This window comes from Vombatus ursinus, unplaced genomic scaffold (assembly GCF_900497805.2).
Source record: "Vombatus ursinus unplaced genomic scaffold, bare-nosed wombat genome assembly UNPS02014799.1, whole genome shotgun sequence".
Taxonomy (NCBI): domain Eukaryota; kingdom Metazoa; phylum Chordata; class Mammalia; order Diprotodontia; family Vombatidae; genus Vombatus; species Vombatus ursinus.
This window is the reverse complement of record NW_020954577.1, coordinates 54753293-54825381: the sequence shown is the minus strand read 5'-3', so window position 1 is coordinate 54825381 and position 72089 is coordinate 54753293.

Here is a 72089-nt window from a genome sequence, read left to right as displayed (position 1 = left end):
TATGGCAAAGAGCAGGCCCAGACCACCAGAGGATGCCGCAAGAAAAGGACTCTGGGACTTTGGAGGACCGAAGACCTGAGACTCCTTGCCCATAATTCGCCTCACGGTGTTCTCCCTGTCATCATCCTCCAAGCCTGCACTCACCCTCACTGATGGGTGAATACATGGGAGAGGGCACTCTACAGCAAACTGTATGTAGCAGAGTCTTGCAACTTGAGACACAATCCTCTCTTTCTGTTCTACTTTCTCTCTACAAATGCTCATGGGGGAGGGTCAGAGGGTTTATTAAGTTCAGCATTTTATTTTTTTTCCTTTGGTTACTTTAAACTTTAAAAAAAAATTTTAATTATTAATTTATTTTTAGTTTTCGACATTCAGTTCCATTAATTTTCGAGTTTTAAGTTTTCTCTCCCTCCCTCCCCAAGATGGCATGCAATCTGATATAGGCTATACATATACATTCCTATTAAACATATTTTCTCTTCAGTCAGATTGTAAAGAAGAATTAGAACCGATAGGAGGAACCACCAGAAAGAGGAAACAAAACACAACAGAAATAAAAAATAGCAAATAGTCTGCTTCAATCTGCATTCAAACTCCATAGGTCTTTATCTGGATGTGGATGGCATTTTCCATCATGAGACTTTTGGAGATGTCTTGGATCCTTGCATTGCTGAGAAGGGCTAAGTCTATCAAAGTCAGTCATCACACAATGTGGCTGTTACTGTGTACAATGTTCTTCTGGTTCAAGTTCAGAATTTTAAAAATAAAATGTTTTAAAAAGAGAAATGTGCTCCAGCTTTATGGGACAAGACTTTGGAGTTGTCATCAGTGGATAGAGTTCTCAGCTTGAAGTCAGGAAGACCTGAGTTTAAATCAAGCCTCAGACACTTACTAGCTGACCCTGGGCAAATCACTTGTCTCTGTCTACCTCCATTTTCTCCACTGGAAAATGGGAACAATAACAGCATCTGTCTGCTGGGGTTGTTGTGAAAATCAAGTAAGATAATGTTTATAAAGTGCTTAGCACAGCATCTGGTACATTGTATATAAATGCTATCTATAACTGCCGCTCTTACTCTGCCATCTTAACAAAGGCCTTTGCTTTGGACTAATTGTGTCTATTCCCTGATAATTAAAGGTAAGTTCACTGATGAGGAGAGCAGTTTTGAACTCCATATACTTTTAAAAGCCCCAACCTACACAGTTCTTTTGGCAGGTAACCCTCCTTTGGACCTGCCCTGCAAGAGCCAATGAGTGTGTGTGGTTGGGGAAGTTCATGGAAGGCTGGTCGATTTAAAGCTGGGGAGCTATTCTTCATACATGCTGGGGTGGGGGGAGGTCAGGGAGCACCATATGTTCTTTGTCCTAGGTTTTGGGGCTGTGGCAAATAAGGCAAGAAAAATGAGAAAAATTCCCTAAATGTCCTGTGAGTCTTTGACCTAAAGGTTTCCCTAACAGATGGGACTTGGGTAGAAGTCAGGGAGGTTGTCAGAAGATGACCAGGATGCAGAAGAAAAGCTAGCATAAGATGTGCCCTCACAAGGTCATGTCTAACACAAAATATGGAAAAGCCACCAGAATATGAGGGAACTTTGTCACTATGAGGAAGACACACATCATTGTCACTAGGGTTTTGAGATAGTGTCTGTATCTTGTTTTGTTCTGTTTTGTTTTTACCCCTGGTGCCCAACGTAGTATCTTGTACCTGGGATTATAGATGTAGATGTGAAATCAACCCTAGCAGTCTCTAGTCCAGAGGTTCCAACACATGGCCTGCCTGACACATGTGACTTGCAAAGCTCCCCAGTGCCATATTAAAATGTAATTGGGAAATACTTAATGAAATACACAAAATATGACAAAATATAGACAATATTACATTTTAAATGTAATATTAATTTAGTGAGGCAGTGAGGTGGCTCAGTGGGTAGGGCACTAGGCCTGGAGTCAGGAAGATCTGAATTCAAATCCAGCCTCAGACACTTACGAGCTGTGTGATCCTGGACAAGTCACTTCACCTCTGTTTGCCTCAGCCCACTGGGGGAAAAAATGGCAAAACGCCCAGTATCTTTGCCAAGAAAACCCAATGGACAGTATTGGTGTGCTGTGGTCCATTGGGGTCACAAGGAGACGGACGTGAGTCACCAACAGCAGCAGCAACAACCATTTAACAGCGTTATCAATATGCAGTGTGCAGCGAGCCTTATGTACAATTTAGTGGCCCCTCTTCCTACTTTAATAGATACCACAGATCTAGTTCAACTTCCTTATCCTACAAAAGAAGAAACTGAGGCCCAAAGAGAATATGAGATTTGCTAAGGTTCCACAGGTGGTAAATGACAAGGCTGGTATTGGAACTCAACTCTTGTGACTCTTTTCAACTCATTAGGAAATGTCCAATGGAACTGACTTGAATGATATGGTGGGAGGTAGCAAAGACACGGGACTGGAAGTCAGTGGACCTGAACTTGAATCCCACCCTACTGTGTGCAACCTTAGACCAATCCCTTCATTTCTTTGGCCTCGGTTTTCTTCTCAATAAAATAAGGATAGAACTAGGGGACCTCCAAGGTCTCTTCCAACTCTGAATCTCTGGTCCAACGTTATTAGCAGCACAGTACTCAACTTTCTGGGATCTTAAAAACCCTTGGTGCTCATAATGCTCCAGGATAATGACAAAACTACTGGAGTGGAGATCAGCAGGAAGATGCAACTGGGAGTGGTTAGAAACAAGATGGCACAACTCAAAGGAGGTAATGGATTTCAGTAACTTAATATATGAGGTAAGGCCCACTTCAGCAAGCCACTGAAAGAGAGCAACTAACTTCCCTCAACTTGGCATAGCTGGCCACCCCCAAGCATGGACAATGCACACAAAATACCCTCTGAATGAGGGACGGAAGGAATACACTTATCATCTGATTGACCAGACAGCAAGACTACATTGATTAGGCCCAACAATTGTAATTAGTTTCTCTGATTACAGAACAAGAACTACTGGGTGAAGAGGCCTTAGCTGCTTGGGTGCTGAGAAATACCCAAAGGGAGAGAGAGAGAGAGAGAAAGAGAGAGAGACAGAGAAAGAGAGAGAGACAGAGAGACAGAGAGAGACAGAGACCGAGACAGAGACAGACAGAGAGAATCATAGATTTAGAGCTGAAAGGGACCTCTACTCTAACCTCCTCATGTTATGAATGAAGAAACTGAGGCCCAGAGAGTTTAACTGGCCTAAGGTCACCCAGGTAGTAAGTGGTAAAACTAAGGTTTAATCCTATGTCCTCTGGCTCTAAGTCCATTATGTTTTCTACCTCACCATGCTTTCCTTGATGGACTCTGGTGCAGAGGAAAGAGCTGGATTTGAATTTAGGATGTTGGAATCCTGGCTCTACCACCTACTACCTGTTTGACCTTGAGCAATTCACATTCTCTCTTCTGGGCCTCAGTTCCCTCATCTGTACCATGAGGAAGCTGGTGACATCTATGGTCCCATATCATTCTAATCTGTCTTTAGGAATTCTTTTAAATGTGTTTGCATACAAGGAATCATTTTTGGTAATACAGTGTGGTCTCTTTTGTGTCCACAATGGGTCTATCCATTGCTCTTAGGAGGAAGATTTACATTTTTATAAGAGAAAAATAGACTGATAGGCAGATAATAATGACCTGGTTTTTTTCCTACTAGTCAGGATGTGACTTATAATGTAGATGACAATCATTGTTGAATAACAGCAAGCAAGATTGTCACATGTTCCTATATCAAGAGATACTTTGGCCTGGCCCCTTAAGAGATTAGAATCCTAACCAAATGCTGATAATGAGTCACATTTCCAATGACTGAGCAGTAGCTGAACTACTTATGGCAAAGGAATATAGTGGAATAGTGTTGCACCACAACCAGTGACAAATAGGAAGAACGCCAAGACCTATCTATCGATCAGTGAACATGCATTAAGCACCAGCTATGTACCATGACTGTGCTAAGCTTGAATGGGAGAGGCTTTCATGAAGTAATATGTTATTTATTGATTTATTTTTTGATGAGGCAATTGGGGTTAAGTGACTTGCCCAGAATCACACAGCTAGTAAGTGTTAAGTGTTTGGTTTGAGGCCGGATTTGAACTCAGGTCCTCCTGCCTCCAAGGCTGGAGGTCTATCCACTGTGCCACCTAGCTGCCCCCCAGGAAGTGATATTTAGTAAGGAAAGAAAGAAAATTAACCCTAACCCCAACTTGCTCAATTATGAATCAATAAACAGTGATTCAGGAGTCAGAAGACCTGGCTTCGAATTCTGCCTCTGACATCATCACCTCTCTCTGCAACCCTGGTCACTTAACCTTTTTTGCCTTAATGTCCTCATCTGTAAAAGGAGCAGGTTGTATCAGATGACCTCTGAGTTTCCTTCTAGCTCTAGGCCTGTGATTCTGTGGACAAGCATTAAACACCTGATAACTACGCTGGGTATTAGGGACAATAAGGCAAAACAGTTCCTGCTCTCAAGTGGACCTACTTTCTAGTGGCCCAAGCTAGGGACCCAATGGCAATGTATGGTGGTTCCTGTTTTTGTCATTGTTTAAGAGTTTGGGGTTCCATTTCCTTTGTTTGTGGAGGAGCTCTGGACCACAACTGGAGTTCAGAAGTCAAATCTGCCAACGGCATCTATTTAGTGAAGTCAAGTGTAAGATCATGGCTTAGGAGAACACTGAAGCCACAGCTCTGAGTGTTCTGGGCTTCCTACCTCACCACATCAAGGAAGAACAGGTTGCACTTAGGTGCTTGTGGATCATCAAAGGAGGAAGGTCGCATCTGCTCATTTCCCTCCCACCCGGCAGCTTGGCCAATCATCTGAGTGCTTCCATGGTAATTACCAGCCTAACTTTCTAGGAAACAGACTGATCTGACCGCCCACTGAGAGCCATTGCTTTCTCCTTCAAGCATAGCATAGAAAGCTTCTAATGGTTATCTCTAGTCTCATCAACATGTACAAATAAATCCATTAGGTGCCATTATCATGCTATGCAATACAGCTAATTTCTTAGTAACCACTTTAATTATATATTAAGCAAGACAAGGTAAATACCTTTCTGATGGTTTGGGAAAGTGTGGTAACACTGAAGCTCTAGATGACACATGAGCAGCTCTCATACGTCAAATTCCAATGGCTCCACCAACATTGTGGTCGTTGTTTTGTCAATTCTGTTGTGTCTGACTCTCTTTGGGACCCCATTTGGAATTTTCTTGGCTTAGATTCTGGAGTGATTTGCCACTTCCTTCTCTAGCTCATTTTACAGATGAAGAACTAAGGTAAAGAAGGTTAAGTGACTTGCCCAAGGCCACACAGCTAGTAAGTGTCAAGTGTTCGGTCTGAGGCCAGGTTTGAGCTCAGGTCCTCCTGACTTCAGGGCTGGTGCTCTATCCACTGCACCAGGTAGCTGCCCCTGTAATTACTTTTTTCAAGACACATTGTCTAATTGAATGATTACCTCCATGTACTGACAGAAGTCTTTCTACCCAAATTAAACAGTCCCTGCCTTCAGGGAACTTACATTTAGTTTTATAGGAAACTTTCTTCAGAGTTCTCTTGTGTCACATGTCTCTTCCTTCTTCTTCAGGTCACCCACAAGTTTAATGTGTCTGAGATCATGGTATATGAAGATTTGCAGCTATATTGCAAATATGCAAAGGAACTGTAAGCTTGTTAATGTGGGGGAACTCCCAGTGTGAGAGCCCCTTCACCAGCTTAGATGATAATCTATCTATGATTCAATAAGTATGTATTAGGTAGTTGTCTGAGGAGTTTCAAGATTAAATGACTCATCCAAGGTCATACAGCTAGTAAATGTCTGAAATGGGAAATATACCAATGTCTTCTTGACTCCAAGTGTAGAACTCTATCAACTCTGAAGTGGTAATCTACCTCCACCTCATAACATCATCAAGAAAATATTGGTATTGAAAATATGGGTCTTTGTGACAGCCAGTAGCTTGGAATCATTGGAAGAATGGCACCATTCCCCATATCCAAGCTGACTGGCTCTCTCACTCTCCTTCAAATATAGGCCCAATTTATCATGCAGCATCAATGCCTGACCCAGATCCATGTACTATTGACTAATCCAGGGTGGAAGTTCCACAGTTGAGTGTATTATCTTTTCCAAGAACTAGGGGTATATTCTTCTGTCGATCTGGTCTGGAGGATACTGTTCCAGGTGAGAAGGTAAAGGAAGAATGGCAAGACGGTCAGGGTGGATAGATATTTGGGTAGGATGGAGAGTATAGTCTGTTTTGGAGTTGACTAGATAATGTGGGGGCAGGGGCAGCTAGGCAGTACAGGGCATAGAGCACCAGGCCTGGAGTCAGGAAGACTTGAGTTCAAATCTGGCCACCAATTTAATAACTGTGTGACCCTGGGCAAGTAACTTAACCCTATTTGCCTTAATTTCCCAATCTATAAAATGAGCTGGAGAGGGAAATGACAAATTACTCCGGTATTTTTGCCAAGGAAATCCCAGATAGGGTCATGAAGAGTGACACATGACTGGAACAGCTAAACAACAACAGATAATGTGGACTAGCTGAGTTTGAGCTCACTCATTCATTAATCCACACAGCCCAGCCTGAGAACAAGCATTCCAAAACTGAATGGATTAATTCCCTTCAGGACTCCAGAGGGGTTCTATCTTCATCTTTGGAAGGAATACCCACATCATTGGCGTGACAGCCCCATTTGAGCCTTTGAGGATGTTATTACAGGTTTCTCACTTGGTTTCCTTTCTACTTAAGCAGGTTAGCCCAAAGAATCATTATAGAAATGATGCAAAGTGAAATATACTGTGTACAAAGTTAACAGCAATATTGTAAGATGATCAGCTGTGAATGACTTAGCTATTCTCAACAATACAATGATCCAAGACAACTTTGAAGGATTGATGATGAAAAATGCTATCCATCCCCAGAGAAAGAACTGATGGAATCTGAATACAGATTGAAGTATACTTTTTTTTTTTAAAAATTTCTTTATTTTTCTTGAGTTTTTTTTTTTGGTCTGTTTTCTTTCACAACATGACTAATATGGAAATGTTTTGCATGACTACATATGTATAACCTATATCAAATTGCTTGCCTTCTCAATGACGGGGGGGTAGGGAGGGATCAAAGGAGAGAATTTGGAACTCAAAGTTTTTAAAACAAATGTTAAAAATGTTTTTACATGTAACTGGGGAAAAATACTAAATAATTAAAAAAAAGAATCATTGTAGAGCAGGTCTGTAACTATCAAGCACCATGATTCGTTTAGGGAAAGGCTAAAAGGACATCCAGTGTATTGTAGCTTGCTATGTGTTTGTCTATAAACAGAATTCCTCCTCCTTTATTTGTTGGCCTCTTTTTTTGTTTCTTTGTTTGTTCTTTTTAAACCAAAAAGTATCATGGCATAGCGGATAGAATTATGGATTTCGAATCTAGGAATAAGTGTTTGAATCCCATCTCTGCTATTTGTGAGCTAAGCACCAATGGACAAATCACCAAACCTGTATGAGCTTCAGTCATGGAGGCAAAGTAGAGAAGTAGAAAGGGCACTTAGACTACACTTGGAAGACCTAGAATCCCAGGTCTGCCACCTACTACCTATGTGACACTAGATGAATTGCTTAGCTTCAACAAATGAGTCTGTTGGGCTAAAGACCTCTAAGTTCTCCAAAACTATTACTCTTTTGTGAAATTCTAGGTAAAGTCCTCTCAACATGGGAGTGTATTATTTGGGAAAAAAGCACTTGATGTGGAGTTAGGAAAGACTTGAGTTGGAATCTTACCTCTGATACTTATGGACCGTATGGCAATGGAAAATCACTTGAGCTCTCCAATTCTCAGTTTGTTAGTAAAATGGGGTGGGGGTGGGGGTGGGGAGTGATTTAATAATTCTTATGATACCTACCTCACAAGAGTTTTATGAATAATGTACTTTGTAAACCTTAAAGCATTAATGACTTTGCAGAGTAGATGTCCTCATCAGTGGGTACTATAGGAAGGTGCAGATGTGGTTGAGATAGGCAGCATGTTACTGCATCATGGGATAGGGTCAAAACAGTCAGCTGATGGCTCACTGCAATTTTCCTCTCTTTGACACATTCATTTTTAGGATGAAATTATTGAGTCTCTAATTACTTTTTACTCCTTTATTCAAAGTCTCTTTGCTGAATATAATTTCTACTGTCTTAAATTCAATAAAAGATGCATTTAATATTTCTGCTTTTCTACATTTATTTTTGAAGTTTTATTCTCCAATTCATGGCCAAGCAAACCATAGCCAAAGTGCCAGATCTGGTCCACCACCTGTTTTTGTGTGACCCACCAGCTAAGCATGTTCTTTAAATTTTAATTTAATTTATTATTTTTTTGGTGAGGCAATTGGGGTTAAGTGATTTGCCCAGGGTCACTCAGCTAGTGAGTATCATGTGTCTGAGGTCAGATTTGAACTCAGGTCCTCCTGACTTCAGGGCCAGTGCTCTATCTACTGTACCACCTAGCTGCCTCAACGGTTTTTAAATTTTTAAAGGCAATACAACTTTTTTAAAAAATTAATTTATTTATTTTTAGTTTTCAACATTTACTTTTATAAGATTTTGAGCTCTAAATTTTCTCCTCCTCCCTCCCCTCTGCCCTCCCCAAGATGGCATGAAATCTGATATGGGTTATACATGTACAATCATATTAAACATATTTCCACATAAGTCATGTTACAAAGAAAAATTAGGAGCAAACGGAAAAAATGAGAATAAAGAGAAAATAGTGTGCTTCAATCTGAATTCAGACTTCATATTTCTGTCTCTGGAGGTGAGTAGCATTTTCCATCATAAGTCTTTTGAAATTGTCTTAGATCATTGCATTTCTGAGAAGAACTAAGTCTATCAAAGTTAGTCATCGCACAATGTGGCTGTTACTGTGTACAGTGTTCTCCTGGTTCTGCTCACTTCACTCAGTACCAGTTCATGTAAGTCTTTCCAGGTTTTTCTGAAGTCTGCCTGCTCATAATTTCTTATGGAACAATAGTATTCCATTACATTCATATACCACAACTGGTTCAGCCATTCCCCAATTGATGGGCATCCTCTCAATTTCCAATTCTTTGTCTCAACAAAAAGCTGCTATGAATATTTTTGTACATGTGGGTCCTTTTCCCATTTTTATGATCTCTTTGGGATATAGCCCTAGAAGTGGTATTGCTGGGTCAAAGCATTTTTATAGCCCTTTGGGCATAGTTTCAAATTGTTCTCCAAAATGGTTGGATCAGTTCACAACTCCACCAACAATGCATTAGTGTTCTAATTTTCCCACATCTTCTCCAACATTTATCATTTTCCTGTTTTGTCATGTTAGCCAATCTGATAGGTGTAATGTTGTTTTAATTTGCATTTCTCTAATCAATAGTGATTTGGAGAATTTTTTTGCATGACTATAGATAGCCTTAATTTCTTCATCTGAAAACTGCCTGTTCATATCCCTTGACCATTATAACTTTATTTTAAAATGTAAGAATCATTCTTAGCTCATGGGCTAAACAGGTGACAGACCAGATTTGTCTTGCAAGCTGTAGTTTGTTGACCCTTACTCCAATGTAAGATCAATTTTGGTGAGGGCTCACAGCTAAGAAATAAGTGTGGTATGTGTGTGGGGGGGGGTGTGTGGGTGTAAAATTCCCATTTAGTATTTATCAGACATCTAGCAAATCTAATTCTTCTAAAATTTCATTTGGGCATTTCTTGTGTTTGTCTTTTTCTTAAATTTGTCTTGTCTTAGATTGGTGATTGACATCCATAACCATTATAGTTTTACTATTTCTTCCTTTATTTGGATTGATTTTCCTATAACTATTTAGATACTATGCAATTTGGTGAAAATACATTAAATATATATTTGATAGTAATATATTATCTATCTTTACATTTAATGTGATTACCTTCTTTATTTTGGTTAATGGTGTCTATCTTTAGTATTGTTGCCTTCTAACTAAGGTGGACGAGTAATTATAAGCAGAACTGTACAACTCTCATATAACTAATGTAGCGGGGGGGGGGGGGAAAGCACAACAGACTGAATGATAATCAAGAAATTCAAGGAGTAACTGCATTTTTCCAGCCCAAATGAAAAAAAGGAGGCAAGCCAGAAAGCTGCTGGCACAACAGACAGGGACTAGCTAGAAAACCCAGACTTGGGAGCCCAGTACATGGAAACTTTCAATTAGCTTCCAGGGAGGTAAGTCAGGGAAAGCTAGAGCTTGCAGCTCTGTTACCTAGCATCATGAAGATCAGAATCAGAATCAAAGGCAAGCTAGAGATACCTGGAGCATGAAGTAATTACTTTCTGACACTGGAAAAGAGTAGAATAAGGACCTCATAAAGCTTAAAACAAGAGGGGAGCCACGAACCAGTGTTCAACCTACTGTTAAAAGTTGCCTCAGAGGGCCATGAAAACTACATTACTCAGTAACCAAATGATAGAGATCAGGGCCATGCACAACAATACTATCCCTTCTAATGGTATTGGTTCATTGGATAAAACGAGATAATACTTGTAAAATGCACATTTTACACAGCACATAGCATGTAGTAGGCATTTAATAAATGTTTATTGCCCCCCTTTCCCTCCCTTCCAGAAATATATAGAGCCTAGTCCAGACAGCAAGTTCCAATTCAGGAAATAATGTAGGAAATATGAGTAAACAGAGGAAATACTGATAATAAAGAAATGTGATTGATCCAGGGATAGCTGTGACACAAACTCAGAAAAAGAGAATAAAAATAGCTTTAGAACCTCTGGTGGCAGGGGATGGGGGGGAGAGGAAGGACACTTGGTCAGAAGGACTACAAGATTAACAAGAAGAAGTGAAACAAGAGCTTTTAAAAAAAGTTTATTATAGATTAATATATTATGTTGCCAATATGTAATATTACACATAATATTATATATAACATATAATATTATAATAATATAATTAATATAGAATAAAGAATAGGTAAGAGATTAGGAGAGAAAGTACTAAACCTTACTCAAGTAAGAGAATCTCTAAAACTTTACTCAAGTAAAAGAATCTCTAAAACTTTACTCAAGGAAGAGAATCTCTAAAAATTAGAATGGACCAAAGAAAAATCAATGGTTCCACAAGATGACAAGAAATAATAGAACAAATTCAAAAGGGATTAAGAGGGAGAGTGGCTTCAGGGAGGGATTTGTCATAAATAAAACAAACTTAATTATTAAGATTAAATGAAAGAAATAAAGGGTAACAGTCTGTGACTGAGAATTGGAAGAGTGGAAAAGAAGAGTAGAAACAGATAACATCAATTACAGTTCACTAGTGTTGAGCACACTTTTCTCTCCACATCGTCTTCTTTGTAAAGAGTAATGAATGGTGATCAAAGAAAAAGGAAAGTTTAGGAAGATAAGTTTGACAGAAATACACAACTAAAATTCATTCCTATGAATATGAATGGGATGAATTCACCCAGAAAATGGAAAAGGACAACAGAATGCATTAGAAAGCAGAATCCAACATTATGTTGCTTACAAGAAACACATCTGGAGTATTTTTGCTGTTGCTTTTTCCAAGATAATGACTAATATCCTGCCTTTTTTTTTTTGAGCTTGCCTGAAGAAACAGATTTTTCTCCAGCTCTTTATAGTAACTCCATGTATCCCTATATTTCAAATGTGTATCTTATTTAAAAAAATAAATAAAATATGTTTTAGATCTGCTTTGTAATCCATTTTGCTATCATCTTCTAGTTTATGGGTGAGTTCATCTCTTTATGTTCATAGCTATAGTTATTAGTTATATATTTTCTTCTATACTATTATCTGATACTCTCTCCTCTCTTTGCTCCCTTTACCTGTTTTAACAACAACAACAACAACAACAACAACAACAAAATGGTCATTAAAGATGAATGTGCTTAGCACTGGTGATCTATAATTTAAATGATCTACTTCTGCTTTTCTGCCCCTCTTTTCTTCCCTTCACCTATACCATGATCATAGGTTTCCTTACTTCCTGTACACTCTATAGCATGCCTGGAGTTTTCATTTTTTTTTCAAAAGATTCCTGGCATGCTTTTTACTATTTCTACTTTGCCCTTCAGTTCTAATAGATTTAGATAGTTTTCATTTATGATTTCTTGAACTATGACATCTAGGCATGGTTTTTGTTTGTTTCTTTGTCTTGATCATGGTCTTTGGACAGCTGGTTGATTTTTAAATTGCCTTTCTTTGACTTATTTTCTAAGTCACTTGTTTATTTATTTTAACAAGACCTTACAATTTCTTTTGTTCTTTTTTTCAATCTGTTCAATTTTTTCCCTTAAAATTTTTTGTCATCTCATGGAATCAGATTTCTGTTTTATTCATTATAATTTTTAGTGAATCTATTCCTTGGGTAAAGTTTGGTACCTCCTGTTCTAAGCTTCTTATTCTATTTCCCAATGTTTCCTCTAGTATTCTTATTTCATCTACAGTATTATTTTTAATCACTTGTTTACTTTGATCTGGGAACTCTTGTAGACCTTCTGGTCAAGCATTTTTTTTTTTACTCATTGTAAAAAAAAACTGGTTGTAGGTATTGTGGAATTATTCTTTTCTTCTGGATTTAAGTCTTAGATACTCCTGGTTCTATAATATTCCTGTATCATTGGTGTCTTTTCCACTTACTCATATTTCTAGTCTTGCTTTCTCAACTAGGACTTTGTATCAGGGCCAGGCTTTTGTTGATTCCATACCCTTGAATGGAATTATAGGATCCTGTTTGACCTGTATTATTTGAGATACTATTGCTGGCCTTCACTTCCACTGGTGTCTGTGCTCAGTGCTGGTTGGTTTCAGGCCTTCCTATGTCCCCTTACTACAGAGACCCAAGTTCTTCAAAGCCCTTGGGGCAGCTTAGGTCAATGTGCTACAAATTTCAGAACCCTTGGGGTATTACGGATTGAGTAAAATCTTCCTTTTCTGGATCCTGTTCTCACATCTAGAGTTGGAGTTCTGTGGATGTCAGATTGACCTTGGGCTTCTTCCTTCCATTCCTCTCTTCTTGTTCTGTGGTACTCCAATTGTCCTTGGGCCATTTCTGGTTCATCTGGGAAAAATTTCTAAGTGTAACAAATCCTAACTTTTCTGACTGGACCTTGTCCTTAGTGCCCAGAGGCACTGACTATCCCCTTATGAAGACTAGTACTTGATGAAGGATGCAATTTCTCTTTGGTTTTCTTTTCTTTTTTTTTTTATTTTTAGGCAATTGGGGTTAAGTGACTTGGCCAGAGTCATACAGCTAGTAAATGTTAAGTGTTTGGTTTGAGGACGGATTTGAACTCAGGTCCTCCTGACTCCAGGGCTGGTGCTGTATCCACTGCACCACCTAGCTGCCCCCCCTTTCTTTGGTTTTCTTGATCATTATTGGATCTGTTTTCTTTTGATTTCTGCTGGAGTACTTATGTGAGAGCTGAGCTGTTTTGCTCCAAAGGCTCTCTCCTCCATCTTAATTACATGTTTAGTGCTTTTTCTTCTTCCTGAGTCTTCATACTTGAAGGCCATCTTAATGCTGCTAAGGGAAGGGAAGAGGGACTGTTATGTTGATTTTTATTAAGGGTAGATAGTATATTAAGCCCACTTAGAGAAGAGGATGTTCATCTGATCTTCTCTCATTCTTGTCACCTCCCACAACTGGCAGCTCATATGCCCCTCTAATGTTACCTTCCATGCACTCTGTGTATATCTTACGTAAAGCCTATTTGTGTACATATTGTCTTCCCCATTAGAATAGAAGTTCCCTGAAGGCAGTGAATGTTTCATTCTTGCTTTTGCATCCCTAGCACTTAGCCGGGTGCTGGGAACATAGTGGATAATTAAGAAATTGATTGATTCCATCAGGATTTATTTAGTTCCTTCCATGTGCCAGACACCAGGAATTCAAAAACCAAAATAAGGCGATCCCTGCCCTCAGGAAGTTGATATTCTTATTCTACCCTCTGAGGCCACATAGAACAAGTGATCTTCTTACAGAAAGCCTTTCAGATCCTTGAAGAAAGTTGTCATGAGCCTGTAGGTCTTCTCTTCCCCAGATGCCCACCCCCATTGCCCTCAATAGATACTCTAAAGCATGGCAAGACCTGAGGAGAGAATAGGTGGATAATGTTGAGCAGTCTGAATCAGGGTTTAATGTGAAGGAGTTCCCTTGGGGGCTGGAGGCTTCCATGGGTTGATTTTGCTGCCACTGGTACCCACAAATATATAATAGCTCAGACAGGAAATTTACATATGACTTCAAATATTATGAATAGGTTAGGAATAGAGTTTTCAAAAGTTTTCATCTAAAATGCTATTTTTATACCATACAGAACACCTAATAATTAAAAGGGTACAGTAAATATAGTATTTTGCTCATTATATCAATATAGTAATAGATTGTTGTGACTTTGAAAGTGCAAAAAAAATTTATTAACAAGCAAGAAGGTAGCATGTGACTGGTATTCATTGAATCAGATCATGTAGCTTTATTATAAATGATAGAGACATCGCTCAGATTTTCATTCTGAAGTTTGGACTAAAATCAGAGGATGATGTTTTTAGCTGATTTATATTTTTTTGATCAAACATTTTAATTTACCACGTGGAGTTGCTTTATTTTATCTTCCTAACAAGAAGTTGAAAATAACTTCTGTCCAGAAAAGGGTATTTAGTGAAAAGGGGAGTCTGCTCATTGAGCCCAATAATTGTAATAAAGAGCTCTCACTGCTTTTAAGTTTGCAAACCACTTTACACATATTATCTCATTGGATTCTCACAACAACCTTGTTCACAGGTGAGGGAACTGACAATAAGAGGGATTAGGTGAATCATCTAGGGTGACAGAGCTAAGTGTCTGAGTCAGAATTTGAATTCAGGTGTTCCGGACTCTAAGTCCAATGGTCTTTACCCTCTGCCACAAATCTGGCTCAGTGTCTTAGGGAGGTGATTCTTTTTTTGTGACTGATTGTATCTTCCCATGGAAGGTGTGTCTGTGGCCATCTTGTTGAGAGGACTGAGGCCATCACCTAGATACTTGTTAAGCCTCCTCTAAAAGACTGGGGACTCAGAAATGTCCCCACTCAACCAAATGGTTTCATTCTCTATGGGTGCCATTTCTTGGGTCAAGTTATTACACCACTTCTTCTCCACAGCTGAATGAATAGGTGAAAAAAGCATTTACTGCTTTATTAAGTGCTGACTGTGTGCTATATACTCATGATACAAATACAAAAATGAGACAGTTGCTGACCTCAAGGAGTTTACTCCCTTATGTGTATGGCAGCCTTCTTACAGTACACATCACTTAGGAAGTCCCAAGGATGGTGAGGGGAGCTACAGGAGAGTTTAGGAATATGCCCTTTCGAGAGGATGGCAGCTTTAATCTGATTATAGTAGTCACAGCAAGAGGTAGAAAGTGGGGTGAGGTCTGCACAGTTTCAGGGCAGAAAATAACCAGGGTCAAAATGGCTGGTTCAGTGGAGTTTAGAGTTGAGAAGCTTAGCTCTTCTTAGGCAGGGTCTCCAGGGTGTCCCTGGAGAGGGACCCAGGTTTGGAGGTTGGAACAGTAGAAGCAGGGTAGAAAATGAGTTGAGCTAAGACCAGGAACTTGAGATCTAGGAATTCAGGTTCCAGAAACTTCTCCCTTCTTTATCTAGGAGATTTGGTGAAGGGATTTCCACATTTAGGGACCATTTGTTCAATCAAGCCAAGAGGCTAGAGTCACCCAGGAACCCTCCTCTCGCTAGAAGTTGAAATGGCCACACACTCCAGAAATTCTTAACCTCCTCCAGAAACCTGGAGCTCAGGAACTCTCCTCGGCCCAGCTACTGGCCATAGTTACCCTCTACACAGTATACATATCTGAGGGTGAGAATGTACACCTCTCCCTCTGAGAATAGGAACTTAGATCTCAAGAACTCTTGTTTGGGCCTTGTATGCAAGTGCCTTGGGTCTTTGCCCCACAGCAGCCACTAGCAGGTTATAGAAGGGGTGGGGACGGATTGGAATGGTAAGGGGTAGGATAGAGTGTATAGGTTCTCTTTTAGCTCAAGTTTACTCCCACACACACACACCAAAAAAAAAAAAAGGGAAAATGCAAACACAATAGGCAGCCAATCAGGTCTGACACCCCATTTTTATAGATCCTATACACAAAGGCAGCTCTTATCCATCAGACCAAGTCAACCAATTCATCCCTAATCAATTCACAATGAGCCAAACTAATAATCATTTCATCTTGAATCAACAAAACTCAATCTTTCAGGGTAAATGTTATACTGATTTTCAAAAATAAAAATAAAAGGAGAACAAAACAGAGTCTTCCAACTATAGGCCAATGAACTTGACTTTAATTTTAGAATGAAATATTCAAGAGATAGTTAGTGAATATATCAAAAAGGAAGTCATGATCACATAGAGCCCCCTTAGTTTCAACAATAACACATCATTCCAGATGGACATCATTCCTTTCTTTTGACAGAATCACTTCACGTAGGTGAGGGGAGAACTGGGGATATAATTTACCTACATTTTAGCAACACATTTGATAAAATAGTTTGCATTTTTGTGGAAATAACGGAGAGATAAGAGACTAGAGTTGACAACAGCACGATTTGGTGGATTCAGAAAAAGGTTGAATTGTCAGATTTAAATATTGGTCCTTTGTGGGTTTATGGGAGATGGAGATAAATAACAGTTTCTGTGAAAAGGATCTTAACTTTGGAGATGGAAGAAACTTCAGGATGCATCTAGTTTAACCTTCTCATTTTACAGAGAAAGAAACTGAGGCCCCCAGGAGGTTAGGTGGTTTTCCACAGTCACACAGGTGGTAAGAGTCATGGGCAAGGTTGAACGATGGTCCTCTGACTATGGAGCTGCCGTTCTTTTGACTGTGTCACCCTGGTGAAGGTTGTGTTGGGGGGGGGGAGGGAAGAAAGCAGGCATTTATATAGTACCTACTATGTGCCAGGCACTATGGTAAATGCTTTTCTAAGTATCATCTCATTTGATCCTCGTGCCAACCTTGAGAGACAGGTGTGGGTACTATTATTATCATCCCCATTTTATAGTTGAGGAAACTGAGGCAAACAGAAATGAAGTGACTTGTGCAAGGTAACACTGCTAATAAGTATCGAAGGCTGAAGTTGAACTCAGGTCTACTTGACTCCAGGTCATTGTGCCACTAATTGTCTTTGGGAGTTTCATATTGAATATGAGTCAGTATGAGTCTAGTATAGCTACTAGAAAGGCTTATGTGACTTCTGGCTATGCTGAAGTTTATTTATCAAAAAGTCTAGCATGTATGTGTATGTGTGTGTATGCATACATATATATACATATATAAAATGCATGTGTATACATATATACACACACTATATAATATATATACATATATAATATATACATACACATATAAACACACATATAAATACATATATATGCATATGCTATATGTACTATTATATTTAATTGTTTATATATAGATCATGAAAATATAGTAGAAAAGGAAGAAAAGCATTTTTAATATAAAGAAGAGAGCAAAAAGAAGTTCAGAAGGAAACAGGTAAGGAAGATGTTCTGAAAAGAATGTGTTGAGATTATTGTATACATTTTATGCCCTGTCGGCGGAGTTGTGAACTGATGCACCCATTCTGGAGAGTTACTTGGAGCTATGTCCAAAGGGCTGTAAAACCATGCATACACTTTGATCCAGCAGTACCACTACTAGGTCTGTACCACAAAGAGATCGAAGAAAAAATAAACAGATCTAAATGTACAAAAATATTTATAGTAGCACCTTTTGTGGTGGCAAAGAATTGGAAATTGAAGGGATGTTATAAGAAATGATGAGCAGGACGTTTGCAGAAAAACCTGGGAAGACATATGAATTCATGCAAAGAGAAGGAAGCAGAACCAGGAGAACATTGAACACAGTAATAGCAATATTGGAATGATGACCCACTGTGAATGACTTAACTATTCTGAGCAATACAATGATCCAAGACAATTCTGAACGACTTATGATGAAAAATGCTATCCACCTCCAGAGAAAGAGCTGGTGGAGTCTGAATGCAGATAGAGCATAGCTATTTTTTACTTTCTTCTTTTTTTAATCTGTTTTCTTTTGCAACATGGCTAATTTGGAAATATGCTTTGCATGACTGCACATGTATAGCCTATGTCAAATTGCTTGCCTTCTCAAGGAGAGGGAGGAGAGGGAAAGAGGGAATTTGGAACTTAAAAAAAATTGATGTTAATTTTTTATATTTAATTGGAAAAATATAAACATTTTAATTAAAAAAGAAATTATTATATGCATTTTAAAAAGCAGGTGACATGAAATAATTTTATGGTTTCACATATAATCCTCTTTTCTACTTTATATATGAAAAGAGTCTTTTGTTTGGTCTTAATTACATTCAGAATAAAACACAAAATAAAAAAGGTATAGCAAACCAAATAGAGACCAGTTGTATTGTACTTATTCAGGCTGCATCTGGCATAAATGGTTCAATTCCGGGTACGATATTTAAAGAGGGACATTGATAAACTTAATGATGTCTATAAGAGCATGACCTAGAAACTCTGATATATGAGGACAGACTTTAGAAAATGGTGATGTTTAGCCTAGAGAAAGTAACCTTCGAGGGATACACACCAGCCATCCTCAGACATCTAAAGGATTTTCATATGGGAAAAAGAGTTAATTATTTTGTAGAGCCCCATAGAACATAACTAGCTCGCATGGGTGTAAATTAAAGGGAGGTGAGTTGTGGTTCAGTATAAAGCAGAATCCCCGCAAAATTAGAGTTGTCCTAAAGCATTGGTGGGGAACCTGTGGCCTTGAGGTCACATGTGGCCCTCTAGGTCCTCAAGTATGGCCCTTTGTCTGAAAGGGCAGCACTTGAGGACCTAGAGGGCCACATGAGGCCTTGAGGCCGAAGGTTCCCCACCCCTGTGACCTAAAGCATAATAGACTTTTTCCTGGGGGTAACTGAGCTCTCAGTCTCTCATAGGAGCGGCTGTATGACAACTTGTTGAGAACGCTAATGATTTTTGCTTCCAGTAAAGGTTGAACCAGGTGACCTCTGAAGTTTCTTCCAAATCTATGGTTCTCTGAAAAATTCTCCTTTTGGATTTATTTGTACCAGTGACCAGTCTCTTCCTCTTCCTGTTTTGTCCTCCTCTCTTCCCCCTCCCCCATCTCCAGTAAACTTTTGAGTGAGATTACAGCACAAAGGGAATGCTTCCAACCCAGAGTGGGTTCTAGTTTTCTTCGATTTTCGATGGGTTCCTGTAGCCTCTGGAGTATCACATGCCCTCCAATCCCAGGAATAAAGGTATTGCCAAAGAAAAATGTCTTCTATTTACATATAAATATCCTCATTCAGCATGACTGAGGACTTTTCTCATTTACAATGGAATGGTAACAACCACAATAATCAAGTTTGAGGACAGCAACACTCCATTAAACTGACAGAGCATGCCTCTGGATCAAAAAACAATCTTTCATAAATTCCACCTGGTCCAAATGGATAATCCCTGTTAAACTAACTTTGAATTGCTGCCACATTTCTCCCTCTGATTTTGCAATCCCACACAAATAATTCATGAGGCCCTCCAAAAGAGAAGAGCCAGGGTTGTCCCCTGCCCCTGAGGCAGCCGGGGAATGGGGGTTAATTTTAGTACCCTATCCAGCTTTGGAATTGTGGCCAATGGTTTGAATTCATAAAATGACCTCTTTCCCCAAGTCAATGGACACCGGTCTTTTCTTAACTCCAAATGTTGTCATGTCCGATAGGATATTGTCTTGTTCAATATGAGGTACAAATTGATGGCTCTCTGCTTTAACCCTTGCATGTTCACAAGAAGGCAGGCAGGGAGGCAGGCAGGGAGGCATGAGATAGTCTCAACTCTGCTGCTCTTTCCTCTGGCTGAGACTACTCTGTCATTTTTGGACGTGGAAGAATTTTTTTAAAAATGTTTAGGAAAATTATTGTCATGCCAATAATCTTATTATTTCATTTTGCTGTTTTGGTACTGTTGTTTCACTCTATTTCCAAGGCATACCTGGCACGGTGAGCAAGTTGTTTAGTTCTTAATTGACCATGTTCCTGAGAGATCATTGGATCATGTTATCTCCTGGAGCAAAGTGTAAGGGGAATATAAATTCCACGAGGGGAACGGGATGCTTCAGATTTTTCTTTGTATTCCCAGCAATTATTAGACTACCTGGTACATTGTAGGTGGTTGATGTGTTTGTTGGTTGATTGATTAGAACTCAAGGAAATTTTTGAGGTTATTTGGTGCAACCACCATATGTTATGAACAGAAAACTCATACCCGTGGAAGTTGTGACATTTGTACAAGTCGCATAGGTAATAAATGTCCAAATTAGATATTGGACCCACATACCATGACTTCAAACCTACCTGGTCTTACACTCATGATCCTTTGTCCCCTCTGTCTAGGGATTTTTTGTCTTCTAAAGCCTCTAGCTCTTCATTCCCTTCCCTTCCCCCCATCCCTAGGAGAGGTATAACGTACTCTCCAATTCTGCATCCAAAAAGCATCCAAAGCAAGAGGAAATAGCTATACTGTTGATTTTCCTAAAGTTTACAATACTCCAAATAATTCATTCGGCAAATGATTTATTTTTTTAAATCTTGGCTGCTGGGATGATTTTCATAATAGGAATATTAAGCAGCATGACTTGAATGTGATTGGAAGAGGGTTCATTCTGAATTCTTTGATCAAATTCACTTTATCAGAGAAAGGATAAATAAATAACAATTTGGATCTGCATACTCATCTGTGGCCATTCTTTTGTTACCTTAATTATTATTATTGTTATGTTAATTATGTTTTGTTACATTAATTACTATGCCTATACTCAAGTGCTCACATGGAGGTCTGAAGAAGTCGTACAAGGACACTCTTAAGATCTCTCTGAAGAATTTTGGAATGGATTGTGAGACACGGGAGACACTGTCAAAGGACTACATATTATGGTGTTTCCAAATCACAGAAGGTGCTGTGCTCTATGAGTGAAGCAGAATTACAGTAGCTCAAAAGAAATATGAGATGTGCAAATTTTGAGCCATCTCCCCTCCAAGTGGTCATATGGACTATTTGTGCCTGACTTGTGGTAGAGCCTTCCACGCTCCTATTGGTCTGATTAGCTACAGTAAGACACATTGTACCTTGACTCCAACATAGTGAAGTCATTTTGGTTCTCTTCAAGAGCAAAGAACAACAGCTAACTCATATGCAACTGTTAACATTTTATTTTTTTAGCCACATGTGTGGTTTCATCACTGAAGGGAAACTCTCCACATGAAAGATCCCTTTCCTCCCCAACAAAGATCTGCAACTCGTCTTAGAGAGTTGACTAGGCACATTGAGAGGTTAAATGATATGTCAGTCTTTATGTAATACTCACATACAGTATATAAGGCAGAACTTAAGTCCAAGTCTTCCTGATTCCAAATTTGATCTAACATCCCTGTCTCCATTATATGACACCACCTTTGTTTTATATCTCATAGGTACACTGGTAGATAATCCATGGAAGTTCTATGGGAGAACATTGACCAGAATTGTCTAGAACCTTGAGAGGTGAAATCATTTTCTCAGCGTCACATAGCCACTATATGACATTTGAACAGGCTTGGCCATGGCAATCCCCTATTCAAGAAATATAAATGGCTCCACTTTACCTCTCAAATGAATGTGCTTTAAGGTTTTCAAAATGCTTTATAACTATTATCTCATTTTATTCTCACTACAATCCTGGGAGATGGGAGCTGTTACTGTCCCTATTTTACAGTTAAGGAAAGTGAGACAGGCAGAGGCTAAGTGACTTGTCCAGGATCACTTGGTTAGTAAGTATCTGAAATAGGCTTTCTAGATCTAAGATCCTTGTATCTCTTGGACAAATCAGAAATCGGTCCAAATCAGAATTTAGACTTGGGTCTTCTTGACTCCAGGTCCTGTACTCTATCACTGAACTACCCAATATCCTCAATAAAATAAATCTCATCTGTTTCACAATTAAGTCTCTCTGCAAATGGCTCCAGCTCATCTTTACAGAATGATTACCCATTATTTCCCACCTCACTCCCATGTCCCAGCCAAACTGGACTACCCAATCTTCCTCCAGCGCAACATTCCATGGATGATAAAATTTACAAAGGAGCCGAGATAATCGTTTAGATAAGGGGAAAACCAGGAGAGAGGAGTGTCACCAAAACCCAGGAAGTAGAGAGTCTAGAAGGAGGGAGTGGTTGGCACTGTGAATGTACCAGAAAGGTCCAGAAGGATGTAGATGAAAAAAAGGACATTGGATTTAGTAAGGAAGAAACTTGTGGTGACCTGGGAGAGGGTACTTTTAGTTGAGTGCTGAAGAATGAAGCCAGACTGCAAGGGTAGAGCAGTGAGTAGAGGGTAAGAAAGTGAGGGTAAAGAATATATACACTTTTTTTTTTCTAGGAGTTTAGCTGTCAAAGGGAGAAGAAATATAGGAGAGCAGTTTGAATCCCATCTCTGCCTCTTATTACCTTGAAGACCTTGGGCAAGTCACTCAATTCCATATGTGTATGTATGTGTGTGTGTGTGTGTATACATGTGTATGTATGTGATACACATACATAAGATAAGAAGGTTGACTAGATGCCCATGAAGGTTCCTCTACCTCTAGAAGTTCCTTGGAGCATAAATCTAGAGCTGAAAAGGACTTTTGAAGTCACCTAACCCAAAGTTATTACTTTAGACATAAAGAAACTGAAGCCAACATGGCTAAGTGACTTGCCCAAGAGATGAGAGGATCTTAGATCTAGAAAATCCCTCTGCCAAGGCAAGATGGCACCTTCTCTGCACTTTAAGTCTTAGAGAGCACTGAGAGGCTTCTGACTTGCCTAGGGTCACACAGTCTGTATGAAACAGAGGTGAGACTTGAATCTAGGTCTTCCTGGCTTGGAGGTCTGCTGGTACCTACAACCCCATAAGGCCTATGCCTCTATAGCCACAACAAAAATAGTACTACCTAGCATTTTATAATGCTTAAAGGCTTGCAAAGCACTTTGTTTTTTAATTTTTTTAGGCAGTTGGGGTTAAGTGACTTGCCCAGGGTCACACAGCTAGTAAGTGTCAAGTGTTTGGTCTGAAGTCGGATTTGAACTCAGGTCCTCCTGACTTCAGGGCCAGCACTCTATTCACTGCGCCACCTAGCTGCCTCTGCAAAGCACTTTGTAAACACATTTGTGCATCTTAATAACAGTTTGAGGCAGCAGGGTGGTACAGTGGCTAGAGCAAAGGACTTAGGAAGAACAGAGGCATTAGCTGTGTCACTTAACCACTCTGGGCCTCAGTTTCCTCGCCTGTAAAATGAGGATGATAATAGCACTGAGCTCACAGAGTTGTGAGGACAAAACGAAATAGTCTTTGTAAAAAGTGCTTGGAAGACCTTTCAGAGTTACATCAGTGCTAGTATTATATATAGCGCTTTAAGATTTGTGAAGCATTTTACATATTTGGAAATCTTAGGATAATTGTCATCAACATCATGTGTATATATATGTGTGTGTAATAAAATATACACACTATACTATATACACATATATGTATGTGAATATGTATGTATATATGTGTATGTATGTATGCATGTGCCTATATACACACGGCTTTGAGGTTTGGAAAGCATGTTGTGTTTCGGAATCCTTCTGACGTCTCATACGGTGGGAACACCTCGGTGCTGCTGTCCTCCGCAGTGGAGGAACACTTAGCCTGGGACAGCTCCCTTCCAACCCCAGGTCATTTCCCAGAGGAGGGCCGGGGCCTCTAAAGGGTTAATTGGCCCCACTGGGCTGACCTTTCTATTCTCGGTGGCCCAGCCCAGCCCGGGCCAGCCCAGCCCGGGCCAGGCCGGCTCCCCCAGCTTCAGGCCCAGGCCTTCCTCGGGTTAATTTTACACTCCACTCCCATTGTCTTAACAACGTGTGCCCGGGACAAACGGCTCTTCTTTCCCAAGTAAGCCCATTTGGGGATCATGGTAAGCTCGGCTCCTGATTGCAATCGCTCCGTCCTGCAGCTTTGTGTTCCACTTTTCACAGCAGCTGCATGGCAGGGCTGGGGTTTTGTTGCTAGCCTTGGTCCTGGACCGGCCCGGGTGCCGGAATGGCAGGGCGGGTCCTTTGTGGCCCTGGAGCCTTCCCCGAGAGGAGCGCAGCACCTCTGCCCTTGATTCCTCCCCCTCTCGTCCACAGCTGGTTCTGTCCCGGGCCGGGGCTTTGGAAATGTCCGCGGTGCCTGCAGAAGCGGGTCTGGGCTTCCTCGTGGGCTGGCACTGTCATTTCCCTTTCTTTGCTTCTCTAGAGCCAACGCAGTGACTGGCACGGGTCGGTGCTTAATAAATGCTTACTGACTGACCGGGGTCTCTGCCCTTACGCACTCATTGCTTAGAAGGGGGAAACCCCCAGCAACCGAACCTCTGTACTTGTGTCTAGGGCCCAATGAAAAGCAGCTGCAGCTTTTAGCATCCTCAGCATCCTTCCAGCCGAAGCCCTGGGCTAGAGGCCGGGCCCCAAGGTCTGCACTATTTAGATAAGTGATTAGTTCCGCCCTCCTGCCGAACACCTCTCCGCATTCACCTATAATGAGCTCTAAACGCGAGAGCCGGGGAGGCCTTTTTCCTGTCCCCGAGAGAACCGGGCGGTGTGGAGGAGGGGCCCGGAGGCCAAAAGAGAATTAGGCCAACAGCCGGGCCGAATCACTGGGGGAGAAGAGAAAAGAACTTAAGAGGATTAGAACAAGAAAGGAAGCATTGGGAGTCCTGGGAGGTGATGCCACTCAACACCTCGGAATTGCTAAGAAAAGGGGATTCCCCTCCCCCTGTCCCTGAGCGCATTGGCCCCTGCTGGGGCGGGGTGGAGGGGAGGGGGAGGACTTGAGTCTGTCTCTTTTGGTCTGGGCTCTCCTCCTTCCCCCGGGCTGAGGGTCGTCTTCAGCTACAAGCCAAGGGGCAGGACTTTCCAGAGAAACCTTCCACCTAAGGAGGTTGGGGGACTGGCCTTTCGCTTGGCTTTGTGCTTGGGGGTGCCAGGGATAGGGAGAGGGTTTGGAAAAGCTGATGCCATGGAACAGAAAGGAGAGGAGGTGGCTGACCACGCCAGGGAAGGGAATGGGGATGAGGGAGCAGCATTCAGAGGGCCTGAAGCTAGTCACGCAGGCCTGTTCTCAGGGGGCTCTTCCACAAAGGAAGCTCCTCACCCCGGACCAGCGCTCAGGCAAGGGGCATCTGTGAGTTTAAAGCAACACGCTCAGCCAAGGGGCTTTGCATCACTCTTAGGTGTGCTGGTCACTTTTTTTTTCAGGCACGTTTTTAGAAGTACAAGATGGGAGATACTGTCACAGATTCCACAACACCATATAGCCCCGGGGGAAGAGAAATGGGGCCAGATGTCGACTCTACTACTCCTGGCTTGTATGGCCTTGGACAAGTCATCTCACCTTATGAGGCCCTGGGCTTGAAATCACAAAGAGCTGGGTTCAGATCCCACCTAAGATACTTAGTAGTTTCCTTGGTTCGGCCTACTCAGTGCGTGGGTTTGTTCTTCATGTTCAGTGGTTAGTTTTTTGTGGCATAATACTATTTCATTACATTCAGGTACCACGATGTGTTTAACCATTGCCCCCATCAATGGGCATCTAATTTGTTTCCGGTTCTTTGCTGCTACCAAACTGGCTACTGTAACTGTTGGGGGGAAATGGGATCTCTCCGCCTTTGCTCCATTTGTTGGATATGAAGTGCTGGGGTAGAACATTGAAAATTCTGCTTAAGTCAAAGAGGTAGTTGGGGAGGAGCTGATCTATGCACTTTAAAGCATTGTATAATATTACATATTATTATCATTTTGAATGAAAGGAGATTGTGCTACATCAAATAAATCAATGCACACCAAAGGAATGATGGCTGAGGGAAGGTCTTCAGAGCAATTTGGAAAGGAAATAGACAAAAGTATATAATTGTCCTTGAATACCTTGTATGAGAAGGCTTCTAAAGTGCTAGAAAACCATTGGTTTTCTTATCTACCTTCTTAAGTATTTTCCTTACAACCTTATTTGTATTCTATTCTTACGGTGACTGGAAATTATGGAGAACTGAGCCAAACCAAATAATGATAATGACAATGATAGCATTTATGTAGCACTTTAAGGTTTGCAAAGCACTTTGCAGATGTTTTCTTCTTTGATCCTCTCAATAGCTCTCAGATGTAGGTGCCATTATTATCCCCATTTGATCAATGAAGAAACTGAGGCAGGAAGAAGCAAAGTGCCTTACCCAGTGTCACATAGTGAGTAAGTGTCTTAGGTCACATTTGAATTCAGATCTTCCTGACTCTCATCCCAGTGCTCAGCCCACTGAGGCTGCCTCTCCAGAGACATTCTGGTGCTCTCTGAACAGTTTATCCCTTTTTTTTTTAATTTGTTTGTTTTTGCTGGTTTATTTAGTATTGAATCTGGCAGATCATTTCCAATGAAATATTGCATGCTGCTCCTCTTACAACATATCTTATCTCCCACCTCTGCACTTTTGCACAAGACCCCTCATTCCTGGGATCCTCTTCCTCCTCCCCAATACCTCTTAGAATGCTAGGTCCCTTCCAAGCTCAGCTCAGGTATTACTTTTTCCATGGCCTTATTTCCTCGGCTGGTAGGACCACCTCTGCCAAACAATGGCAAAAGGGACTATATGTCCAAAGCCCAACTGGATGAGATCTGGAGAACAGGGCCAGTTGGGGTAGTCTGTATATTTGTTTAGCAAATTTTATTCAATGTCTTGATGGGGCTCTCAAGCTGGATACGTGCCGTGGCACTCATGGATTTACCTGCTGCTTGCCAAACCCAGGCAGGACTGCTGAAATGAACTCCCTGTAGGATGGGAATCCCACTTTGATACTTTGGTTTGAAATAGCTGTTACACTGGGTTCTTCACTGTGCCAGAGGAGGAAAAGATCCAACAGGCTGTTCTTAGGTGGAAACACATCAAGTATAATACTGGTGATGGGCTGTGTGTCTGATGCCTGAAGACCAGTCAGACCAAATCCTGACAGCTTGGTTGCAGGGAGGTGACTTTTTTGGCCACTGCAACTGTCTCTTCACCAAGGTGCAGATGGGTTGCTATCTTCTTCCATAGAGGGACAACCTATGCTGATAAAGTTACAGATCCTTGAAGGATTGAAATGAGGCGTTATGGGAAACATTAATTAGACCTATGTCTGAAATATCATATTCTGAATTAGCAAAGTTTTAAAGGAATGAACTTTACTGCATTCTCATTTTATATCCTTGGAGCAGAGAAGCTAAGAAAGGCCATTAGAATGCAAACTCCTAGAGGGCAGCAGCATTTTTCTTTTAGCTCTTCACCATTCCTGACACACAGCTGGCACTTGACAAATGCTCATTGAATGTAATTGGATTGGATTATATGAGTGCCTGGCTCACCATCACTAAACTAGTCAACAAGAATGGTAGAAATGGACCCAAGTATCTAACACCAAGTTCAATGTGCTCTGGTTGTTACATGCCCAGCACAGCACTCTGTGAAAAGCAATTGCTTTGTCGATATTTCTTGTATTGAATCTGTCTTTTTTTTAATGCAGCATTCTTTTCTTTCTGTAAAGAGGGTGCTAAACGAAACTTCAGTCTGGAGGAGGCTAAAGAGAGAGATGGAAAAGCCTTCAGATGGAAAATAGACATTGCCAACCCTAGAAAGGGTGGGAGGTTTAAATACCTTATTGCATATGCATATGATTACACATGAAGAGGCCAACCAGACTGGGACATTCATGTCTTTATACTTAACTACTCATCTACATACATTTCCAAAAGAAGTATGAGACTTGAAAACTAATCACCCTAAGGCTACATGGCATAACTTATGAAGGGAAAGGATGTTTGGGTAAGGAAAATTTTGTTGAAAAGATTTGGGTCATTGTCCTAGCTGAGGAATATGGTCTTTCCACTTCCACCCCACACCTAAGACCTCCCCTTAGTGGCTGAGGGTGGAAGAAAGCTGCCTAGTTTAGAGCAAACTCAGAGACTAGCAGATTAATCTGTCTAGCTGAGATGCCACCCCCCTAGAATGGTTACCTCCTGGTCAAGGCAACCATTCCAGAGCACAACCAAAAAGAATCCTGCTGGCCCAGTCCAGCAGCAATGTGGCTCTTCCAATCAAAACACGTTGCTCTGGTAGAGGCAAGCCCAACTGAGCTGTCAATCCCACAGAGACACTCTGCCCTGCAAAGAGCCACACTTTGGAAGAGCCAGTTCCTTTGACCAACACCATGAACTTTGTGAGAACTCTTTGGGGAAAGGAAGGACATTGAGGCCTTGCAGAGTTCTGTGTGTCTCCTACAAATGACATTTTACTTGGGTCTATTAGTGAAGGGAAGCAGACCTGTGGGGGCTTCTGCAGTAAAGTTTAGGTGGATGGTCACCTACATGGTTATCCCTAGAACCCCACAAGCAGTAACAGTGACTCTTTTAAGGATCTAAGTCATTAGTGTTGGGCATGTGAGCCCCGAGGGGGAGATGTCACATGTATTTTATAGGTAGATTTTGTTGTTGTTTTTATTTTTTTAGGTGAAGATCTAAGCAACATATCTCATAAGATCGTCTCATAAGACCATAGATTTAGACCTGGAAGGGACCTCAGAAATCATCTTCTGTAACCCCATCATTTTACAGAAGTGGAAAAGGAGGCCCATAAAGGCTGAGTGACTTGCCAAGCTCACACTGGCATTAAGCTTCAAAGTCAAGATTTGAACCCAGGTCTTCTGATTGCAAACCCAACATTTTCCACTACTCCCTGTTCCCTCAAGTGAGAGGAGTTTAAGTTTACACACACTAGGACAAGCAGCCCCAGAAAAAGACTGTCTGCCACAGCTGGAAAGATTTTATTTATGGGGCATAATAATCTATTCATTGGTTTATGGAAACCAGATTCTCCTGGGGAATCACAAGTCCCCATAATGTTGGAGCTTCTGATTTAGTTGACAGATAGTAAAATCCCATGTAGCTAAATGAATACTTAGTTGGTATCAGAGCTGGAAGGGACAGCGAATTCTGGGAATTCTAGCTCAGGCTTGGAGCCAGGAAACCCAAGCAAGATTTTCTCTCAGCATCTCAATCAATCTGTCAACAAATGTTTCTTAAAGGCCTATTATGTGCCATGCACTAAGCACTAGGCTAAGTCCTGGGGAGACAAAAAGAGGCAAAAGACAGTCCCTGCCCTCAAGGATCCCACAATCTAATGGGAAGACAATAAGCAAATACATATATACAAACAATCTAGATACAGCATAAATCCCAAATAATTGACAGAGCAGTGGCACTAGAATTAAGAGGGGTTGGGAAAAGTTTCCTGTAGAAGATGGGATTTTAATTGGTTCTTAAAGGAAGCCAAGGAAGCCAGGAGGCAGAGATGAGGAAAGAGGACAGCCAGAGAGAATGCTTGGAGCCTAGAGATGGAGGGTCTTGTTTGAGGAACAGAAAGGAGACCATAAAATCTTAGTGTTATTTTATCGACATGCCCTATTTACAATGGCCATTAAAAAGCCTAAGAATCTTTTCCTAGGGAACAATGAGTCCTCCTTAGCTTTCAAGTTGGCTTGTAAGGAAAATCCAAACAGAGCAAGGCCTATGGTCATTTCCTTCGGCCTGTTAGTTTAAACAAACATAATTTGGACCGGGTACCTGTGGATCTTATTAAAAAGTCACATTTATTACTCAAAGTTGAAGGCATGTGGCTTGGTGTAGCCTGGGGCAGCCTTGGAATCAGGAAACCTTGGCTACATATCCTGTTTCTGACCCAAAACTGCCCATGCCAGGAATGGAAATATGCTGCATTTATGGTCTCCTGTGAAACTTATCTTCTCCTGGGTAAAGATTTCCCCTTCACTCAATTGATTTTCATGTGGCAGAGACTTCAATTTTTTTTTCTGTCTTGCCTACCCTCCTCTGGACCCTTCTGAGTGTATGAATACCCTTTCTAAACTGTGGCTCTAAGAACTGAATGGAGGTCTCCAGGTGTTCTCTGACCTGAGCAGAGTACAGAGGGCCTATCCCTTCCTTATTCTGGGAAGCAATGCTTTTCTTAACATAACATACATTGCTTTTGCATTCTCAGGTACCATATCACACTGTTTGTTACAGGCTCACATGAGCCATTAAAGTGTCCCCATTAAATTTCACCTTATTATGTTTGGCATTTAGAGTTCTAATTTATTCAGTATTAGGTATGAACAATAAAATACAATTTGACTCAAAGCTGTTCCTGCTGTCTAGCATTTGGCCTAGCAAAGTTCACCCACCAAATAAAGACAAGATCTTGGACTTCCCTTGAATACAGGACAATTCGTTATATTCAGAGAAAGCCTTTGTCTCTGGGTTATAAACAGTACTCTTATTGAAAAGACTTCTCACCGATTCCTGCTGTTGTCATAAGAGGCCTTGGGCAAGAGAGACTCTGTGAGTCAGCTATCTTCTGAAAATGTTACTCTAAGCACATGTTTATCCCCTTCGCCATCTTCATCTATGGCAAGGCCCAGCAGCAACCAATATAAAGTTTACCAGGGTCAATTACTTCTTCATTTTATATTAGATAGAGAAGTCTTCGAGATATTTCGAGGGAGGAATGAAACTTGATGGAGATCAATGTAAGATCCTATCCTTCCATTCATAAAACCAACTCCTGAAGTAGGAAATGGGGGAAGGATGGCTTATCCATTCTAGTGAAAAAGTTTTGAGGTTGAAGTAGACTCCAGGGTTAATACTAGTCAACATTATCATTGCAAGTGTTAGACAAAAAGGCAATATGAGTCATGACTTCATCATGAGATACATAGTGCATTTGTGTGTGTGTGTGTGTGTGTGTGTGTGTATGGGGTGATCATCCTTGGTACTTTGCTCCAGTCAGACCATCTGCAGCATGTGGATTGAGTTCTGTGCAGCACATTTTAGGAGGAGTGTTGACCAGTTGGAGCTATGGAGAGGTCAAATAGGATAGTGAAGGACCTTGAGATCTTGCTATGTGAGGATCAGTTGAAGAAACTAGGGTTGGTTAGCCTAGAGAAGAGAAGCATCTTCAGGGGTTGCAAGGTCTGTCATTTCAAGAAGAGACTGGCCTTCCTCTGGGCAGCAATGTGGTACAGTGACTACAATGCTGGGTCTGAAGTTAATAAGACTCATCTTACTGAGTTCAAATCTGGCCTCAGACACTTGGTAGCTGTGTGACCCTGGGCAAGTCTCTTAACCCTGTTTGCCTCAGTTCTTCATCTGTAAAGTGAGCTGGAGAAGGAAATAGCAAAACCATTCCAGTATCTTTGCTAATAAACCCCCAAAATGGGGTCACAAAGAACCAGAAACAACTGAACAACAACAAGCCTTGCTCTGCTTGGCCTCAGAGGACAGAGTTAGAAGCAAAGGGTAGAAATTGAAGGGGCTGATGTGGACCTCATGTAAGAAAAGGCTTCCTAAGAATTGCAACTATCTGGAAGTCTAATGGAATGCTTCAGGAGGTGGTGAATTCCCCTCACTGGAGGTCTTCAAGTAAAGGATAGACAAACAGACAGACAGATAGAGATGATACATAAAAAATAATAGAGAGGTAGATAGGTAATAGAAGATGGTAGATAAAAGATGATAGAGATCAACAGATAAAAGATGAGAGAAAGATAAGTAGACAGACAGACAGACAAATAATCATGTGTTGAGGGTTTTTTTTGGGGGGGGAGGGGTGGGGTTGGACAGGAAATTCTTCTTCAGAAGGGGCTATACTAGATGGCCACTGAGGTCTGAGATTCTGGGAGAATCTCTAGAGTAGATCCATTCTGTATTTGGTAGCCAGAGTAGGGAAAGGACAATACTCTGTCTTCTGAACTTAGGCAGCTAGATGGTTCAGTGGATAGAGTCAGGAAGTGGAGTCAAGTCAGGAAGACCCGAGTTCAAATCCTATATCAGATACTAGCTGTGTCACTTAATTATTCTATGCCTCAATTTCCTCATCTGTAAAAATGAGGATAATAATAGCACCTCCCCCTGACCCTAAGGTCAGTTCTAACCACAGTGCCACCTAGCTGCCCAGAGCAAAGCCAGTCTCTTCTTCAAATGACAGGCCTTCCAACCCCTGAAGATGCTTTCATGCCCCCAGCTTCTCTTCTCTAGGCTAACCAACCCTAGTTTCTTCAACACTTATCAAACACTTTATTAAAATACAGAAATGGCTTTAATTAAACCCTAAGGTTATTGTGAGCATAAAATATTCGCATAGCATCTTTCAAACAGTAAATGCAATGATGACGATGACGATGATGATGGAGGAGGAAGGTTGATCATCTGCTTCTTTGGAGGTCAGTACTTACACATACTTGAAAGAATCACTGATTATTCTAGGAGGACCCTCACCCTTGGCCAAGGCTAAAGAGAAAATTAAAATCTGAATGTTCTTAGAATCCTAGGTCTTGAGTTGGATAGGAACACAACAGCCACCAAATCCAGCCAACACCCTCGTTTTGCAGGTGAAGAAGCTGAGGCCCAGAGAAGCTAGGTGACTTCTTCAAGGTAACAAAGGTAATAAGCATCAGGGTTAGCGTTTGAATCCAGAGCTTCTGAATCAGGAATAGCAAACATCTTATGATCTAAAGGAGTTCTTAACCTGGAGTCTGCGTGTTCATTCTGTTGCTTTTAAAAATAGTTTGCTAACTCTATTTCAATATAATTGGTTTCCTTTATAATCCTGTGCATTTTATTTTATGCATTTAAAAACATGATTCTGAGGTAATCACTGGTTTCACAGGTCTGAGGAAGAGAAAGCCACCAGCTATGGGGGGTGCTGGAGAGACTCCTCTCCTCCCCCAAGCTGGCAGAGCCATTTGGTCTTTTTAGCCATTGGACAGGGAGTCTATTTCCATTTCTTGTTTTTTTTGTTGTTGTTGTTTTTTCCCCCCTCTCTTTCTAAGCAAAAGTTGAGAGTGAGGTGCTTGCTCTACAGTGGAAAACATTTTAGCCTGGCACTTATCCCTGAGGTGGTGTGTGCTAAGTGTCCCATTTATGGGGGCCTTCTTGGCAGGGACAAGAACACTCTTAAGTAGTGCTCTCTTACAGAGTGAGTGGGATGAAACCTCCAGAATTGCACTGAAGCAATTTTGACTCTTTATTTCAATTCCTGGCTGGAGAATCTGGCTCGATCCAACTTCACAAAGAAGGAGATTGTAGGAAGAAACCTATGTTCTGGCTACACTATTGAGAATCAGGTGCTTAGAACCCTCATTTGAAGTCTTTTAATTTTTCTCAGGCTTTCCCTTTACTTGGCAAATATTGTCATAACTGAAAACTTGGGCAGGATGAATGAGGTAACTGTGAAGCACGTTTCCACATCCTGGAAGGAGGGTGTGAAGTAAATGAAAGCAAACTCCTCAGTCAAATAGCATTGGAATTGACACTCATGTTTTTGTTTGGGGGTAAAGGAAGACTATTTGATTCCACACACTATTATCACTTTATTATCTGTTCTTCTGGGGACTCATCCTCCTCTTCATTTGTTTACGTGATCTTAGAAAACACTTTATTAAAATGCAGAAATGGCTTTAATTAAGAATAAACAAAGACCTTCTGCATCTTGGAAGATGACACACATTATGCAGTGCTTCCCATATGCTGGAAATGGAGAGAGAGATGTCCTTGAAGCTAAGAAGATCTGCGTTCAAATCTAGCCTCTGACACATCCCGACTGTATGACCCTGCAGAAGTCACTTAACCTCTCAGTGTTCTAAGTAACACTCTTAAGACTAGGTTGGAGAGAAGGTGCTGACCTGCATTGGCAGAGGGTGTTCCTGGTGCTAATGAAAGCACAGGATAAGTCTCTTTCCCTTGATGCCCATTATCTCATTTGATTCTCATAACAACCCTGTTCTCATCACCATCCTCAATTGCATTTTATGGAAAGTGTCACTGTAGCCCAGGGACATGAGGAGTCTTTGCCAGGGTTCCACAGCTGGTCAGTATCAGAGGGAAGATTCAAACCCAGATCGTCCAACACCAAGCCCACAATTCCTTCTATTACTCCCTATTGCTTCTCAATCAGAATCCCAGGGCTTCAGAGTCACCAGAGATCTCAGAGGCCATCTACCTCAACCCCAGCCCAAACAAGAAGCCATCTACCACATTTCCTACAACTCCTGAGGAAGCTCACTCCCCACTTGGGCAGCTCTAATTGTTCTTCCCAATGTCAAGCCTGTCATTAAGCTCATCAATTTGAAATGGGTTAGAAAGGGCCTCAGGGCCAATCTAGTCCAGTCCTATTATAAGGGAACTGAAGCCAAGTCACAGGTATGACTTGTCCAAAGCCACACAGTAAGCAAAGGAGTTCTCTGACCTCAAATTCTTGGCTTTCTCACTGTGCCCCTTCTTTCCTCTCTACCTTAAGTCCATTTACAGAACATATGCCAATCATAATTCTTTTTGGAAATTTGTTGATATCTTGTATGTTGAAAGAAAGATTAAGAAAAGGAAAAGAAAGCCCAATTGAATGGTGACTAAGCAAAGAGACTACCATGGAAATACTGACAGCCAGACCATGAAAGTAGGGTTAGTCATTTGTCTCCAATTAGCTCTTTCCTCCTTTACCTTGTCTGGACTTGAAGTATATTTGAAATGAGATTAGAAACCATAGGCTCCTGCTGCTTCTATTCTCCTCTTATATTTCATCATGGAAAGAGATGAAGCAATAGGATGGGAAGAATGGTAAGCTGGGTTCCAGGGCCCCTCTGGCAGCTGTATTGGCAGAGGATGGGAGCAGGGCTGTCATTAAGTCATACAGTGCCCAACACATGTGTGTCCTTGTCACACCTTTTCACTCCTTGCTCTCAGTTATGGATGGCCCTCCATTCTTGGGGATACACCAAAGGTTCATATTTTTATCTAGTTGCTGACTGCTTCCTATAAGGTAGAAAAGAACCCAAAACTTTGCATTTGAGACCTTCAGAGGAGTGTGTAAGATGGCCTGAAGCCTTGGACTCAGCTGCCAAGAGAAAGGAGGGCAGGATCCACCCATTTTATCTACTTAGGGCTGACACAGCAATCTTAGCCCAAGGATGATTGCATAACCAAAAACTGTGAGCAGAGTGTTTTATAATCAAGCAATATCAGTGCATAAAAATACTTCATTGTCTGCAAATAGAACATAGTGCATTTTTGGGTTATGAGTTCAAATGAGTTATTGACTGAAAAGTACTTCTCAAACCTTAAAGCCCATATCAGTGCCGGCTATCATTCAGGGTCCTGTGAATGGGTTCTATCTCTTGCTTTGAGTATGTGAACTTAAGAATGGAAAGAGAAAAGACACAAGGAAGAGGAGGCCTGATAAGGTCAGGCCGAGGGGGCATCACAATTTATAGGATACTTGATTTCCTGCTAGAAGGGAGCTCAGAGGCTGTTTAGCCCCTCACTTTACAAAGGAGGAATCTCAGGCCAGGGAAGTTTAGGATATCACTAAAGGTCATAAAGGTGGAAAGTAGAAGGAGGAGAATTTAGATCTAGGTCCCTCAAACTGCAGAACCAAGGATTAGAAAGATCTGGATCTGAGCTGGAAGGGATGTTGAGATCACCTCGTCCAACCCTTTCATTTTACAGGTGAGGAAATTGGATCCTGAAAAGGAAAGAGACTTTCCCATGGTCATATAAGTTAGTATATAGCTGAGGGTTTGGACACAGAGCCCTGACTCCAAACCAAGAGATCTTTCTGCTGCCCCAGGCAGGCTGCATTAGAAAACCTGTTTTTGGCAGAGTCCAGACGGTAGAATAAGGGCAGGGATTCTCTTGAGTTCTCCCCTAAACTCCTCCACATGCCTTAAATAATGATTCTAAAGAAATTCTAGAGTGGCAGAACCCACAAAAAGATGGAAGGAAATGAATTTCCAGACCAAGACAACTTAGAAGGTCATCAGTAAAGGTCTGTTGCACCAGAGTGATAGAGGAGTGCAGTCCACAGACCAGGCAGCAGCAAACCAGGAGCAGGCCTCAGGCAACTGAATCAGTGGTGATTTCCAGACCCCTCAGCCCACAGACACCAAAGTCAACTTTTGTCAGCAGGAAGCATCTATTGCACCTGGATGAGAGTGGAGCACAGTCCAGCACAGGCTGTGCCAGCATAGCCCCAGCCCCAGCAGACCAGGAGCAAGCCTGGGGAGACATTGAATCACCAGTGGCAGCAGTTGCTTCTGGAGTTCTCAGCCTACAGATGGTAAGGGGGTCAAACAGCTGGTAAGAAGGAGATTGCCGGGATCTCTTTGCCCACATCGAGACAAGACTTTGTTGCTTTGCCCGTACATGGATTTGGGTCTCAGTCCTGGGTGGCAGTCCCAGGGCAAGGAGGAGCCTTAGCAGGGCAAGGAGGAGCCTTAGCACACCAGATCTTGTGGTCACAGTGGAGCAGGGACCCTCCTCACAATTTCAGGACAGAAAGGAGTGCTGGTGGTCACTCACAGACCACAGCACCTCTTTTTAGATCATACTACCTTGGAAGAACTGAAAACTTACAGATCCCTAGATGTATCTCTGAAAACATCTGCACAAAACCCCTGAAGCTTGGGACAGTGTGCCCTCCACTCTGGAAGCAGAACCTTACTTTAACTGAGGTAATAGTCAAGTAATAGGTTGAGAAAATGAGCAAACAACAGAAAAAAAAATTCTGACCATAGAAAGTTACTATGGTGACAAGGAAGATCAAAACACATATTCAGAAGAAGATAACAAAGTCAAAGCTTCTACATCCAAATCCTCCAAGAAAAATTTTAATTGGCCTTAGGCCATGGAAGAACTCAAAAAGGGTTTTGAAAATCAAGTAAGATAGAGGAAAAAATGAGAAGAGAAATAAGAGCGATGCAAGAAAATAATCAAAAATTAGTCAACAGCTTGGTAAAGGAGACACAAAAAATACTGAAGAAAATTATACCTTAAAAAACAGACTAGGCCAAATGGTAAAAGAGGCACGAAAAGCCAATGAGGAGAAGAATGTCTTAAAAAGCAGAATGGGCCAAATGGAAAAAAGATACACACAAATTCACTGAAGAAAAAAACTCCTTAAAAATAGAATTGGACAAATGGAAAAGATGGTACAAAAGCTCACTGGAGAAAATAATTCCTTAAAAATTAGAATTGAGCAAATAGAAGCTAATGACTTTATGAGAGATCAAGAAACAATAAAACAAAACTGAAAGAATGGGAAAAAAATAGAAGACACTGTAAAGTATCTCATGGGAAAAACAACTGGCCTTGAAAATAGATCCAGGAGAAATAATTTTAAAATTATTGAACTACCTGAAAGCCATAATCAAAAAAAAGAGCCTAGACATCACCTTTCAAAAAATTATCAAGGAAAACTGCTCTGATACTCTAGAAGCAGAGGGTAAAATAGAAATTGCAAGAATCCACAGATCACCTCCTGAAAGAGACTCCAAAATGAAAACTCCCACGAGTCAAGCAGAAAATATTGCAAGCAGCCAGAAAGAAACAATTCACATATCGTGGAGCTACAGTCAGGATAATGCAAGATTTAGCAGCTTCTACCTTAAAAGATCAGAGGGCCTGGAATACGATATTCTGGAGAGCAAAAGAGCTACGACTACAAGCAAGAATCACCTACCAGCAAAACTTAGTATTGTCCTTCAGGGGAAAAAAATAAACACTCAATGAAATAGAGGACTTCCAAGCATTCTTGATGAAAAGATCAGAGCTGAATAGAAAATTTGACTTTCAAATACAAGACTCAAGAGAAGCATAAAAAGGCAAACAGGAAAGGGAAATCATAAGGGACTTAATCAGTTTAAGCTGTTTGCATTCCTACATGGGAACATGATACTTACAACTCATAACTTTCTCATTATTAGGGCAGTTAGAAGGCATATGTATATATATATAGATATCATCCCTTCATATTCAGCTCATACCAAAGATAGGAATGTATTGGGAGAAATGGAAAGGGAGAGGCAGAATGGGGTAAATTATCTCACATAAAAGAGGCAAGAAAAAGCTTTTACAGTGGTGGAGAAGGGGGGAGATAAGGTGGAAGGAGTGAACCTTACTCTCATCAGAATTGGCTCAAAGAGGGAATAACATACACACTCAATTGGGTATAGAAATCTATCTTACAGGAAAGTAGGAGGGGAAGGGGATAAGAGAAGAAGGGTGATAGAAGGGAGGGTAGATTGGAGGAGGGAATAGTCAGAAGCAAAACACTTTTGTGGAGGGACAGAGTGAAAGGAGACAGAGAGAATAGATTAAAGAGGGGAAGGGGATAAGATGAAGGGGAATACAGTTAGCAATAGTAACTGTGAAAAAAAATTGAAGCAAGTTTCTCTGATAAAGGCCTTATTTCTCAAACATATAGACAACTGAGTCAAATTTATAAAAATAAAAGCCATTCCCAAATTGATAAATGATCGAAAGACATGAACATTTTTCTAATGAAATAATCCAAGTTACTTATAGCCATATGAAAAAAAATACTCTAAATCCCTATCAATTGGAGAAATGCAAATTAAAACAACTCTTAGGTACTACCTCATAACTATTAGATTGGCTAATAGGACAGAAAAGGAAAATGACAAATGTTGGAGGGGATGTGGGAAAAATAAGATATTAATGCACTATTGGTGGAGTTGTGAACTGATTCAGCCGTTCTATAGAGCAATTTGGAACTATGCGTGAAGGGATATAAAACCATGCATACCCTTTGACCTAGCAAATCCACTGTTAGTTCTATATTCCAAAAGAGATAAAAAAGGAAAAGGTCTGATATGTAAAAATATTTATAGCAGCTCTTTTCTGCTGCCAAAGAATTGGACATTGAGGGGAAGCCCATCAGTTGGGGAATGGCTGAACAAATTGTGGTATGTGATTATGATGGAATACTATTGTGCTATTAGAAATGATGAGCAGGACACTCTCAGAAAAACCTGGAAAGACTTAGATGAACTGTTGCAAAGTGAAATGCATTGTGTACAAAGTATTAGCAATATTGTAAGATGATCAGTTGTGAATGACTTAGCTATTCTTAGCAATACAATGATCCAAGACAACTCTGAAGGACTTATTATGAAAAAATGCTATGTATCTCCAGAGAAAGAACTGATGGTGTCTAAAAACGGATTGAAGCATACTTTTTTTTTACTTATTAAAATTTTTTCTTGATTTTTTTTGTCTGTTTTCTTTCACAACATGATTATTATGGAAATGTTTTGCATGACTACACATGTGTAGGGAGGGAGGAAGAGAGAGAATTTGGAACTCAAAATTTTAAAAGCAAGAGTTAAAAATCATTTTTATATGTACCTGGGGAAAAATAAAACACTAAATAGAAAACCTGTTTTTCCCATTCAAAGCTGAAGAAAGCATCCGTGAGAAGGCATTGATGGGGCTGAGGGCTGGCTCTACCACTTAGCTGTATGGCCTAAGGCAAGCCACTTAACTTTTTAGTCTCTTAGCTTTGTCATCTATAAAATGGGGCAAAGTAGACCCAGGTAGGGCCATTGTGAGCATCAAATGAGATAATGGAAAGGAAAGTGTTTTCTAACTGGAAAATATCACATCAGCATAATTACCTGGGAGTCGATGCCTTTGAATTTGGTGCATATTCCCCAAATGGCCTTGAATTCACTCTAAGATGGTTAAAAACATAGGAAGAGAGAAATGGAAAAGAGGGAGACAGTCAGGGTTAAACAGAGGGAGTCTCCTTTATACAGAATTGCACAATCTCATTGACCTCAGAGGCGGAGCTGTAACTAGGCAGGGGAGAAAGAGATTGTTCCCCAGAGCACTGAAATCCTGAGGGTGCTTCAAGGGTGCTTCAGCAGTGTTGAGACAACTGAGTTGAGCATCTAGTTGGCAGTAATAAGGATAGGGATTTAAACTATGATTCCATGGTTACGGGGAACTGCCTGATGAGCGAACTCCCTCTACCAATGCGGACCAATATCTCTACAATATAAAACCTTAGAAAGTTGCATAGGATGAGAAGCCACATGACTTATCCAGGGTCACACAGCCAGTATGTGTTGGAACCCAGGTCTTCCTGATTCTGAGATGAGTTCTCTAGCCACTACACTACACTGCCTCTCTAGCAATATTAATCAGTTGAAATAGAAAGCTATGTTACACAGAGTGCCAGGCCTGGAGTCAGGAAGACTCATCTTCCTGAGTTCAAATCTGGCCTCAGACACTTACTAGTTGTGTGACCCTGGGCAAGTCACTTAACCCTGTTTGCCTCAGTTTACTCATCTGTAAAAGGAGCTGGAGAAGAAAATGGCAAAACCACTCCAGTATCGTTGTCAAGAAAACCTCAAATAGGTCATGAAAAGTTGGACGTGACTGAAAATGACTGAACAGCAACATGACATGCTAGCTCTCTCTCCCTTGTGCCTCCTTGTACCCCACCCCCAACCTTACTGTATCCCAGGCTATACTTCCACACTACCCTCCACCAACCGAATCTGTCCTTAAAAAGTGGTTTTTAAAATGTCTTTTATTCTTCCTTCCCTGGTCCATTTTGTGAAACATGCCCTAGAGTACAGTTGACTTTAGTTTTAGCTCTCCTTAGAAGTCATTTAGGCCAAATCCTACCTGGACAATCCCTTTTGCAATTATGATGGGAGTTGGGGTGGTGAGGTCTGATCAATGAGGGCCTGGTCCTTAAAGCATATGGGGATTTGTCCTTCCTGGGGTTTAATCAGACGACATGCAACAATCCAACCTGTGGAGACTGAGGAAGCTCATATATGCTCATGTGGTGGTAAACAGTCTTCTTACTGACTGCAGAGGAGGCATTGAGGGTGCACCAAACATCTGAGTTGATTATCTCTTGCTTTCTTCTTTGGTGGTTTTTGTGTGAGGGCTGACAAGAGGAGGCAGACCCTATCTCCTACCTGACTTCCATCTGCCTGGAACCTCTGATCCTTTTGTCTCTTTTGTTTTTATTATTTTAAAAACTATTTTAATTTATTTGTTTATTTGTAGTTTTCAACATTCACTTCCATAAGCTTTTGAGTTTTCAATTTTCTCCCCTTCCCTCCCCTCCCCCTTCCCCAAGATGGCATGCAATGTGATATAGGCTCTATGTATACATTCATATTAAACATATTTTCACATTAGTCATGTTACAAAGAAATATTAGAACCAATGGAAAGAACCACAAGAAAGAAGAAACAAAACAAAACAACAAAAGAAAAAAAGAGCAAGTAGTATGCTTCCATCTGCATTCAGACTCCATAATTCTTTCTCTGGATGTGGATAGCATTTTTCATCATGAGTTGTTTTTTTTTCTTTAAAAATCCCAGGTACCGGAGTATCTGGAGATGGAATTGACTATGACAAGTGACCTTGTGGGCTTCAGAATGTTGGCAGAGCCCTCAGACAGCCCCTTTAGCAGCCAAAGTTGAGGGCAGAAACCACCAGATCTGATGGCAGCAGTAGTCAGAGTGACCTGTTTGACCTACCTAACCAGTGTTGGTTTGACCCATCACTGTTGGAGATGATATCCTGCAAGGAGCCAGCCAGCTGAACAAGAGAGCAATGGCTATTGTGATACCACACAATACCACAATACCACAGAGGTGGGCTTGAATGAGACTCTTCAATGGGAGAAAAGGGCTCTCAGTGCCAGGAGACATGAGGACCCCTTGACCTCACAGGTTTTCTATATGTGAGCCTCAATACTTTTGTGCTTCAAATTTGAGCCCATTTTCGTCAGGAAACTTAAGTTTCAGCATAGGACAGACAATCCATCTCTGCTCTGAGGGATGTTTTATAACTTCTCTCCTTCACATGAAATATCCCTTGACAGAAGTGAATTGATATCAATTGGTTGATTGATATTGAAGGAGTCATATGGAGGGATCATGAGAGATGGCATGAGAAGTCACAACCCTTCAGGGTTATCCTAAGAACTGTGAGGGGCAAAGTAGTTCACCTCCCCCTGGGGACACAGCTTGCCAGTGTGAGAGAGAGTTGGGAAGGAACCCAGAGGAAAGGCTGCACAGCAGAAACAAGTGGCCATTTAGCCCTAGCATGAAGCCATCCAGTTGAGTGGACACTCTACTTTGGGATAACTCTTGACCATTACTAAGCTTTTATTGACCTCAAGTCTTCACTTGTTCCGAGTTCTGCCTTCAGAGGGAGGCTAAGCAGAACACAAGGCACCTACACCCCTTTCACATGACAATCCTTTAACTGCTCCAATCAAACACCTGTCAAACATTTTAAGTGCCTACCATGCCCAAGGTGTTGTGCTAGATGCTGAGGACTGATAGAAATCAATGAAACAGTCCTCTTTCTCAAGAGCTTATGTTCTATCAGGTTGAAAGAGCTTATAGAATGAAAAGAAATGAAAGTAAACAAAGTAAGCTTAAAAAATCCTTGTTCATTTCCATTCTAAATATGATAAATTCCATGGGGGGAGGGCGCACTACTAGCTAGGGAAATCAGGAAAGGTTTATGTATTGGGTGACACTTGGGGGGACCTCTGAAGGAAGACAGTAAATCTAAGAGGTAAAGGCAATAGGAGAGTGCATTATAGACATAGAGGACAGACAGCCTGCACAAAGGCATAGATGGGAGACGAAATATCAGGTGTGAGGAACAGTAAATAAGATACTTTGGCTGGACCTTGGAAGTGAGAAGGTAAGTTAAATCTGGAATATCAGCCCGCAGCTAGGTTGATATGGGCTTAAAAGGACAAACGGATGTTTGTATTTTATATTAGAGGCAATAGAGAGCCATTGAATCTCCTTGCTCCAGAAAGAAAAACAGTTGGACATGGACTTTAGTAATATCCATTTGGCAGCCATGTGGAAAATGTGTAAGGTTGGGAAGCAATTGAATTTCTCAATCAGCTCCACTTCACTTAAAATGACCAACAAGATACAATACCATGATGCCTTTAGTAGGTGGAAACACCTCTATTGAATCTATCAATGAACTAGTTGGTCAAAACCATTGAACCCTTTAACCAATTTGGAAGAGGCAAAATGCTTCCATCCATTGTATGAAATCCAATAATGTTATACATACATTAGGAATGGTTGAAGAATTAAAAAAAAAACCTTTAAAACCCTATATAAAGATTAGCTAACATTATAATTATTATTGTTGTTTTCATTCTTATAGTTAGTGCTCTCTTCTAACTTTAAGTGTCCTGTATGTGTGCATGTATTCTCTCTCTCTCTCTCTCTCTCTCTCTCTCTCTCTCTCTCTCTCTCTCTCTCTCTCTCTCTTTAGACTATGGATTTAAACTTCCCAATCTCTTCTCACATACTAACAAATCAGTAACCCAGAGCAACCTGTTTTCCCTTCAGGATTCTAGGGGCATCCTGAGGCCATGTCTTTCCATTATTATGAGTTTGGTGTTTTCTTTTTAGTATCAATTGCTAGTTAGAGATACACTCCATTCTCATGAACAACAATTAGCTTTTACCATGAAGAAACATCAAAACCAGAAGTACAAACATTTCCTCCCTACATCTGAGGTCACACTCTTCTTTTTATAATACCTTGGTCCTTGGGAAGAATGAGCTCAGCTTTAAAGTAATAATAATAATAATAATAGCTAACATTTGCATAGCACTTTTTTTGTGCCAGGCACTATGCTAAGTGCTTTAAAATGATTATCCCATTTGAACATCACAACAACCCTTTGAAGTATGTGCTATGATTGACCCTACTTCACAAATAAAGATAATGACATAAAGAGAGGTTAAGTGACTTGTCCACGGTTATACAGCTAGTAAATGTGTGAGGCTGGATTTGAACTTAGGTCTTGATCTGACTCCAGGCCCAACACTCTATCCACCATGCCACCAAGTTACTTCAAAGCGTTCATTCCACCAAGTTCACTTTCAAATGTGGTATAGCTAATAGCCAATAGAATTATTTCCTTACTTATAGGACCTGGCATTTTGGCTAGGGGGTAAATCCACTGCTGAGCAGGGTCCTAGTTCCTCCTGAGGGCAATCCTGGAGAACTTGGCTTGGCTGGTCTTAAACCCTGGTATTTCCTACAACTCTGGTGTTTCCCCCAACATTTCAAAACTCATGAGGTCTCAGCCTCCTCCACTGCTCCTTTGCCTCAGACAGGAAAAGATAGACACAAGAGGGGCCCAGACAACAGCAAGGGCATCCATTTGTGAGTACTGGCCACTGGCACTAGCTCTCTCTCCACTCAGAGGCTTACAGCAATGCTCCCCTCATGGTTTCAATGCAGCCAGGCAAGAAGTGAAAGAGAGAGAGACAGAGACAGAAACAGAGACAGAGAGACTAACTCTAGCCAGTTAATGCCATTTGAATGCACACACAATTCCAGTTCAACAGACAATCAAAAGTCTGTTTCTTCATTACACTAAGGATGCTGTTCTCTATTTCTCCACCAAGGTATGAGAGCCTATTGTAATAAATAATGCTGTGATTAAAGTGTTGAGTATAAATAGAGATGGTCCATCTATATGTCATGAAGTACATTGTATTCTGAGCTGGGTTTTCGCCTGCTCTATTGTACTTCTAATCCAGCCTTAGCAGTTCAATGTCACCCTTAATAAACTAAAGAAATGAAAAACAAAAGGATCAGTCAAAGGAATCAGCAATACATGTATGTATGGCCTGAAGTGGAGTTCTAGGCCCCTCATCATTAGGTGCTTCCAGAAGAAGGCTAACCAAGAGTGCAAGCTCTCAGAACTAAGCCATCACTGGCCAACCCTGTTTTATATGCTTATCTGTTTATAAGTCGTATCTCCCAACAAAATGTAATCCCCTGAAAGGCAAAAATTGTAGTAGTAGTAGTAGCAGTAGTAGTAGTAGTAGTAGTAGTAGTAGTAGTAGTAGTAGTAGTAGTAGTATTTACACCCTTAGTGCCCAGTTCAATGCCTCACCCAGAATGGGTTGGATAGGATCGAAGTTGTTGGCTTTAAATGCATTGATTCTCCTAACTATGTGAAATGATTAGTAGAAATTATTAGCAGGGATGGATTTGCTTTCCTTCTTTTTTTTTTCCAATAACTCAAAATGTGTTACCATGGGAATTTGATAACTATGTTGACAAATGAAGGTGCTAACTCCCAGGGCTCTGAACTGCAAAATATTCTTAGAGATGATTCACAGGGAAAGAGCAAAGATTGCCCCGGGTAAGGAAATTGGAAATCTGGAGTTAAGAGCTCCCTGGATTTGGTTTCTTCCACCACGACTGAGCTACCTTTGAGTTCAGTTGGAGCAGAGTGCTCCTATCCAATCTCCACCCACTGTGTCATTTTAAGCTGACTTTCTATTCCTGGACACTCAAGCAGAGTAATAGGTAGAGGATATTTTTGGAATGTGTGAAAGCAAAGAGTAGGAATGAGCTTATAAGAAGTGTTAGAAGGGAATTGTGAATACTGATTGCCGACCTTTAAGGCTGGCAATGTGCTTTAGTTACATGATCTAATTTGTGTTGGATAAGTGGGGGACCGTGGACACGGAGTATTGCCTCCTTGCTCAGAATGTGCAGCAGTCCCACATTCCTGTGAGTCATTTCATTTTGCTTCATTGCTTTTCTTTGTTATGAGGAATGTTCATTGGAAGCAAAGAGAGGAGAAGAGCATATCTGGAAATGACTATGCTATAAAAATTGAAGGTATCGACAAAACTTATTTTTAAAAAGGAAAATAAACAAACCATATGACTATGAGGTAGATATTATTGTCATGATTTTACTAACAAGGAAACTGAGCCCCAGTGTACTGAACAAGGACTTTGTCTTTGGCTTTAGCTCTTAAGTGTAGTAGCCAGGATTTGTACCCAGATATTTGTAGATGGCAGGGCCCACATTCTTTCTACTGCACCCTTTCTAGTTTCCTTTTCATGGTAATAATAGATTTAAAGTCAAACAATTTTTTTTCACAAAATCTCTAAGACCTTGATAGGTTGAACTAACTAGGTCTATGACTCTGGTCTCATATTTTCAGAAAGCTGGAAACTAATCATTCTAAGAGTATTTACTTTCTTCATTTCTGGCTAATTTTCATACATTTCTGTATATTCTAACTTGCACCTAATGAGTTAAAAACAACAACAACACACCAACTGGCGCCTTGCAAGGAAAATATTCATCACATCTGGATAAACATGATGTGTATTTTGTGCTGTTTGAATTTGAAGGCTCTCTAAAGGTAGAAGAATTCTAAGTCAGATAATAACCTGGGAGCCCTAGTGGCCTGATGATCATGTTAGGTGTTTGAGTTGATTTATCTCATGGAGCCAAGAGTGCATTAAAATCCTCAGTTAATAGTATAAAAGTTGCCATGCCTGGACTGGGTGTTATTCACCCACCAGTGGAAGTCTGCTATCCATGTTCTCACTGGAAACATCAACATGTAAGAGAGACCAAGATTTGTTTCACAGAAAGATAATTTGAAAAACCTGGGAAGAGTGGACTCTATTCTTTTCTCTGAAAAAGTAAGGGTGATATATATATATATATGAGATAAAATATATTTTTTGTGATTTTGATAATGCTTCATCTGCTTTTAAGAGGACATAAAGTAACCAGTGAAAAGATGGATTTAGGTATTGATCCATTTGCTGATGGGGCTTAGGCACCAGTGAATTAATTAGAGTCTTGGGCTCCCTTCATTATTTCATTATCATGTGGGTTACTATTATTTTTTAAACTTTTTAAAGGGGACTCTAGGTAACAATAGGTAAAGAACAGTATGGTTGTGATTTGTCTATAGATTTAAAATACATTGTTTTATTTGCTCTAATTGATTATTAAGCAGGTATGGTTAAATGCTTTCCTTCTCTGTTGCAATATTTCCTATTAATTTATGTTGTCAGTATATTTATAAATTTTGAGGTTTATTAGGCAATAATTAAAAATACCATAAATATGGATTTTTGCTGATCTTTAAAGCAGGAAAAATTTCCGAATGGCCTATTTAAAACCAAGACCATTTAATGCACTGTGACTTTAATGTTACATCTTGTAATATTCTCATCTTACAATTGTACAATAATATCATCCATTCAAAGAAAAGAGAGTTCATGAGTGATCATTTTTCAGCTGGGGGAATGGAAGCATAAATTAAATGACTCAGTCAAGGTTGCATGATTAGAATGGATACCTGGTTTTTTAAATTTCGTTTCATTTTGCCAGAATGTAAGACACCTCCAGTGGAAGGAAAGCAAAATCACAGGATGCTTTGGGGGTCAGCATAATGCAGATTACTGGTTTCAGAGTCAGAGGTCACAGATTCTAATCCCCACTCTGACATTAACTCCCATGCAAACTCTCTGAGCTTCAGTTTCTTCAAATGTAAAATGGGAGGATTGGGCTAGGTTACCTCTGAAGTCCCTTTGGGTTATAAATCTGTAACACTCTGATCCTAGGAATGGAAGGGAGCTAGGAGTTCATTGAGTTGAAATTTGCTGCCATTTTCATCAGGTTCACCTGATGGTGGTGCCATGGCTAGAATTCAAGATGCCCCTTTTTCTTTATCCAACTAATTCTGAGGTCTTCCTTAGATCACATCATATTGTATCAGTTGGTACCAGTGTTATTTGTGACCATTGCTAGCCTTGTCTAGAACAGAAAGTGTATGTGATCAGGCTTCTCTAAAATCGAAGCCATTTCCTTGAGTACCCAGCACAGTGCTTTGCACTTAATATCTTTGTTTATGTGCACCAGATTGTTGAATTCAGATGATCACTTGTTCAGTGTGGCTTAGTGAGGATTCCTTTTGTGTATGGACTGAACTAGATAGCGACTAAAGTTCCTCCCAATTCAAAAATGCTGCAAATTGATGACTACCCATCTTTGAAAACAGGTTAAATACTTAAGAAAATGAAAAAGAAAAATTCCAGATGGGACAATAAAGCTAAGGGCCTGGAAAGAAAGAAGTCTAACGAATCTTTTAATTTTTCATTTCATCTAATCATAGTCAAAGGTTCAAAGAGAGCAAGTAACAAAATTTACAAAAATCTTCCATATGTGAAGCATTAGTAGTGAATGTGCAAAAGACCAAATAACATGCTGGATGTGAGAGCTGTGGAATACTATGACTATGAGCATACCTAGGGAGCTGAAGAAGTCCGGGTCATGCGGGCAGCTCTCAATATACTGTAATCTATATTTTTCTGGTATATAGTCGGTATTTAATAAATGTGTGTTCCTTTCCCTTTTCCCAATGGCAGCATACTCCAGGGGAGGTCAGAGGAAAATCAGAAGCCCATACAGAGATAACTTCAAGAAAATGTATTATTACTCACAAGACATTGCTTGTAACTACTAGTAGGCATAGCCTCAGTGTACAGCTTCCATCCCCAGTGGGCAGCACACAGCAGGGCAGGAGCAGTAGCCACAATCCACCCAAAGTCCCAGAGCCCTTCAAGGCTCAGACATGCACCATTGGAGATGAAGAGCCAATATGATACCAGTGGGAGATTGACCTGTTATCCATAGGACCAGTGAAATGAAGGCATTTTCTAAAGCACCTAATAGAGTGAGGAATAAAAGATGATGACATAGGAAACTTAACCCTAATGGTACCATCCCAGCAAGAATCTAAAATGAGAGGTAAGGGCTGGGACCGTACCAGTCAAACCAGGTTTCCCCAGCTTATACCCAGGCAGAGTACGTCTCCCCTCAGGGATCCAAGGTACCCTGAAGCAGTTGTGAATGTTTCTTCTCTAGTGCCATCTTCTCAAACTCCTACTGGGTGTATCCTCCCATTTGTTTGGGGGCCAGGGACTACAACCCATTTGTGTTTAAGCAGTTAGGATTGTGTAACTCTTTCAAAGGACTGTTAACTTCAAAGATATAGTAAGAACAAACACAAATTATCCTCAATTCCTCTGAAACTTATTCTTCCCTATACCACCTTGGCATCTGGAGTAGACTCAAAACTTAGCTCACTTCCTACACATTATCAGTAATTTCTTGTTTCCACTTTCACTGGCATAAATCCATAAGGTCAATCTGAAAGATCACAAAAGCTCCTCAGGACAGTGATGCTGAATAAATGATATTCTGATACAATAATAAAATAAAACATAATAAAAATTTAAAATATATAAAACATTAAAGTAATAAAACATTGACCTTAAAAAAATCCCCATGAAAAGAAACGCTTCTTAAAGGTACATAGTTAAGATGTAGGCTGTCCACCAAGCAATTTCCCAACATCACAGGACCTCAGCATGAAAGGCAGCTCATGGAAGGGGCTCCATCCCTGAAAGAGTCCCATCTATATTATACAAGATAAGCTACTCCCTAGCCTTCGCTTGAAGACCTCCTGAGGAGGAGCCCACTTTATCCCAAGGCAACCCCTTCCATTTGGAGATAGCCCTAAAGATTAAGATATTTTCCTATCATCCAGTGTAAATGTGTCTCTTTCTATCACCTACCTTCATTCCTAAGTACTGCCCTCTAGGGCCAAGCAAAACAAAGCCAGTCCTCCTTCCGCTTGATAGTTCTTTCATTGTTTGAAGACAATTATCATTTCCCCATGACCCAAATATTCTCTTTTCCAGACTAAATATCCCCATGCCTTTAGGTTATCCTTGGATAGGAACCTTCTTCTGTATGTTTCCATTTTATCAAGGCCTTTCCTGAAATGTGGAGCCTGCAAACAAACAGATACTTCAGAAGAGTTTGAACAGAGGTAGTAGGACCATCACCTCCTTGGACCTGGACATTGTACAGTCTCAGATTCCATTTGCTTCTTCTCCCTCTCCCCATTTTCTTAGTACGTGGTTGATATTTCACATCTCTAATCTGGTCCCAAGCAAGCTCTTTGGGATAGAACTTTAATCCCTTAATTACAATTCTTAATATAGCATCGTCTAAAACAGTGAATTTTAATCCTCTGAAATAAGTTCTTAGATCAGGGTAATAATTACAGCATTTTTCTTAAAGCCCTTTATAACCTTCTCTTAGTGTCAAACAATTCCCTCAGAATAGAATCTATTTTCCCCATTTCATGGATGTGAAAACTAAGGCTTATAGGTATGAAGCAATCTTTCTGCTGATAATCTCATGCCTGAACATAGTCTCCTGTATATCTGATTTTCCTATACCCTAATTCTTCCTTAATCTGCCCTTGGATTTATTTTGACCTTAGTCCCCCCAAATCCTTCCTATTGTATTGGTCTATCCTGCTAAGGTTTGACTTGCTTCCTTAACCAGTCTTGGTTAGCCATTCCAATGATCTATCTACCTCTAAACCTGAATACCTCACCTCTAAATGATGTGCTTTTCCGTACTGTTAGGCTCCTACTCTGGATGGTCTTCCATACCTTCTATCTCCTGGAGTTCTGACTTCTAAAATTAAAAGGACTCAGTCACTGATTGAATGTGTGGGCTAAAGAAGAAGGAAGAGTCAAAGATGCCTCTAAGACCTGGGTGTCTCAGAGGATGGGAGTACAAACAACAGACAGGGGCACATTAGGAGGAGGTGTAGTTTTTTCAAGAAGATGGTGAGGTCACCTTGGAATATGCAGAGTTCAAGGTGCCAGTGCTAAAATGAGGTGGAGCTGTCCAGCAGGCAAACTCTTCATTCTCACCTATGCAGAGCAACAAGGAAGGCTTGCCTTGGATGTGGCCTGTAGGGAGAGGAAACAAAATAAAAGCAGAGATTAATAATGTGGATCCCAGGAAGAGGAAGCACATGCTGAGATATCCCAAGACTTTTACAATACTGAAATTGTGGCTTGTGAGAGAAGGAAATATGCCACTGTTGCTGCACAGAGCTGGGCAAAGTAGGAAAAGCGCTAGGCAACAAAATTGTTATCAAGGTCAGAAGTGGGGGAGGAAAGGGAGGAAGCACCTCTAGGAAGATACTGTTAGTACTCTTTAAATTTTCCATCTTGCGACAAAGCCCCAGCTACCCCCATACTACTTACAGTTCTGCTGTTAGGCATTTGGATACATGGGTCTTCAGATCAAGAAAGAGGTGAAAAGTAGAAATATATATTGGGATTCATCTCCATGGAGGGTATTAATGATCAAGGAAGCAGATGAGATCACTGATGGAGAGAGTGTAAAGCAAGAGTTCTTTACCTTTTTTGTGTCATAGAACACAATTTTTAAAAATTAATTACTTAGGATTACAAAGGAAACCAAGTATATTGAAATACATTTATCAACATATATTTTAAAAAACAGGTTCACAGAACCTGGGTTAAAAAGAACTGGTACAGAGAAAGATAATAAGCAGGTCAAAGACTAGACTTCACAAAGATGCTCACATTTAAGAGGATGATGAACCAGGAAATAGTACAAAATGCTATGACGTAGAAATAGGAGAACCAAGCATGGAGTGTGACTGAAGTCAAGAAGGGGACATTGTCAAGCAGGTGTGGATTGCCCACAGTGTCAAAGGGTACAAAATCAAAGATGACAAGGGAATAAAAAACCAGCGGGCTTAGCAATGAGATTGTTAGTGGCTTTAAAGAGAATTGTTTTGGTGAAGACATGGTGATTTCAGTCAGACTGCAAGAGGCTGAATAATAAATGAGTGTAGGGGAAGTGCAAGCAGTTTAACAATTAAGGGGAAGAATAGATAGATGATAGTTTGAGGGCTGAGACAGACAAGAAAAGAGTTTTGTTTATTAGATTGTGCATTTGTGTGTGTGTGTGTGTGATAGAGAGAGAGAGAGAGACAAACAGACAGAGATGGAAACAGTGAGAGACAGACAGAGAGACAGAGAGAGACACACACAGAGAAATCTGAGTACATTTGTACACCAAGGGTAAGAAGCCAGTAGAGAAGAAACAATTAAAAGGGCCTGAGATGGCATGATTGATGAAGTTAGGTCATGAATGAGGGTATGGAATCAAGGGTTTTATTTCACTGTAAGGTTTACAAAGTACTTCACACATAATAACCTTGTAAGGTAGACAGAGAAGTAATAATATGTTCATTTTAGAGATGATGAAACTGAGGTACAGAGCAGTTAAATGACTTCCCTGGGATTGCACAGCTAAGTATGAGAACTGAGAATGAATGCAGATCTCCTAAGTTTAGTGCAGAACACTCTCTTTACCACAACACTATCTCCTAGGTGGGTACAGGTGGAGGAAATAGTTTTGGCAAGAATGATGGTCATCTCTTGCTGAGGGGCTTAACAGAGGGACAAACTGGGGGTCCTAGAGAAGGAAAATGAGAGACTTCTTATCTAAAAGCCTGCATTTTGGGGGGTATTTGAATGAATGAATAAAAGAAAAAAATAACTTATTAAGAACTTATTACACGACAAGCACTGTGCTGAGTACTTTGTACAAATGCAAAAGCAAAAGTGGTCCCTGCCTTCAAAAAGCTTACATTCTAATAAGGTGAAATTGTGGGCAATAAGGAATCATGACCAATGAAGGTCACTTTGAGTGCTGAAAATTACAGAGATGGCGAGCAGGACTTTAGTGGAGTAGAGTGAAATACCTCAACCAAGAATAAGAGCAGAGTTCATTTGATCATGGTTCTAGAATGTGTCTGGTGAGTAGAAAGTCAGAAGAGATGACTAGAGAGGGTGAAGCAAAGTTAAGCATGTCTGGAGACAATTACTAAGTAGAACAGTGAGATCCCAGGGCAGAAGTTCTAGATATAAAAGGGAACTAGACAAGGGGAGGAACAAATGACATCAGACAAAACAAATCAATTCATTTTAAAAGACAGAAAATGACTGGGTACCCATGCGGGAGTCATTTCCATATCAGTTGTCTGTGTAAAGTCACACCACTGAATTGGGGGAGCAAAGATCAAAATAAATATCAAACTAGAATAAAAGTGAGATGAAGATATGTGCATTTGAGGGAACTTAATTTTTTTTAACTTTAGACAAATGCTAAAACTGAAATACATAACAAGAAAAGAAAAAAACATTGTAAACTTAAATATAAAATAAGAAAAAAACAAAAAAATTCATCTGCACAGCAGAACATAGGAGAGGATTCAAATTATATCATGATAACTTTTCATTTCAAGAAAGCCTATATATTAAATACTGTTCATTATGTTGAAAGCTGTCCATCTTTGCTTTGTTTCCTTGTCGGTTTTCTTTTGTTCTCTGCTATACACTTTTTACTTTGTTCTTTTTCCTTCTCCCTCTCCCCACCCACCACCCCAAGGCTACAGTTGAGCATTGGATATATTTATACATATAGGTATTGATACATACATACACTTATACATATATACACATACATACAAATATACATACATATATATGAACATATGTATGTATATACACATACACTTTCCCTAAGAGATTCTACTGCTAATCTTTGTTTTTATATTTATGCATGTCTCTTTATTTTTCCTATCTCTCATAACTCCTCTACTTTACTTCTACCTTCTACCTTACCCTCCTATTATTTAATCTACTCCCACTCCATCAATCCCTCTCTTATTCTCCCATTCTCTAAATCTAAACCCCCTTTTATATCTCTCTGTTAACCTATTCTCACACTCTTCCCTCTAAAGATCCCTCTTTTATCCTCTCCCTCTCCCCATCCTCTTAGAGTTTTATTTCTTTCAAAATTTAGAAGACTTTTATATTATTCTAAATGTATATGTATTTCCCCTCTTAAACTCATTCCCAATGAGAGTAGGTTTCCAGAACTAACAGCCCCCCTCCCCATCTAATGCCTCTGTGTTGGTTCATCTTCTTGCACCTCACTCATAAAAGATAATTATTCTTTTAGCTGTACTTCAATGGTTTTACTTTCTGAAGTCATATCATACTCAGGTCTACCCCAATCTTCCTTATAAGTTACCTAATTACTAATAATAATCTCAGACATAGGTTTTACATTTTTCATACATAAAAAGTAAACAGTCTATACTTATTTAGTGCCTTGTAATTGGTCATTAGTATGTACCTTATATTTCTCTTGGCTCTTGTACGTTAAATCTTCTACTGAGTTCAGGGTTGTTGTTTTTTGTTTTGTTTTGTTTTGTTTTTTTAACAAATACCCGAAAAGTCTGACAATTGGTCAAATATCCATTTTTTTTCATTCAGAATTATGCTTAGCTTTGTTTGGTATGATATTTTCAGCCAGAAGCCCAGTTCTTTTGCTCTTTGATATATAGTATTTTAAGACCTGCGATCTTTAAGCGTCACCACTGCTAGGTCTTGTGTGATTCTAATTGTGGTACCACCATATGTAAATTGTTTTTTAATTGTTGAACATAATATTTTGTCCTTGATCTAGGGTTTCAAAATCTGGCTATAATATTCCTGTGAGTTTTCCTCTTAGGATCTCTTTCAGGTGGTGATCAGTGGGTTTTTTTCTATTTCTGCTTTCCTCTCTTGTTCTAATGCTTGAGGACAATTTTCTTGAATTATTTCTTGTGTATTATTGTATCAAGATTGTTTTTTTGATTAGGACTTCCAGGTAGTCCAATTATTCTTATGTTTTCTCTTCTTGATCTGTTCTCTAGATCTGTTGTTTGAAGAAATTCCTTTAAACACACTGTTGATACTCCAAAGTGGGAAATGCATAAAAGGACAGACATTGACCCAGACTATTACTATTTCCTAAGGAAATGTAATGTCAATTACCACAACAAAGAGACTCACAGAATTTAGAAAACACCTCAGTTAGAAAATACTTGATTTCCTAGTAAAGCAGAAAGATATGTTAGGATATTTATAGCAGCCACAGACAAAACAGATTTAGAGTACAAACTAGTTTGTAAGATTTTATTGAGGAAGATGGTATGGAATTATGATTAGCACCACCTCAGGAAACAATGAGAAAGCACAGAGTGGAAGTTTTTTTTTGTTTTGTTTCTTTTCTTTAGGCAATTGAGGTTAAGTGACTTGCCCAGGGTCACACAGCTAGTAAGTGTCAAGTGTTTGGTCTGAGACCAGATTTGAACTCAGGTCCTCCTGACTTCAGTGCCGCTGCTCTATCCACCGCACCACCTAGCTGCCCAGAAGTTTTTTAAAAGAAAACTGGGCAAAAGAATCATCTAAGGAAAGTCAACCTGGGAATACTTAAAGATAAAGTTAGAAGGAAAAGAAGAAATGGAAAATGGGAAAGATACGTAAAACATTTTTTAACTTTTCATCATCAATTACTAGAGCAACCATATTTGGATTCGAACATCACAGTCCACCATTTGCTATATGAGGAAGTTGAAATGATATTAAAGGGAAAAAAGGTTCCAAAGAGCAATTGTACTTGACCAAGAATGTGCAGAAAAAAAATCTGTCCTGGATGTTAAACAACTTTGAAGGCTCTGAGGCATTGATTCTCAAGGTATCTGCAAGAAGAACGTATGCCAAGAACTTGGGGGAAAATATGGAAATTGGCATCAAAAAGAGTAATTTCAGAGCATATCAATCACTCCTTCCTTACCCTTTTGTCTACTTTCTCAACTCCAGAAAATTTTTATGAGACTCATAGTCCGTATACATTGAGGGCATCCTTTGTATGAGAAGGGAACAAGAAGAGTTTTTCAAACTGCAGTCTATAGCTGAGCACACTTTCACAGTCACACAATTGACTGAAAGTACCAGTGGATATAAGTTCTCACTGGGCTAATTTTTTTTTCCATAAACAGTATTAGATTTGGTAGGGCAAAATATCATCTTAATTGAGGTCAGTCCTCTCACAAGTTGTCTCCCATACAAATGTCAAAATGTTGCAAAATTTCTTGAAGGAACTAACAGGGAAAATTTTGTTTGATGATCCATTGATTATTAATATCAAGTAAAGCCTAAAACAGGGCAATATGTGCTCACCAGAAGTGTCTGATCTTGGTCAGATCCTCTAGGTGCCCCAGTGTGTCAATGACAGTATGCTGATTGCATTCAGTACTGGTATATTGCAAAGCTTACTAATTGAAATCTATGATCACACTAAAGAGCTTAACCTACCCAGCCACACAGGAAAAACAAAAGAGGCTGAGGAAGGCCTATTGTCTGAAAGTCTCTTCACTCCCCCTTTCAAATCCATTTTAAGGCACAAATGTCAGCGTAATCCTCACAATGCATACATCCAGTCATGACATTCTTCTGCTCAAATATCATCAATGGCTCCCCACTGGACACTAATAAAGTCCAATTTCAGGTACTCAAGACTCTTCATAACTTGGTTTCAATCTACTTTTCCCTCCTCCTCTTTCTAGTTTCAGGACAGGGAAGGAGTTATCCCTTGATTCAGACCCATCCTATCTTCCTACCAATGTATTCACGAATCTCTTCTGACTCAATGTCTAGCCACAGGGTTTCCTGTGTGTCTTCAAGAAGAAGCTGAGTCTTTCCTAGGGTCACATGGCTTTGCTTTTCCCTCTAGCTCCAATGTATAGAAAATGAAATCAACAAGTATTACTTAAACACCTTCTCCATACAGATCATTGTGCTTGATTTTAGGGATAGAAAGAAAAAACGAAAACAATCCTTGCTCTTAAGAAGTTGACATCTTATTAGGGCATTACTATATATATACAGATTAAGTAAATACACAAATACACAAAGTAGTACAAAGGGATTTTAAGAGATAGAAAACATTGGGGAGATTAGAAAATATGTCATGTAAAAAATGTCAATATTCAGGGCAACAGGAAAATTCTACAACGCTTACTGCCCAAGGAAGGAGTACATTCCAGACATGGGGAACAGAATGAGCAAAGAGTCTGAGGTGGGAAATGGAAGGCTGGGATTCTAATAAAGAACAGCTAGCAAGTCTATTTTCCTGGAACAGAGAGCATATTATGGAGAGTAATATGATATACAGAATACAACTGGGAGGATAGAAGGTGGATAGATTGCATAGGACTTTAAATGTCAGACTGAGGAGTTAGTATTTTAACCTAGAAACGATTGTGAGTCACTGAAGATTTCTGAGTCGAGGAAGGATATGATCAGATGCATGTTTTAAGACTATAATGGGGGGTGGGGGAGGAGAGTTCTCCACCAACAGGCTCTGGCCTCACAACTGTGTTGGTCTGTATATATCTCTTTGCACCTATTTATGTGCATGTTGTTTCCCCCGAATTAAACTGTAAACTCCCTGAGGACAGGAAATATTTTTGTCTTTCTTTGTATTCCCAGAGATTAGCATAGTGGCTGGCACCAAGCTTAACAAATGCTTTTTGTTTGATAGACTGATAGGTTCTTTCGGACAGCACCTGTACGTGACTACCCTCCACCTTCCAGTTTGAAATCTGCGATGGGCCCATTTAAATCTGTTTGGTGCCCATGGTTAGGGCTGATACAAGCACAACTGTTAAAGCATTTGTTTCAAAATCAATTTTCCCTGTACTTCTTCCTCCTTCTGGTTTCTACCACCACCAAGGGCTTTTTAAAAACCAGCAAACAAAGAAACAAGAAACCCACACCAGTGAATAAGTCCACTGATAGATCGTTAATATTCTATAATGTGGCTGGGTGAATTTCTACTCCGGTCAATGCAAATCTTTACCTAGCTCAGTGTTTCCAGCATATTTTATGCAAATAGTGGTTAAGAATAAAAATTCTAATTTCAAATGAAGAAAATTCATGGCCTGTTTCCCGGCTGGAGTTTAATCACTGGGACGTTGGGCAGGTATTGACAGTTGTCCCGAGTGCCGCTCTGCTATTACTGTTCCTGTCCAAGGTTAAATGAAATTGCAGTTTATCAGAGCAGCATTGAGGAAATAAGGGAATCTGTTCATGGCTTTTGATTAATGCCAAGAGTGATCAACACAAGGGGGTTCATTAAGCTATACATCATGTGGGTGATTTAACATGTCACCAGGCCTGCTGTCGGCCTGAACTCTGCACACAGAGCACAGCGTCAAACTTGTATCAGCTCTGTGGGATGAGAAGTCCGACATCAGAGAGTTGATCTTCCTTGGGTTGGCATATATTTATTTTTATCTCTACATTTGCTCATTTTTCAGGTCCATCGTTAGACAACATAAAATCAGCCATATCATGAATCTGGATTTTGAGAAACTCTATCTGAAGTCGTTTCTGTAGGTTATTCCCTACAGCACCTACAGGGGCAAAGAGATTAGAAAACAATCCCCCTTCTGACGTTTCTTTTCTTCGTGGAAATAAACACCATTTTTAAAACATGGCAGGGTATGGAAAGAACTTCATTGGAGGTGAAGTTAACCCAATCCATGACACATTTTTTTACTTGTGTTATCCTATTATTTGGTGGTCGTCCTATCCGCCCATTAATTTATGTCAAGTGGATTGGATGTGACTTCTATACCAGGAGTGTGTGCAGAGGTCCTCCCTCCCTCCCTCTCTCTCTCCCTCTCTCTCTCTCTCTCTCTCTTTCTCTCTCTCTCTCTCTCCTCTCTATCCTCTCTCTCTCTTCCCCCCTCTCTCTCTCTCTCTGTCCCTCTCTCTCTCTCTCCTCTCTCTCTCTCTCTCTGTCCCTCTCTCTCTCTCTCCTCTGTCTCTCTCTCTCTCTCTCTCACTTCTGCAGTATTAATTTTCAAGTTGATCTTATTAGGGCAAACATTAGCTTGAAGTTTGGGAATGACCTCTAGAGAGTTGCATATTTAATTTAATGACCACTGTGGGCTGAGTGATGAACTGGGTCCAGATTGAACAGCATATGATAGCAGACTGAACTGCCTTTGGGAAACTGAGGAGGTTTTTTTTAAAGACGCTAAGATTTTCCATGAAACAAAGACCATATTTTCAATATTAATATTCATTTTGAGGTATTGTGTGGTTGTGAGTCATAGAATACCACAGTCTCTTAAGAAGTCAAGTTGAGGAATGAATGAATGTAGAGAAAAAATTATCAAATGCTTTTGATTGCTTGGGTTTGGTAATCACTGGAGATACAAAGACAAGAAACAAGACAGTCCCTGTCCTCAACAAACTTATACTCTAAAGGGGGAATATAACATATAGAATGGTTTCATGTGCAGTAGAATAATTTAGAAATGACCAAGAAGTGATGTGGAGGTATGGTTATGGACAAAGGAAAAGAAAAGAATCTTGCTTCCGAGAGCCAAGAATGGTCTCAGGGTCAAAGATCCTCATTCCACTGGAGAGGGTCAACTGTTAAATATTCAGTGTGAGGATTTACACCTCAGATATCAACATATGATATAACTCAGGGCTTGACTTATTGTTATATTAATCATCCAGACTTAAGAAAGTGATGAAGAAAATGATAATGTAAATTAAACTTGAGTGTCTTGTGTTTTTGGAGAGCCAGTTGTTAAACATTTAGTATAGTGTCAAGAGTACAGGTGGCATGGTTTGGAAAAGGCCAAGAAGAACACCCAAAAGGCAATGAGGAGGTACACAGTGGTCATATTTTAGTTACTACACATTATAAACACAGAATTCTGAAGGAGATGCAGAGTAAATGATGTCATCAAAGAACTGTATGATTGGAAAAAAAAATATGGGCTGGAACCAGAGCGAGAGGGATTAATAGGCAAAAGACAGACAACATACTCTATTGGGAACATGATGTGCAAGAACACAAGAAAGACCCTTATTATACTGGGTGGACCCCTTGGGATGTATGAGAATCTCACAACATGGTCAGTGAGTGATGGGTCCCAATCTACTTCACTGGAGAGAGCTCCTAGAGCAATGAGATACCAAATCCACTAGAGTGAAATATTGGGAGGTGCAGGATACTATGACTGGGACAAAGTGGGCGTGAACAGGCAACTACACACAAGAAACATAGAATTACAAAGGAAAGATATTGTAAAGAATGTCACCATCAGAAAAAAATAAAAAGATGGATTGGTCATATTGCTATAGTGACGGACAACTGATAGACTGATAGGGAATCCCTAAAATGCTGAAATCAAAGATTAACTGAAGCATTGAAATGTTTGAGTGTGCAGGATCCTATACCTGGCACTAGGAAGATAGAGCCAAAAAGAGAGAGAGGTAATTTTGGGTTGAGTACCCATTTCTGTCTATATACAATGGAGGTGACTGGCCAATGAGAGCCTAGTCCCTAGAGCATGCTCAGATTTGCCTTTGCTGGTGGCTTATGCAAAGCATGTACAACTATTCCATGCCTGGTTCCTATCCAAATCGTGGAGGCTTGGTGTGTGTAATTCTGACCATGAATGACTGAAAGGCTGGGGCTATGTGGCAACAGAGTCTTTTGTCTGGCTGAAGAGCAATGGCTCATGAGTTATTGAGCTGAAACTGAATGGGCATATATTTTGACTACTTTTTTTCTTATTTTCCCTCCTGGCTTCAAGAGAGGCAGAGCTACTGTGAGCTGCTGGGTGGGAAGAAGGACTAAGCAATCAGCTTGGTCTATTACCCTGTTACCATGTATCTGTAAACACATGTTACCATTGTTTCTTTTGTTTTTATTCTTTCCCAATCTCAGGCAAAAATTTTTTTGGGGGGGAGAAGAGTACCCAGGTGAATGAGAGACCCATCAGAGTCATTAGAGTTTGGGTTAATTATAATCCTAATTAGAGATCCCCCCCAAAAAATTCCCAATCAATAGCTGAGACCATGAAAGTGGTAGTGTCCAATGTCAGAGGAATTACTGAAGACAGAGATGGACAGACTCTAAGGATGGTAAGTTGCTGGCAGCCTGACCCCTTGTAACAGGGAAATTCTAGCTAATGTCTGTAGGAAAGCAAAGATCCTCAGAGACCAGCAGAGAGCGAGACCTAAAGGGAACCTCATAAGTAAGGGAAACTCCATAGAAAAGAAGAAGGGACTTCCTGGGACAGGAGTCACAAGGTCACTGGACCCCAAGTGTTTTCTACATAGGTCTCTCACTAATATCTTAATTTAAGTCCGAGTCCCCTTTTCCTAAGGACCTTGCATGCATAGAGGTAGAATATACCCCAATGTAGGTGAGTGTTTTTTCTAACTCTGGTTCTTGTTATACCTTTCTAGTAAATCCTTTTAAAAATGCTAATAGAGTTTTAGTGGTTGATTAATAATGGAGAACATACAAGATGGGGACACAGGAATGATAATATTAGAAATTCCAGTCCTACAGGTTTATCCCTGGAATTATGAGTGGGTAGAGTCTCACTCATTGCCTTCTGGGGACCCAGCCTTCCAATCAGAGTGAGAGTTTGAGAAGTAGACCTTGAAGAGATGCTGAAAATATTTCTTTGGTATCAATGGTCATATTTGGATGTAGGCTGGGATTGTGTTTCATCAGATGAATGTAGAACGAGACATCGTATTTCATGGTTTTGCTGAGTAACAGCATCTTTCTGCTGGTATCCTTCTAAGACAAAGCACAATCAGTGTAATTACTCCTTGGATCTTACCCACTACATCTAAGCCAACTCTAGCCATGCTTCTCTTTATTCCCTCACCATTCTCTTGCCAGTCACCCTCTGCCCCATCTCTTCCAGTACTGGAACCATAATTACATCAATAGTCTCAATGCTACTGGAAAGGATGTGCCAATCTATCCCTCTATGGCTCCAGTTACCATCGCTGTGTTTATGTGACGGCTGATCAATGAGTACACAGTCCTTGAATGTGTTCAGATTTGCCTTTTCTGGGAGGTCATACAGCACATTCACAATATTCCCTGCCTGCTGTCATTCCAATATTTGAAAATTTTTGAAGCAGTTTCCATCATGATGATGATTCAGGATTCCTACCACGTTATAACGAAAAGCCTTCCTGTTGGTGAAGGAGCCAGAAGGACTAATGGATGACTCAGTAGGGCATGAGCTGAGACTGAGTTGGATGCTCGGATGGTGTCTCACACTCTTCTTCCCTGGGTGCCTTTGAGTGAAGGGGACTGCTGTGAGCCACGAGGTGGCTGCTTTATCTCCCCACCTGCCTGCCAAGTGTCCAGGAAAGTGAGGTTTCTCTGTTTCTTTGGTGTTTATTCTTTGCTAACCTTTGGTATCTAGGGGAGTATCTGAATACAAAATTGATGTGGCGGCAGCTAAATCCTGTGAGTGGCCCATAGAACAGCTGAGTGGTCTGCTGAAACCAGTACAGAAGTAGATTGATCCATCAACTAACCCAGAACATCCTGGAAGGAACCAGCCCAGCTGAGCAAGGGAGAATTTTGTCTCAATGTGACTCCTCAAAGAAAGAAAAGGACTCCTTGGCCTTATGTGTTCACTATACATGTGCCTTGATCCTTCTGTGTTGTGTTAGTTTCCACTTAGACCCAGGAACCATGCATGTACAGAGTGGAGAGTGAAACTTGGGGTTTGAGGAACTGTTTTGGAACTACTGCTCCTACAGCTCAATAAATATCCTTTTGTAAAAGCTAATGCATACCAACTGGTTGATTAACATTGAGGGGAATATCCTGAATGGGGGCTCATGAGCAACAATAATTAAAATCTCCAAATCTTCTGGAGACCCATCCTGCTAGTATAAGTTGGGGTCATTAGATTAAGCTCTGAAGGGGGTGCTACACTTGTCTCTTTCCAAGCCAACATTCATACCCCTCCCCCATCACATCCTTATATGTGTCATCTTCCCCTGTTAGAATGTAAGCTCTTGGAGGGGACTATCTTCATTTGTATTCCCAGTGCTTAGCACAGTGAAAAGTAAATAGTAAGAGCTTAATATTTTTTTCATTCCTTCCCCTATTCATTGACACTCATTTTACTTCATCATTCATTAATTCATCCATTGACACGCTTCTCAGTTTGTAAAACTAACTTTGCTAATCTTGTGCAGGCTGAAAAAAATCCTCACAAATCCTTATGTAAAGAAATCACAATGGCCCTCCATCCAAGACAGAGTAGGATCTCTGTGGTTCTAGGAAGATGCTGCTACATATTTCATCTCTTTAACCGGAGGAACTCAGTGTAATCATGTTTATCACTTTCACTTAAAATTAGGATATTCCAGCAACCAAAGATTTATACCTTGTAATAAACCAGAGGCCAAGCTCTTAGTCATAAAATCGGGGGTGGGGGGAGATATACAGGAGATACACAGAGAAATGCGGCCAAATTTAGTGCTCTGTTAGTATTGAAATTGGTCATGTTATGGAGCCAAAAAGTTCACTCTTCTTCTTCCTGAGGCATCTTATAAGAGTCTAGGTAAACAGACACCATTTGAAAATTTCTTGGCATTTGTGGAGTGGTCTTCCCATTATACTAGCCAAGATTGAGAATGTGTTGAGATGTTGAGAGATCGATAATGAATGTCTTACTACACGGGCCACCTTTTTTTTGGATTTAGGGTGCTTGTTAAAACGGTCTCTCAATAACACTGTCCTGATTTTTGAGTGGAGAGAAGCATGGCACAAAGCAAACCCTGGCAGAGGAAAAAGGAGGTGCCAAAAGAAGTGGCATAATCACCTCTGCTGTGTAAAAGCTTCGGCTTCTGTTGAGGGGCGATTATGGCTTTTCGCTTGTTGTTTCTGGTTTAGAGGGGTCTGGTATTGGAGGCACTGAGAAGATGTGCCAGGGTTTTCAAAGCACACCTATATAACGTAAAAGCTGTTTTAATTTCAAGCAAAAGTTCTTTTTTGTGGCTTGGGGATTCGCTATATACACCCTTAAAGTAAACCGTTTGATTATTTTAATTTGGGGGTTAAAAATACATTTTAAGTAGGTTAGGACCAAATAAGAATGGTACCCAGTAAAAGCAGACATTGTCACCAGTCATAAAAATGAGTTGTTTCCTTTGCTGGTGGGGACTGACAGAGGGAGGGGAGATGAGGAGGGGGAGGACAAGCTGTTAATCAGTTGGGTTTTACCTCCAACCAGCATCCCCCAGTTTGAACAGGGTGATGGCTTCCTTCTGATGGCCAACATCAAGGCCATCATTAGCTTCCTAGTCTAGGCCTTGAATGCTTAAAAAAAAACCTCACAGCATTATTGCCTACTGCCCTTAATTACCAAGTGTTTATTTAAAAGACAATTATTAATTATACCTCTGGGAAGCCCCAAGAGTCAACCATGAATCAAAGCTGGCTTGATAAGAAGCATGAAAGTCTCCCATAATTAAGCAAGGCACTGGAGACCAATTGTTTATGGAATGGTTCTGCTGGGGCTAATTGACACTAATTGTTTAATCTGATTTCCTTCTTCCTTCACTCTTCTATAGATTGCAATGACTGCCACCAACCAAACAGAGAGCCTTGAAGGGGTTAGTACTTTCCTAGTTCCGGATAGATTTCATCAGGATTTTCAGGAAGATGGCCGAGTGAGAGTGGAGGGCGTGCTTAACTTAAAAGCAGGAAAAGTTGTCAGGGCACAAATTCCTCCTATGACACCTCGTCAGTTGTATGACCATAGGCAAATTACCTCATATCTCTACACCTCAATTTACATAGCCGGAAGATGGAGATAACCACTGAGTAGTTTGCTTCACAGGCTTGTATAAGGCTCAAGTAAGAACATGTCTGTAAAGTACTTGATAAACTTCAAAGCACCATAAAATGTCAAGCACTTGCAGCCTTAGTTATCTGTCCATCTCTCCATGAATAGAGTCTACAGATGGACAATGAGCTAGGTGGAGACAGAAGCTTATTGGATTACCTGTGGGTTAAGTTCTTTGAATGACCTCAAGTTTCTCCCTCAAACAAAATTCCTTTCCCCACTCCCCCCTTTTTATTTTATTTAATATTTCCCTTTTTATTATTGTTGTAATGAAGACTGGCCAATGGGGGTCCCTCCTCAGATTATGTGCAGTATGTTTGTGTCTGATGCCATCCACTGGGGGAGAAGGGGGAACTTGGAAAGCCTGTTTCTGGAAATGCGCGAAAATGAGTAATGGAATACCTGGAGTTCAATTCAGAGCATGTGCAAGTTGCTTGTTCAGTCATTTTTCAGTTGTGTATGACTCTTCATGACCCCATTTTGGGTTTTCTTGACAAAGATACTGGAGTGGTTTGCCATTTCCTTCTTTATGAGCAGGTATTCATTCTGTGACTATTTCCTGTTCCCTTACTGTGTGTCAGAGAAAAACCTTTAGAACCGGATGCACAAAGTGGGATAAGGAAACAAGCATTTAGTAAGGACTTACTATGTGCCAGGCACTGAGCTAAGATCTTAAAATATTATCTTATTTGACCAGATGGCACAAATGCACCAAATGTCACTCTCACCCCTAAAAGTGAATCAGGGAAGGAGAAGATATAAGCCTCCAGAGGGGAAAGAAGCCTTGGGCCCTACTCTCTCCATATGGACTGAGAGAGGACATCTGTTTCTTTGCTTCTGTGTTTGCTCATACTAGCTCGTAGGTGAATGTATATTGAGGCAGGCTACAGTCTAATGGGCTTCAAACAGTTTGGAAGAATCCTCACCCGGTCCAGAGGCCAAGCATTTATTGTTGTTATTGTTCAGTCATTTCCAACTCGTCACAACCCCGTTTGTTTGTTTATTTGTCTTGGCAAAGATGCTGAAGTCCTTTGTTGTTTCCTTCTCCAGATCATTTTACAGATGAGGAAACTGAGGCAAAGGAATCAAGTGACTTGCCCAGGATTACACAGCTAGTAAGTGTCTGAGGCCAGATTTGAACTCAGAAAGATGAGTCTTTCTGACTCTAGGCTCAGCAGTAGCCACAGTACCTCCTAGCTACTCAAGCATTTATTAAGCATCTATTATGTTTCAGGCATTGTACTAGTTACTGAGAATACAAAGGCAAAAATAAAATAACCCTTTCCTTTAAGGAGCTTATAGTCTATTGATTCAGCTGGTGTTATTTGGCTGACACCATGGAACACCGTTGTTTCTGCACAGTTGAAATTGAGGCTTACTAGATGGGGCAATGGAGAGGAGCACGGCCGGTAGGAGCAGGCTACAACTCATCGCATAGGAGGAATGGCACAGGAGATGATGCCAGAAACAATGTCGTCGAAGAACTCTACAATCTCAAAAGACTGCTTGGTCCTATAGTGGGAACGAGGGCTGACTGAAGAACAGGATTCATTAGTTGCATGTCAAGAGAATGCAAAGAAGATGCCTGCAAGTGAGGCCAACTCCCAGCAGCCAACGTATGAGGCCACGTGGAACAAGCCCGTGGAATGGGTCGGCAAGCACAGAGGGGGCACAATTTCCATTTTTGCTGGGAGTAGTCACAGGGTGAGATTGCAGATCTACTGGAGTATTATGATTCTCTGTGGAAACTGTTGTCTCTTCTTACACTGTAAGAGGCTGGGCTCCTTAAAAGTCACCTTCCATCATTTCCTAATTGGCCTCAGTGTGTTATATAAACAAAATCTGGGGAAAATGAACAGATGATCAAAGGTAAAAGGCATTTGAAAGTCAATATGAAAAATATATGTAAATAGCAGATGAATTATACTGAATCATTAGCCTTAGTTTGGATTTTTATGGAAAACTCCACCATCTCTTCAAATGTGGCCCTGCAGGGTGCCTTATTTGTTTTAAATCGTTAAGTAGCTATATTTTTCACTCAGTTTCATTTCAATTTCAGGGGAAAAAAAGATATTCTGCATTGGGTTCATGGCTTTCACTCTATTTTTGCTGCATGAGCTAAAGTATAGGATGTAGGGGAAAAAAAGAATGCCCACTGTATGTTGGTAGGGGTGTACAGAGACATACCAGGATGGGTTCCCATATGGTCATGAACAGCAACAACAACGATACAGAGGGTCTTGGTGGAGAGAGTGTTCTTACAATTAGGAAGACCTGGGTTCAGATCCCAATTATGATTTTCCCTCAGTTCTCAGTGATTGGAACAGAAAGAAGAGAGCAGACTGGGCTGGTTTGCCCTTTGGGAAATTGGGCAAGGCTTGTAATGACTCAGAACTTTTCCCTCAAATAAAGACCCATCTTTTAACATCAATTTTCTTCTGGTGATGCTATGTAGCTTCAAGTTCTGAAATTCCATACTCTTGGATTTAAAGGTGTGGTTATTCAGAGGACAGCCAACATTCAGTTTAGAGTGGGTGTGAGGAGACTGGGATCCATTACCAATGGGGAAAAATGAATTCAAATTCATCCATTAATTAATTCAACAAGCATTTATTGAGTACCTACCATATGCCAGAGATTATGCACAGTGCTGGAGATGAAACAGCAAAAAAAAGTGACCTTGTACTCCAACACCTCACATTATATTGGGGGAAAGTAAAATATGTATACCAACAACTGTTACCACCAACACAACCACGTTTCTTCATTCCATATTCCCCAAAACTTTCTCTAAGCACTATTCCTTTACTATTCTCCAGGGCACCAACAAGATAGTGTTATCTCCTTGAAACTGCATGTGTCAGAAACCCACAGGACCAGGCTCCCAACACTTCCTGGTGCCTACAAAGATCCTTCTCAAGCCTTCTCCACAAAAAAGCAGAAAGATATGAAATTAAACTTCTGTTACATACACAGATTTTTAAAGTGTATATTATATTTAACAAGATAGTAACAACACTTGCCTATGTCAACTTCAGAATTTCCTTCTGGACTCTTCTGGGTTTTTAAAAAGGTTTCATGGTACAGTTGGGTGGCACAGATGCTACACCTGGCCTTGGAAAGCCTGAGTTCAAATCCATCCTCAGGCATCTACCTGCTGTGTGATCCTGGGCAAGTCACTTAATGTCTCTCTCAGACTCAGTTTTCCTCATTCTGCAGATACTAATAGCTCCTATCTCCAAGGGTTGTTAGGAGATACGTATATGAGATAGATACATAAAGAATTTTGCAAACCTTCAATTTCTATGTGAATGTTTCTATTGTTGTTGTTGTTATTAACTTCTCCATCCTTTTTTTCCCACGGCTATCACTCCCCTCTCACTCCTCCCACACCCAAATAAAAGCTTCCCATTAAAAAAAATAGTCCAACAAAATAAATTGACACATTGGCATTGTCTGCTAGCTCTGGTGTCGTTCTGTACCCTGAGTCTGTCCATCACCTCCTGGCCAAGAAGTGGGAAGCTGGGCTTCTGGATCAGCCTTCTGAGGCTCTGATTGGTCATTGCGTGGCTCCCAGTTCTTAAATCTTTCAAAGTCGTTTTCCTTTATGTTATTGAAGTCATTGTCCTCCTTACTGTGATCACTCCACTCCAGTTGTCTCAGTTCATAGAAGTCTGCCCAGGTATTTTGATAGCATCTCCATAACTGGTGTGATGCATCACTCAAAGCCCGAGGGTTCGGATAAACAATACATTTCATAAAAAAATACCCCACCACCTTAATATAGCCTCGGGTAAAAGCAGTTCCCAAGGATGTTAAAAGCAGCCCAGGAAAGTAAAAGCTAGTAAAAGCCCTTGGCAAAGAAATTGAAAGCAATGTGCAAGGAGGCTCCCTGGGGTCTGAGGACTGAAGTCCTAAAAATCCCTTTTATCTTGCTCAAAGGGCTTAGCTGGTTCCAGATCAATCTACCAGAGGCCAAGTTAACTCAAACGGTCCCAGGTCTACACCAGGCCTTCTTTGTTCCCAACAGACCAGGCTGGTGTTGGGGGGTGTCCTGGCCTAACACCCACCTCTAAAAATTTCACCATCATTCCATCCCTTTTGTCCTTCTTTATGATATAGTAATATTGCATTCCTGTCCCATAATTTGTTTAGCTACGTCCCATTTGAAGGGTACCCGCTGTGTCTGCAATTTTTTAATACAACAAAAAGTGTGGCTATAATTTTTTGTACCTATGACTTCTTTCTCTCACTTCTTTGGGAATAGTATTGTACTATTAATACATATAGTATTGTACAGTATTGAACTGGTAATGGTATCGTAGGGTCAAAGAAATGTCCAATCTAGTGACTTTTCAAGCACTTATTATATTCTAGATATTGCGCTAAGCACTAGGTAGAGGGAAGGTAGTGGCTACGTTTAAGAAGCTTCCAACTAATGAAGGAAGGAAACACAGAAAGGAGAGCCAAAATGAAGAGTTGGTATTTCATGGCACCATGAAGCATGGTGCTTCACTAAGCAGCCTCTGTCTTTCTTTGGTTACTCGTTGGTGTGAGTTTGTCAGTCTGATTTATCATGCGCAGGAACTAAACTGTAACTAAACTCTCCAATTAAGCTTGTAAAACACATTCTTGAGAGTAAATTGGAATTTTCTTTCAGTACAAGGCAGCTGTATCCTTGTGGGAAAAATAAATATTGAAGAGGGAAACAGATTTGTTGCTCTGAGTGATGATTTGAGAATACAGGAGTAGAGCAATGTGAATTTTAGAGTAGCAGCATTTTCTGGATTTGGAGTCAAGAGGATATGGGTTCAAATCCTCCCCAAACTTACCTGTGCTTGCTTGACAAGTGCCTAACTACCATGGACTTTAGTTTCCTCATCCAAAAGGTGGGGTGGGGGGAGAGACTTGAGTTAGGAGAAGCAGCCTGGTGCAATGGAAAGAGAGCTGGATCTGAAGTCAGAGGACCTGAGTTCAAATGCAGCTCTGTTACTTAGTATCTTTGTGCCATTAGGCAGATGACTTCATTTCTCTGGGCTGTTTTCTTCACCTGGAAGATGAGGGGTTAGATTAGGTGACTTCTAGGATCCCTTCTCAATCTAGAATCCTTGCTTATTGTACCCCACTTATATGAGAAAAATAGTGAGAAAAGCACTCACCTGGTACTTAATAATAGATGGCCTTCCCCCCATCTAACTCTTCAGAGTGTGTTTAAACCCTTTCTTTGATCCTCTACTTATCTCCACAGGATGATGCACACAGTAGGAATGTGAATATTTGGAGGATCCAGGATTTCCTAACCCTGAGGAGTTCTGGGATTAGAATGTTCTCTCCCTGACCCTGGATTGAATCCATGGATCAAACGATAAGTCCTCGAGGATTTTCTGAAGCCCAGAGCACTTAGATGAGTTACTTAGGGTAACATAGCTAGTGAGTGTCAGGAGTGGGATTAATTGTGTGGAGACTCAATACTTTTATTTATTTATTCATTTGGCGTTTTAAGGTTTACAAAGTCCCTTTACTACATCACCTCATTTGATGCTCACGACAACCCTGTGCAGTGGAGGGTACCGTTAGGCTCATTTTACAGAGGAGAAAATCAAGGTTCTGAGTGGTTAAGTTAATACTCATTTGGTTCTTTTTGGCTCCGGATCTGTAAGTCTTCAGTGTGGGTTGCTCCCAGGTGAGGAGACTCCCTTTGTCAATGCCAGGGAGTGCCTGCTTTGCAATCTCAAGTCTTAGAGAGTTGTTTGGGTGTGGAGAAGTTAAGTGACTAGCCCAGGGTCACACAACCAGCATGTATGACTTCTGTTTGCTCATTTGTAAAATGGGGATAATAATAGCACCTCCCATCCAGGGCTGTTATGAGGGTCCAATATGATAATAATTATAAAGCACTTAGCACACTGTCTGGCACATAGTAAACATTATACAAATGTTAGCTATTAATATTATGTGTCAGAGGTAGAGCCTGAACCCAGGACTTCCTTAATTCAAAGTCCATTCTCCATCTACTATGACACACTGCCTTATTAAATGCATTGTTGGGGTTTACATATCTAGTAAGGGGCTAAGACAGGATTTAAACAAAGGTCTCTCTTGAACTTAGCCCCCAAACCTCATTGTTTGATCAGTTTGTAGGATGAATAAATAAATATTGAAAGAGTTGTATGAAACATAATAGAAGAGTCTGACAGCCTTGGGAATTACCTTCCTTTCCCTACATTTTTCTAAACATAATGCTCTCTTGATAAACTTTATGCAAGTACCAACTACTAAAAAAAAAAAAAAAAAGACTGTTACATCTCTGTGCCTATAAAGGTGCTGGTGTTACTGGGGATTGCTTTTTTATCAAAGCTTTCACCAGAGAATCAATGGGAAGAAAACCAGGAACTATATTCTCAACGATTGTAACAGCTTTCTTTGGAATGCCTGGTCACATATGGGTACTGTTTTCCCACATTTGTTATCACCGTACATAGAAGTATTGGCCTTACAAAGCTCTCTGTGTTTCTAGGCACCAGGGAAAGACAAATGGAAAGGGTTAAAGGGGCCTGAATAGAATAATAGTTGGCACTTCTGCAATACTTTTTTTTAACAATTAATTTTTATTCCATTTTTTCTCAATTACATGTAAGCACATTTTTTAACATTTATTTAAAAAAATTGAATTCTAAAGCCTCTCCCTCCTTTATTCCTTCCTCCCTCCTTGAGAAGACAAGCAATTTGATCTAAATTATACCCTCAAAGGCTTTACAATTTTCAAAGTGCTTTATCTATGTGATGGGGTAGGGTGGGCAATGAGGTCCAGTCCTTGTGATGCTCATAGATATCACCTGCTTGGTTTCGGTCCACTATATGTAATTTGGGGGACCCTGTTTCCAGTCATATGTGACTGAGGGTTTGTACTGGTGATGACAGAAAGTCTTTTTGTTGGCTGCAGAGACAGAACGAATGACTTAGGAGTTGCTGAGCCAGAACTGAGGGGTATAAAAGGAGAGACCTGATAATGAATCACGTTTTTTCATACTGTAATTGACATTTTCCTGGAACCATGGTTGTGTCGAGGACTTTGTGCCTCAAAGACGAATTCTTTCCCTCTGTTATATTCTAATGGCAAAATAATCCATTTAGCCAGATCTATAACGAACAAATCTGAAGGAAAGAAGACCTAGAACATCATCTCACATGGGAATAAAAAGAGGCAGGTGGTCATATTGGCCTTCACGGGAGAATTCCCTGGGAGACATCCAGTTATGGGTGGAGTTGGAGGAGGGTGGGGTAGGGGTAGATCATGGAAAAGCTCACTTGGGCTATGGCCAGTCTTGAGAGAGATCATGACATCCTATTTCTTCTTATTTTCACTAATTATTCTTGGTAACAAGATGGTAAGTTCATTATGTTGAAAGTTGTAGAAGATGTTCAAGTGTTTTTAGTGCACCTTGGGACAAAGCCTCAGTTACCTTACACTAGTTCTAACTCTTACATCCAATTTATATAAATTTTTTTAAGAATTAAATTTTGCTCCTTATTTTGAACTCAACCACCAACAAACATTTCAATTTACAAAGAATGAGAAAGAGGCTTATATAGGAAATATTAAAATTGTTAAGTACATATTTTTTTCCTTCATAACTTGCCCCCTCTGTATCTTTCTATGTTTTTTTTTACATAATACTTCCTCTCTATGAAC